The sequence below is a fragment of the Natrix helvetica genome, assembly GCF_964273705.1.
Source record: "Natrix helvetica genome assembly, chromosome: 7".
Taxonomy (NCBI): domain Eukaryota; kingdom Metazoa; phylum Chordata; class Lepidosauria; order Squamata; family Natricidae; genus Natrix; species Natrix helvetica.
Window position 1 is genome coordinate 75,748,161 of NC_138558.1, and position 66,961 is coordinate 75,815,121.

At 43.2% G+C, this 66,961-nt stretch overlaps 1 protein-coding gene across 1 annotated transcript; it reads right to left on the minus strand.

The window, feature by feature from the left end:
- Positions 1–10,821: 10,821 nt before the first annotated feature.
- SLC34A2 (solute carrier family 34 member 2) lies at positions 10,822–45,811 on the minus strand. The gene is made up of 13 exons (XM_081958981.1): positions 45,370–45,811; positions 37,995–38,106; positions 37,722–37,859; positions 34,653–34,781; positions 30,338–30,481; positions 28,444–28,555; positions 25,418–25,613; positions 23,378–23,473; positions 21,206–21,326; positions 19,806–19,973; positions 18,255–18,371; positions 17,198–17,322; positions 10,822–15,239 (listed from the first exon to the last, which is right to left on the minus strand). Exons 2-13 carry the CDS (start codon positions 38,101–38,103, stop codon positions 14,673–14,675), a joined length of 2,022 nt encoding a protein of 673 aa, XP_081815107.1. The 5' UTR covers positions 38,104–38,106; positions 45,370–45,811; the 3' UTR covers positions 10,822–14,672.
- Positions 45,812–66,961: the final 21,150 nt, after the last annotated feature.

The window sequence follows — 66,961 nt, forward strand, 5'->3', positions numbered from 1 at the left end:
CTTCTTCTTCTTCTTCTTCTTCTTCTTGTCTTTCTCCTCCTCCTCTTCCTCCTCCTCCTCCTTTCCTTCTTCTCAAGAAGCTTCTTGATGAGAAGTGAAATGTCTTCAAAGAAAAATCAGAAGGTCCACTTGAAAAAGCACCCTTGGGACAAAAAGCCCCATCATTTTTATTTGCAACCATTTATATGGTTACATTTATATGCTCCATATTTATATATCGTATTTGATTATCTATTATCATTTTGTCTTTCATTCTGGATCATTCAATCAGAACCAATCCCCCTTGGTTCAAGGCAATTCAATACCATTATCCTGATTATGGCTTTGCATGGGAATAGAGCAAAGGTGAAGGAACCATTTTCTGGAGTGAGAATAGGAAACCACAAATGAATACTACATCTAATTTTGGTCAACACATTGCAAAAAAGATGTTGCGACTTTGGGAAAAGTGCAGAGAAGTGCAATTAAGAGGATCAAAGGCCTGGAGACTAAAACATAGGAAGAACGGTTGCAGGATTCGGGTTGGCTAGTCTAGAGAAAAGAAGGACTAGGAGGGACGTGATAGCAGTCTTCCAATACTTGAGGGGTAGCCACAAAGAGGAGGGGGTCAAATTATTCTCCAAAGCACCAGAGGCAGGACAAAAAACCATGGATGGAAACTAGTCAAGGAGAGAAGCACCCTGCAATTAAGGAGAAACTTTCTAACAGCCAGACCAATTAACCAGGGCCGTGTAGGTGTTCCATCACTGGAGGTTATTAAGATGAGACTGGAGAGCCACCTGCTTGAAATGGTATAGGGTCTCCTGCCTGAGCAAGGGGTTGGACTAGAAGACCTCCAAGGTCCCTTCCAGCTTTATGCTGAATTATATAGCCATGTCTGGATCAGTCCTGCTATTAATAAGTGCCTTCCCTATAACTTGAACAGCTCATCCCCTATTAATTAATTGCAGGGGTTGAAAACTGGCCAGTAACATTTAACAATAAAAAGAGTTGGAAGGGACCTTGGAGGTCTTCTAGTCCAACCCTTTGCTCAAGCAGGAAACCCTATGCCATTTCAGACAAATTTGTTGGAAACAATCCGAGAGGAGAAAATAAATGATTAAGAGTTGTGATCATGCCACTCATATTTTATTTGATTTGTGGAATTATTTATATTCACTTCAGAATAATTGTTTGGACTTTAAAAGTCTTAACCAGATTGAAATCTGGATATTTACAGGGCCATTTTCCATAGATTCCTCCTTTCTTGCATTCTCAATATTGTCCGGATATCAGACCTACAGAGTTAAGAAGTTGAGGGAAGTAATAATAATAATTAAAAATACCATGATTTTATTTTTTTCTAGAATTTGATTAAAACACGGATGCTCAGAAAGAGGTTTGGCTGGGAATTATTTAAATGCAGTTCCTGTGGCTGCTTTATGATAACTGTGAAGTTTCCAAGATTTGCCCTAATTATTGATCTTATATTGTTATACAACAGTATTCTGCTTCCATCATCAAAAGAAAATGCGTATATAAGACAAACCAAGAGATATTAGCTTAATGAGGGAATTCATTAGCGTAAACTAGAAAGGGCTTAACAATCTTAAACCTAACTATTCTTATCTTTCAGATGTTATGATGTCAAACAGTACTTATTATTTAACAATTATGATTGCAAATAGAGTAGATTTATAACCGTAATCTCCTGCCATAAACTATACTATTTACTAAATATTAGAATATCAGGATTTAATTACAGTCATGAAGGTTGAAACATATAATGTTGGGGTAGCGTTCAGATTAGTGTTTGGCATGGGTTTCTTTCTTTCTCTCTTTATCTTTCCCCCCCTCTAGTAAGTAAGTGTTTGTTAAACATCAACTCCTTGTTGTCATAAGGCAAAAGAGATAGCAAAGCTGGATTCAGTTTCAGTCTGTAGAGATTATGGTCAGCTTCAGAAATTGTGCTCAGATCTGGAATGGAATAGAATAGAATAGAATTCTGATTCTGAATTCAGAATAGAATAGAATGGGAATGGGAGTAGAATAGAGAATTCAGAATAGAATAGGAAAAAGTAGAATAGAATAGAATAGAGAATGGAATGGAATAGAAACTAGACTAGACTAGAATAGAATAGAGTAGAGTAGAATAGAATTCAGAAATAGGGTAGAGTAGAGTAGTGTAGAATAGAATAGGAATAGGATAGAATAGGATAGGATAGGATAGGAAAGAATAGAATAGGAATAGAATAGAATAGAAATAGGAATAGAATAGAGAATTCAGAATAGAATAGGAAAGATTAGAAAAGAATAGAATAGAGTTCATAAATAGGGTAGAATAGAGTAGTGTAGAATAGAATAGGAATAGGAATAGGAATAGGAATAGGAATAGGAATAGGAATAGGAATAGGAATAGGAAGGATAGGATAGAATAGGAATAGAGAATTTGGAATACAATAGGAATAGGAATAGAATACAATACAATACAGTTCAGAATACACTTCAGAAATAGAGTAGAGTGGAGTAGAACAGAACAGAACAGAATAAAGAATAGAGTAGAGTAGAGAACAGAGAATGGGATGGAGTGGAATGAAATAGAATGCAATATAATATAGAGTAGAGTAGATTGGAGTGGAATAGAATAGCCCAGAACAGAACAGAATAGAAAATATAGAATATAGAATAGGATTAAGGACTAGACTAGAATAGAGAGAAAAACAGAACAAAATAGAACAGAATAGAATATAATTCTTTATTGGGTAAGTGTGATTGGATACACAAGGAATTGGTCTCTGTGGCAGAAACTCTCAGTATGCATACAAACATCAAAGTGATAGATCATAAATCATAGTTACAAACATTAAACCTAAGATACAAAGAGCAAGTGATAACTGATAACTTCCTACAGTTTTGACCCAGCTTCCCAAACATGACAAATCCTCTGTATTTAAATCAACGGCTCCTTTATTAGGAGCGCCAGCAGCCCCGGCAAAAAGTTTCTCTATCACCGCAGGCTAACAAGTCCATCCGGCAGGGGAGATGAATAGTTGTCTGCCGAATCTATTCATCTCCGCCCTCTGCCTTTTCTCCCCAAAGTTTGGGTGGGACTTCGCTAGCAGCGGTGTTTCTTCCATCCCAAAGACCGGCCCATAGATTTCCACTGCTCTCCTCTCCTCTGCCTTCTGTGCATCCGCACGTCAGGCACTGGACCCAGCTGTTCCTCGTCTTCCTCATCAGCCCCCTTCAGACCTGGGGGCTGTTGACTCTCCACCTGAGGGTTGATGGGCGGCCTAGGCTCTGCCTCTGTCTCCATCTCTGCCAGCTCCATTCCCTCTTCCCCCTCAGAGCTCCCAGGTTGCCTTGATGCTGGCCCTGACTCCCACACCTTCTCCCGATTGAGCTGCTGGAGGAGCCAACAAGCCACAACACCTATGTTGGTAAAGATTCCCCTGGCACATATATGCTAGTCATTCCTGACTCAAGAAGCCGGTGCTCATCTCCGTTTCAAAGCCGAAGAGCCAGCGCTGTCCGAAGATGTCTCTGTGGTCATGTGGCCGGCATGACTCAACGGCGAAGGCACACAGAACACTGTTCCCTTCCCACCAAAGGTGGCTCCTATTTTTCTACTTGCATTTTTTTAATGTGCTTTCGAACTGCTAGGTTGGCAGAAGCTGGGACAAGGAACGGGAGCTAACTCCGTTAGGCAGCGCTCGGGATTCGAACTGTTGAACTCCCAACCTTTCTGATTGAGAAGCTTAGCGTCTTAGCCCCTGAGCCACCGCATCCCTATTGAAGATGGTTGGCGATAGTCGTAATTAATGACAATAAAGTTTATACTTATTTTAAAAAAGGAGTAAGGCAGGCATGGTTACATTTGTTTAGATCAAAGAAGAACCTCAGCGATCACATCACAACAGCCCAGCAAACCTGGGCTATTTTTCAAACAATATTACTCTTTCCAAATGACACCTGCCATGTTATGATCCAGTATTATTCCCCAGGAACATACTCAAAACACGGTTATGTAACTGCTGACCCTGGAGGGCGTATTTACCCTCATGTGAAACGGTGTGATTTGATTTTATTTGCAGAAATCACTGTAGTAACCAGGTCTGGAAGTCCACTGAGACAGCTGTAATGACGTCAAATTGTAGATACTAGACATGGGAAACACGGCGTCAACAGTTTCTTGATTGGAAAGGAGTAATAAAACGTAGCTAGGAAGATAAATACACAAGACCTATGTAGTTTAAATACTTTTTTTTACTGAGACTACTAGTCAGTGAGAGGCCTACAACCAGCTGATGAAAGGGATTCTTATAATAAGCTTGGATGTGCAATAGTGGTAAATATCTGTAGCTGGGGTGTAGGATGAGGGCAAAGGTTCATTCTTCAAGATGGTGGGTTGGTTTCTGAATGTTTTGTTAGCAGGCTGGGTAACATCTTCGGCGGAGTTGAGGGGATGTCATTGTGGGTGTCCTTCTGCTAATAAGGGCTTTGTGTGGTCAGTAGGTCTTATGATGGGGAGGTCACATCAGGTGAGGGCAGTGGTGGATTGCAGGTGGTACGTCCCGGTATGCCTGTACCGGAGCCAGCCCAGAGCACTGGATACTGTTACGGTACGGTGCTCCCGAGGGCCCACCCGCCCACCCAAGCTCCTTACTGGAGTTTAAAGGCTTTTGCACTTCTGCGCAGGCGCATGGCGCATACAGTGCCTGCGTGCTGCGCCACAGAGCAGCTGGAGCATCACAGAGGTGCTTGAATGCATGCACATGTGCGCGCACACTGCACGCATCCATGAGGATGCCGCCGGCTCCGTTCCAACTGTACTGGTTGGAATGGGATTTGAAACCCACCACTGGGTGCTGGTTATGTCAGATGAGGGTCTTGTGATGGGTCAGGTGTGGGTTGTATCAAGTGAGAGTCTTGTGATGGCTCTTGTGATGGGTTGTAATGGGTCAAGTGTGAGTCATGTCAGATGAGAGTCTTATGATGGTTTAGATGTGAGTCATGTCAACTCAGGGTCATGATGGGTCTTGTGGATGGATTACATCAGATGAGGGTCATGATGGGTCTTGTGATGGGTCATAATGGGTCAAGTGTGGGTCACATCAGATGAAGGATTTGCGTTGGGTCACAAAACTTAGAACTGAGGAGAAATTTCCTGACAGTGAGAACAATGAATCAGTGGAACAACTTGCTTCCAGAAGTTTTGAATGCTCCAAAACTAGACATTTTTAAGAAGATGTTAGATATCCATTTGTCTGAGGTGGGGTAGGGTTTCCTGCCTAGGCAGGGGTTGGACTAGAAGACCTCCAAGGTCCCTTCCAACTCTGTTATTCTATTCTGTGCCTTCTTTCAATGTCAGTCTCTCCATTTCTGCACAGTCTACTGCAGTGGTTCCCAAAGTGGGCAGTACTGCCCTTTGGGGGGTGGTGAGATGGTTTAGGGGGGCGGTAAGAGGCAAGGGGGGCGGCAAAGGAGTGCTGGAGGTGGCCTCCTCTAGCGAGCTATTCAGAACAAGTTTGCTCACTCACCCCCGCCCATCTGCATATGCTAGCCCTGCCCACTCACTGATTGGCTGGCTCACCAATTGCCCCGCCCACCTCTAAGAGCCCTATCTAAACCCAGTTATCTTTTTTTCTGTTTGGCTTTCTATAGATAGGGCTCTTAGAGGTGGGCAGGATGATTGGTGAGCCAGCCAATCAGTGAGCACAGGGCTAGCATAGTGCGGACAGGCGGGGGGAGTGAGTGATCAAAGGGAGGCCACTTCGCCTCCCTTCGCTCCCACTTTGTCTTGATAAGGTCGCTGCAGCTGCGGGCGCGGACGGATGGAGGTAGCCAGAGCGGCTGGGAAGCCCAGGGGGGGGGGCCAGGAAGCGAGAGAGCTGCCTGATCCTCCATCGCTCACCCGCTCACCCACCCGGGCCGCTCTGGCTACCTCCATCCGTCCGCGCCCGGAAGCTGCAGCGACCTCATCAAGACAAAGTGGAAGGCAAAGGGGCCTCGGTGCCCTGCCTGATCCTCCTTCGCTCGCTCGCTATTTTGCCTGCATGGGGTACCTCAGCGGAAGCCCTCTGCTGGCAGCCAGACCTCCCTTCCTGGGGCGATGGGCCATCCATGCTCACTGTCCCAGTAGTGCTGCGGCCGCCCGGCCTGCGAAGAGAGGGAGGGAGTAAGAGTGAAGGGTGGGGGAGAGCAGCAGAAGGGGTGTGTGCTCCACATTCCCCTCCCCACCGGAGCCTTCCCAGAGGAGGTGGGTCTGGAGAATGTGGGGCGGAGGGGCGCTGTCTGGGGTGGGACTAGATGACCTCTGGGGATCCCAACCGGCCCTTCTGACTCTGGAGACCAGAAGCAAGCAAGCAAACACACACACACACACACACACAGCAAAAGTGTCTGGTTTTGAATATAATCCCCCCTAGTGCTTGGGGAAAAAATAAGAGGAACATTTGGATATACATTTTGAATTAACTTGGGGAGAAAATTGCTAAAATCATTTAGCTGTGTTCTGCATTAAGGATTCATGCAGTAGCATTTCTTGTTGAATTAGCAGAGTAATATTTACAACAGCCAGCTAAGATAGTTTTATCTGTCTTATAATGTGCGTGGGTAGAGGACTTAGGCATAAGTGCAATGTTTGCCTGTGATTATATAATAAATTCACACCTTATACATTTGAATTAGATGTTTTTCAATTCATATTTAACCTATACTTATTTTTTTATTATTTATTTATTTTATTTTATTAAATTTATAGACCGCCCCCTCTCCCCGAAGGGACTCGGGGCGGTGTACAGACACCACATTAAAACCTAATATAAAATAGATACACTATGTATTCAATACATAAGGTGTTAATTATGTCAATGGAAGAGATAGGAAACTGCATTAGTGATATATATGTCAATGCGTTGATTTGTACTAAAAATGTTTAGTTTAAAGAAGTTATAAGGAATCACAAATATGAATGTGGAAAATGTAATGTAGTTGTGGATGACCCTTTGCATGAGTTGTATTGGGAAAAATAAAAAATCATCACCATAATAATAATAATAATAATAATAAAAAAATAATGATTCCCCAAAGAGGTAAAAGGCTACATTTTGCTAGAGTTATTCTTTGCTTCCAAACTGTTAAGGAAGGGGATTGGACTCCATTGTCTATATTTCCCTTTCCATCCCCATGGTTCTTTAGTGAAAATTATAACCCAAGAACATATAGATATGTTAAAATGTTCCCATTCTCACTTTCCATGTTGGGAATCCCTAGGTACCATGCAATAATCTCATCAAATAATTCAAGCAAATGTTGGTGACATTGAGCTGAAGCCAAAGTTCAAGAAATCGTACCAAGAGTTTTGGTTACAGAAAGAAATTTCTGATCGCTATCCTGCACTATGGACAGTGGTTAAGAAGCTCCTTGTTGCATTTCCAACATCATATTTGGTGGAACATGGCTTCAGTGTGGTCTCCAAGCAAAGAAAATGACTCCAGATTACTGAATGTGGTGATTTAAGATTCCTGCTAAGTGACTTAAAACCAGACATTGGGAAACTGAATGCATGCATCAAGCCCATCCATCACATTAAGAATTTACTGAACAGTGAAGTAGTTACTAAATTTTGCTAAGTTCACTAAGTTACTAGTTACTAAGGTCCTTGATGAATGACTATCAGACTTTGAAAACCTGGTATCACTGGATCATGTTCAACAATTTCGTTGAATTAACTAACTACAAAGGTTTTTAAATTGGATTTTGAATAAATGTGCAATTAATTGTTACAGTTTTGAATTTTACTGTTACTATCTTTATTCCTTCATGCAAACCGCCCAGTCACATGACTCCCCCAGCCACGCCCATCAAGCCACGCCCACAGAATCGATCGTAAAAAAATTTGAATTCCACCACTGGGTGGGGGGCACTGAGGATCAGTTTGTAGCACCAAGGGGGCGGTGGACTGAAAAAGTTTGGGAACCACTGGTCTATTGTGTTTCCCTGAAAATAAGACCCTGTCTTATATATATATCTTTGCCACCAAAAAAAGGCACTAGGTCTTATTTTGGGGGGGAAGTTGTCCATTGACTCATCTCACTTACGTGTGTCACCCCGGCTGCAGAAGGTGGTGTGATATCCAAGGCCTGGCTTCAACTGTCCAAAGGTAAGTAGTAGGGCAGCTCCATTCCCCCCCCCCCCCATCCCCACCCTAGCTTAATTTTTACCTGTGCACCCTGGAGTGGGTGGGGTCTTAATTAGGGCTTATTTTGGCGGTAGGGCTTATATGGGGTGCACATGTAAAAAAATCAAGCTAGGGTAGGTTTTATTTTTGCGGCAACACGGTAGTATCTTCTTAATTATCTCTTCATCTTGCGGTGTTTCTTCATCTTTCCAATATTGTGTGAATATAATCCTCGGTGCTGTTAAGACATGTAATTCTGCTAGCATTTTAAAGTGAGCTGTGCAGGTGACCATTCAGGAAATGGAGAAAGAATTGGCTACTGGGACATACTGGGAGATCCAGTTGGGCGCAGTGGGGCAAGCAACAGGCTAGAAACCACTTGAGTGTGAACAATAGTCCCATCTTAGGTCAAAAAGAAACCTGGGTGACCCTGGGCCAGATACAGGTAGTCCTCGACTTACAATGATTCATTTAGTGACCACTCAAAATTATAACAGCACTGAAAAAAAGGGGCATGTGTCCGTTTTTCACACTTACGACCACTGCAGTATTCCCACGGCCACATGATCAAAATTCACACGCTTGGGAACTGACTCATATTTATGATGGTTGCAGAATCACCGGGGTTATGCGATCCCCTTTTGCGACCATTTGATGAGCAAAGTCCATGGGGAAGCCAGATTCACTTAACGACCATGTCACTAACTTACTGCAATGATTGACTAACGACTGTGGCAAGGAAGGTCATTAAAAAGGGCGAAACTCACTTGACAATTGTTTCATTTAGCAAAATTTTGGGGTCAATTGATGGTCGTAATTCAAAGACCCCCCGTTTCCTCCCCACCTTTGTCTTCTCTGGAAGTCATCCGTGGGTTGAAACCCCCTGTCAGATAGATAGATAGATTGATAGATTGATAGATTGATAGCTTGATAGCTTGATAGATTGATAGATTGATAGATTGAATGCATGAACAATGAATGGGTAACATTCTAAATAGTAGAAAATAAATGTAGATTCTCAAACTGATCGCTGGAATGTTGGATGTATGAGTATAAGCAGGGAACATTCTATCATGTGTGGTGGACCTGCCCCGAGGTTGGAAAATATTGGCACAAGATAAGGAAGTGGCTGGACAAGATAATTGAACGAAGGATGGAGCTGAAGCCGGAAATGTTTCCCCTGGGAATCTTTGATGGGGAAATGGAGACAAAATTACAATACTACACATATTAACTGCAAGCAGAATCGTTTTAGCACAGAATTGGAAACAAACAGATATTCCCCCAGACCCAATAATAAGGAAAATCTATGAATGTGCAGAAATGGATAGACTATCTATGGGAATGAAGGAGAGGGAAGAAGCTGTATTATCAAATTTGGAATAGATAGTATTCCTGGCTTGAGAGTAAACATAAAACTTAAGGTATAGAGGGTAAAAGTATAATATGTATAGATTATTTAAATAAGGATATAACTTAGGATAGGGATATAGAGATACAATTTTTTGTAAATAGGATTGTTACGAAAAATATGTATACCGATATGGAAAAGCTGTTACAAGTGTAAATTTGTTTTATTGTGTTTTGTTTTTTAACGTTGTTAAAAATGTAATAAATACTATTTAAAAATAAATAAATAAATGTATGTGTAGGTATGTATGGTTATAAATGAAATGCACACATCATGATATGAAATAATACTTCATTATTATACCTGAGGCTTTTTATAAAAATAGAGTTTCGTTCTTTATAGTCTTTTAAAAAATTGTTTAATTTTCCATGTTCGGTATTGCATTCAATATCCTGTCATTCTTTTCCAATGAGACAAAAACCATGCCAGATTACAATATCATTCCGTTTTACATTGTTGGTCATTTGTAGTTATATCCACAGTTTAAGGAAGAACCCTCGTTGCAAAACAAACAAAAGCCAAAGGGACTAAGGTGTAAAAATATACATATACATATATATCAATATTTTAACGCATCACAGAAATGAAAGCATGGCAGAGGTTCTTTTTTGTGTGCTGCTTCAACAAATCTTATCAAAGCAATAAGCAATATTCCCGCTCATTCTTTTCTAAAATAGGACAACCCAAAGCTATTTTACAGAAGTCTTCCCCACCACACACACACAGTTCCTTATAAGCACCACAACGTTGTAAAATACACAATACATCATTCAAATTTCGCAAGCAGGGTTCCTTAGAGAACATATACAAAACTGTACACTGGAAAACAAAAACACATTATAAATAATAATGGGAAACGCTAAAAAAGAGATGAGGTGAGGCATAATCTGGTGTTTTTGGAGGTTACTCTGGAGGCCGCCTAGATTTCCAAACTCCCTGAGTCTGGAAGCCTGCCTATCGTCTTCTACTGCAATTACATTTGTATCCCAGCAAGCAAACTTCAAGTTAACAAGGGAGCACTAGGCTGGAGAAAGAAAATGCAAGGAGCATTCATGATTAGGCAAGAGAAGTGGGGAAATTACGTGTGAAACTGATGTCGACGTACAGTTGAACTTGTGGGTCCTTTCATCATTTTCTCCTCTTTTGTACTGTTAATATGTACAAAGTGAGTACGTTGAAGCAGTGGTGGTATTCAGCCAGTTTGTTCCGGTTTGGGCAAATCGGTTCTATGCCGTCCTAGCTGTCCTATTTAGTCACATTTTCTAAGCCATGTGCAGGCCCGCGAACTGTGTGGGCAAGCAAAGTGGATGCGTGGAAGTTCTCACATTTTCGGTGTGCGTCGAACCGTTGGTAAAAATATCTAAACCCCACCTCTGAGATGGAGAGATGGAGATTACATGTCTGATAAATTGATTCGCCTCTCCAATAAAATACCACTGAAGAGCTAAAATATGGGTTCATAACGCCAAGAGATATAATATTTGACTATGTATCAACCTAAGTGTATTGAATCTTCTCTCTTTTCTAATCCTAATCTTGTCCCATTTACTCCCCTTCTTATGCTTCTGCCCGGTTCCACATAAAATAATATTAAGTCACCCCGAAAACATTTTCCACTCCTCAACTTTTGGGAATGTGGCTGCTAGTTCTTTAAGCGTCAGTTGACGACAGCTGGTCTCATCCTTCAACCACCCGCCATGTTGGAAATCCAACTCCCTTTTGCTTGGAAAGCATTCCCACTTTCTAAACAACAATTCCACTGAAGGGAACAAGAGGTAGATTGAGTTACATCCTCAGAGTCGGACAACGAGAAAGCAGAGATCCGTGCGAAGGATTTTTTCTGTTTTTCTGAGTTTTTCAGAAGACCGAAAGTCTACGGAATTGAGTGTCAGTGTTCTGTTCTGTACCGCCCCCCGACTGGTAATATTAGTGATTTGAGTGTGAAGGCATTTTTTTTACTCCCCAAACAAGCAACATTATCATAAGAAAAATAAAATTCCCATCAAAAAACGGGTGGAACTTGATTGCAAAGTTGTAGCCGCCATTTTGATTCTTCTCACTCTTCCTTCCTCCCCCTTTACATCCCTGGTTTAATTAGTGCTTAATTTTGGTTGTGTCATTCTGTTTCTGCCTGGTACCGATTATTATTAATACCATAGAAACTTCACGTCTACAATATCACATCGGGATTAATCCATTTCTGCTTAACATTGATTAAATGGTGAGAATTTGTTCTCCGGACTTCCAAACATTTTGTTGAAGCGTCTTGCTGCAGTTCTTCTCCGCTCTTATTGATCTCACCTGGTGACCTTCACACGGCATGACCAGATGGTCACATGACCCACTGACCACATGAGATCAATAAATGCGAAGAAGAACCGAGACTTCAACCAAAGCCCTCTTGAGGAGACTATCTAGCCACAAGAACAAACCAAATATATGTTCTATTCTTTCTAAGTTGGTTACATCTTGAGCTTTCTTAAATGCGCTTTGAGGCTGGCAGGTCCAGGCATTTGTACAAAGTGGTCTCTTTCCAGTAAAAATACGCACCAAAACTGCTTTTATAGTTAAAAAGCTATTTCGGGTGGATCCCAAGGAATTTACTTCTGAGTAAAATTGCATGAGATTGGGCTGGAGGATCACTTCCTTTACTTCCCAAGAAACACACATTTAAGTTCTTTTAAATTTCACTGATCTCAGTAGCAATAAATGGAAGACACAATTTCTCCACTGTAATCTATCAAACTATTATTATTATTTTTAAAACCCTGAATTTTGCCTTGCATTCTTCTTGATATTTTTAAGCCAGCAAATACTAAGGTCATTATATGGACTTCCTGCCTATATTCCTGTGCATTTTGACTGGGTCGCCAAGTAAATATAATTCCATATCTACATCTAGATAAAATTCTGTATAGTGGTACATTCCAAGAAATGTAAGATAGTTTTGCAATAAATGGCATCATGAGGAAAACGAGGGAGACATTATCAGCTGTTGGAAAAATCAGTCCACGAGGCAATAAACAGAACGATAATAACTGGAGGCAAGGGACATTAAACTGCAATAGAGCATAGCACATCACAAGATATGAATTAGTTCTCATTTTGATCTGGGTGACCTAATACTTTACCTTGAAGCAAAATGCTAGGTTTCTTTTCAGCAGTATGGGTTTACAATAATCTCGGTATCCAGGTTTCATCCTGGTTGACTGAAAAGGTTTCTCAGTGGCTGGAAACGCGAGCATTGAGGAGCCACCAAAAGTTAGGACTTGCAACTTCTTCTCTATAAATTTGTTCCGAATATCCAAGGAGCTCCTTAGTGAAAACAGTTTCTCCAAATATGGAGCAAACCTTATCTACAAATTGCTCTCTTTGATCTAAAGCAGAGGTGGATTGTTCCCGGATCGGCCCTGATCAGCCGAACCGGTGGTAGTGGCAGAGGAAGGCTCCGTCCACCAGTCCTGATGCTTCTGCGCGTGCCACCTCTGAGCTGAAGGCTGGTTTGTATAATGCTACAGGTCAACAAACTATTGTTTACTGTTGGATCCAACTCGCCATGGGATTATTCAACCATTCAATTGGATTACTTAAAATAATTTTTCTCATTCACCTTTCATTTCGGCCTTCCTTTGGAGTCTTTTCTGTCATGACTCCATTCCACCATTTCTTTGATATCAGTGTAACTCCTGTCCCATGGCGAGTTGGCCCCCAGTGAGTTGGCCATGGTGAGCCAACATGACAAGTTATCCTAGATCCATTTACAGTGTGGTGAACACAATCAGACACCCGACAACAGAGGTAAAAAGGTTGTGTGTGGGAGCAATTGGCATTCTCCCATCCAGCTTTGGGACATTCCGTGAGTTAATGCTTCTGGAATACGAGGTAAATTTTTTAGGGCAACTCACTTCTTAAAAACACATTATTTACATAATCTAATCTTGTCAGGAGGAGAAAACCTTGGGAACAACCCCCTGCATCATCTTCTTCAGAGATGGGTTCCTCCCGATTCGGACCGATTCAGACAAACCGGTAGTGGTGATTTGGTCTGGCTGGCCACGCCCCTGAACCGGTTCCTTTTCTCTTTTGCTGTTGCTCGCATGTTTCTGCGCATGCTCAGAAGAATTTTCACTCAATTGAGCTTGCGTGAGCAATGTGCAGCATGCGTGCGAGTGAACCAAGCAGCATGTGCGTGCAAAGCACGCATGAAGTGAACCAGTACCAACCGGTAAATGAACCCACCCCTGCTCTTCTTCCTCACTATCTAGTGTCCACCAATCAAAAATGGCGTTCCTGCATATCCTACGGAGATATAGCAGTTCAATTCTTCGACGATTGTTCTCTCAAGTCAGCCTTCAAATAATTTAGGGCGGAAAAAAGACAAGTGCTTTAGAAAGGTCATAAATTGCACAAACCACAGAACCTACAGCATATATATATATATATATATATAGGGAGAGAGATTAATTTCTTTAACACACACCTCAACCGAAACTTATTCAAGGTTTTAGAAAATTGGTTTGGTTGAACAGATCTGTGTAGTACACACTATATTACATTATGTTTCAATGGCGTAGGCCTGAACTCTCCAAAACATTGGATTGCGGGGATATAGTTTCAAAGCTCTTGCTGAAAACCTGATCCAGCTAGTGATATATTATACGATATAGCCCATGGCCAGATGTCCTACTTGTGGGTCTACTGATGCTGAGAACGCGGAGTAGATCAGACTTCTACAGGACTGCAAAGTGAGAGAGCCTTAGCAGTGATGGGCAGAAGCACTGTTGGCCCATAGATCTCTTTAAAAAAAACAAGTGGAGTACTTGTCCACAGGCCTTCCTTAGTGTGGAGACAAGTAGAGGACTTTGCTTTTTCCATGACGTGAGCAGATGTGAGGTAAGGCCTTGACCTTACTGGTGATTTGAATGTGTGTCTTGAGATTCAGACACGACTTAAGGGTTCTTGACAATTGGGGTTACCCATCCCTGGTTGAATCTTCTCACTGAGTGCAAGTCACTGGCCCGCGTTCCCCGTTTTCCCCTCTAGGCAAGGCCCCTCAAACGTTCCGTCCTTGGGCCTCCATTCTCAACGTCCCCCTCTCTGCTACAACGCTGTGGTGCTCAAGTCTGCTTTCTCTGCTTTTGCAGCCTTGGAAAGACAGTTCTCTTCATCGGCCAGTGATACGGGGTTCTCGTGTACTTCCATCGCTTTCGTGTTCTTGGTTTCCTCGCTTGGGGCAGCCTCCTTGTTTCGACAACGTTTGCAGCAGCAGCAACAATATCTGCCACAAGCACCGCCCACGGCGGTTATGGCATCATCCCAGGGCCGCAAGGAATGCATCCACCGGGGAAGGAAATCCCAATTCCGCAGCTTCTCCGGGAGCAGGTGTGGCCTCTTCTTCTGCAGGAGGTGGACGGTGAGCACAAAGATCAAGGCCAAGAAGACGGGGGCAGCCACGCCCACCAGGTAGGGCCAACCGGCCACCGAAAGGCCGAACACGGCCAACGGGATCAGGAAGAAGCAGGAGAGGAGGTAGAAAATGGCGAACCATCGGTACTTGGCGGTGATGTTCCCCAGAGCTTTTGACAAGCGGATGGGGATACGCATGAAAGGAACCGGGTACCAAAGGATGATCCCCGAGATGTTGAAAAAGAAATGGCACAAAGCAATCTGGAAATGAAACAGAGGTCAAAGGAGACGTCAGAGGAACATCAAGGCAGTGTACTGCCGGTACATACCGTACCATCATCTCTTGTTTTCTTCTCTGACACTGAAACCTCTCCTGACTTATTAAGAATCTTCCGGATTATATAAATATATCTCGGTTCTCTGCTACACATCTCCCAATTCAAAGGAAAAGGAGCCATGCCAGTGTTATCACCTCGGCTTCCTAAGAGCATGAAGCAAACTCCTTGTTGTCCCGACAAAAACTCCTTTTATTAATTGACTGTGAATTCTGCTCATTCCCATCCAGCCAAGTCTTTCAAGGGAGGATTTACAGTCACAGACCTTAGCTGGCTTGGAGAGCTGCCAGGTCGAGATCTGCAAAGCTTGGCAAGGAGTCTCGGAGAGTCATGAACCAATTACGGTAACTAATGGTCTCCTGCAAACTCCACTCCCCTTTCGCTTCTTTTTTATTCCATCTGGGAGGGGGCATTCATCGTTCCCCTGTGGCCTTACTCCCAAGTCGACCCCTGTTCTTTAGCTCTTCCCATCGTCTGGCATTGGTGGGATTCAAAAAATTTAACAACTGGTTCTCCCAGGATCACATTGGCTATTGTGGGAGGCGTGGCCCATCCCTGACCTCCATCTCCACCACTCATGAAGGATGAGCCTCCCGTGACGGCTAACCTGACTCTGGGCGAACTAATTGTCTCCCGCAAACTCCACTCCCCTTTCGCTTCTTTTTCATTCCATCTGGGAGGGGGCATTCATCGTTCCCCTGTGGCCTTATTCCCAAGTCGACCCCTGTTCTTTAGCTCTTCCCATCGTCTGGCAACTCTACGCATGCGCACACTGGGAACAGGCTCCAGCTGTTCCTCTGCCTCACTGATGTCTGACTCTGAAGGCAGCTGATAACTGGCAAACAGCCTTGGCCCTCTCTCTGCCTCCGACACAGAGCCCTCATCAGAGCCTTCCCCAGACTCCAGGACTGGCCCAGGTTCCTCCCCAACCCTCCTCACTGTCCGAATCTGCTGCCAGCTCTGTTGGCCACTGGTGGGCCACAACAGCCAGAGAGAATCCATAACAGCCCAGGTGGCAGTTAAAAACCAGTATTGCTGATGGTTGATCAGTTCATATGGTGCTTTTCATCGCAAAATAATAAGCAGTTTATTTGCAAGAATAGGCAAGTCTCAAGAAGCAGCATGTTTTAAAATCCCCTTTCCTTCCCTTAAAATATCCATTTAAAGTGAAAGCTTTTAACGCAGGTGTTGTAACCCATCGGCCACTGGCCCTTCTAGCAGCTGAATTAGAGGAGGAGGAGGCGTGGGAGTGAGGGTCAGCATCAAGGAAACCTGAGAGCTCCGAGGGGGGAGAGGGAATGGAGCTGGCAGAGAGAGACAGAGACAGATAGAGAGACAGAGACAGAGACGGAGCCTAGGCCGTCTGTCAGCCCTCAGATGGAGAGTCAACAGCCCCCAGGTGTGGAGGTGGCTGATGAGGAAGAGGAGGAACAGCTGAGTCCAGTGCTTGATGCGTGGATGCGCAGAAGGCAGAGGAGAGGAGAGCAGTGGAAATCCATGGGCCGGTCCTTGGGACAGAAGAGCCACCGCTGCTAGCGCATGCGCACCTGCCAGTGTTCTTCTGCTTTCCAGCGTGCATATGCACTGGCCAGCTTGGCTTTGCACATGCGGAAACCCAAAGACCAGCTGGCCGGCATGCTTGCATGTGCTGGCTACCTGATCTTCACGCGGGCCAGAGCGCTGGAAACCCGAAAACTAGCTGACCAGCTGCACATGCATTTCCTGCGCTCCCGCGTTTGTTCCAGAATGGGTACTTGGTACCGAAAAGATTCGCCATCATTGCCTTAAAGCAAATCGTCATGGCTGAAGAGAAACTTGAGAGAAAGGAGTAATTTTAGTTGAATTGTATCAACAAGAGTCTTTCGAATATCAAGAAGTGCTCACCTGTAAGGAGTATTTCAGTCGGTTTCCCGGGCTGGCCATTGCAGCTAGAATGGCTGTTGTGGTTGTCCCGATATTTGACCCCAAAGTTAGGGGGTAGGCCCGTTCTATACTTATAACCCCAATTCCTGATGGGAAGAAAACAGGAGAAATTGCATTGTTTGATTGTAAGTCTATACAATGCCGTAGCGTTCAAAATGTTTCATCCACTGAGCGAGTGGCTTTCCCATCGTCCACAATTCCGATGTCTTGCTGTCAAACGTGGGGAAATCGGGTTAATCCAGGCAGTTCAAATGAATATGATGGTTTATTGCAAGCTTATGCGCTCTACAAGAATCTGAGCTACTAACGGTCAAAGCAAATTGGTGGTAGAGAGGAGCTGTGGTGGCGCAGTGGTTAGAATGCAGTGGTTAGAGTGCAGTATTGTAGCCAAACTCTGCCCACTGCTAGGAGTTCAATCCTGACCGGTTCAAGGTTGAATCAGCCTTTCTGTCCTTCTGAGGTGGGTAAAATGAGGACCCAGATTGTTGGGGGTCAAGGGGCCGACTCTGTAAATTGCTTGGAGAGGGCTGCAAAGCACTGTGAAGGGGTATATAAGTCTAAGGGCTATTGCTAAGAGTCAACGGAATTCAAGGAGGGCTGGACTTAGATGTCTTGTGGGTGTGAAAGGATTCTAGGCTCATTACTTGTTTGACGCCTCCTCCCTCAGCCTCAGCCTGATCACCTCCTGCATTTGCAGTTGCAAAGATTCTCCTTCCCTAAGCTGCCACTTGCAAACTCGGTTCTGAAAGCAAAGTTTGCACAGCAATTGCAAACCATGGTCTATGGAGATTTTCAAACAGCCAGATCATGATTGCGTGGTGGAGCGGCTGGCATGCCCGCAGAGAAGGCTCTGCATGCCACCTGTGGCACGTGTGCCATAGGTTCCCCATCATGGGTATAAAATATAGCAGCTATTCTGTTGCAGATCAATCCAGCAAATGAAAGTGAGACAGATTCTACTTTGTTTAAATGCACATGCACAAAAGATAACAACAAAAAAGACGCATCAAGCTCTTACCAACAAGTGGAGTGATAGCCGAGGTGAAGACCGAACTGCTTTGAACAATGAAGGTCATCCCAGCTCCTACCAGCATAGCCAGATAACCAGTTACCCAAGAAAACGGAAACGGGAAATCTGGAAAACAGAGAAATAGAAGATTTATACGGCATGTTCTGTTCCACCTAATCCATTGTCTTAAATATATATAACAGACTAACAGTTGGAAGGGACCTTAAACGGTAAAGGGAAAGGTTCCCCTCGGACGTATGTGCCAGTCGTTCCCGACTCTAGGGGGCGGTGCTCATCTCCATTTCAAAGCCGAAGAGCCAGTGCTGTCCGAAGACGTCTCCGTGGTAATGTAGCTATTCTATTCATATTCTATTCTTTCATTCTTTATTCTATTCTTTTCTATTCCTTCATTCTTAATTCTATTCTATTCTTTCATTCTTTATTCTATTCTTTCATTCTCTATTCTATTCTGTTCTTTCATTCTTTATTCTATTCTATTCTTTCATTCTTTATTCTATTCTATTCTATTCCTTCATTCTTTATTCTATTCTGTTCTTTCATTCTTTATTCTATTCTATTCTTTCATTCTTATTCTATTCTATTCCTTCATTCTTAATTCTATTCTGTTCTTTCATTCTTAATTCTATTCTATTCTATTCCTTCATTCTTTATTCTATTCTGTTCTTTCATTCTTTATTCTATTCTATTCTTTCATTCTTATTCTATTCTATTCCTTCATTCTTAATTCTATTCTGTTCTTTCATTCTTTATTCTATTCTGTCATTCTTATTTCTATTTTATTCTTTCATTCTCTATTCTATTCCATTCTATTCTATGCTATGCTATTCTTTCCATATGCTGTACTATTCTGTTCTATTCATATTCTATTCTTTCATTCTTTATTCTATTCTTTCATTCTCTATTCTATTCTAGGCTATTCCATGTTATTCTTTCCATATTCTATTCTATTCTGTTCTGTTCTATTCATATTCTATTCTTTCATTCTTTATTTTATTCTATTCTTCCATTCTCTATTCTGTTCTTTCATTCTTTATTCTATTCTATTCCTATTCTATTCTTTCATTCTTATTTCTATTCTTTCATTCTCTGTTCTATTCTATGCTATTCTTTCCATATTCTATTCTATCCCATTCCATTCTATTCTTTCATTCCTAATTCTATTATATTCTTTCATCTATTCTGCTCCACTCTACTCTATTCCGAAGAAATACTTTTGACTTAATAACTGCTAGGAAGAACTCCTTTTTAATTTCTTTTTAAAAGCTATTTCTGCCCTTTTTGTTTTTGGTTCACCCTTTGCTTCATTTCTTGCACTTTTTTGCTTCCCCCCTCCCCTGAGCAGCTTTTTTCTTTTCCTCCCTCCCTCCCTCCCTCCCTCCCTCCCTCCCTTCCTTCCTTCCTTCCTTCCTTCCTTCCTTCCTTCCTTCCTTCCTTCCTTTATATTTCCTTGCTTTCTTCTTTGTGTTGAAAACTTTAGTTAAACAATTAAATACCGAAAAGAAAAAGAGGGGGGGGGGGAACCCCAGGAGAAATACGTACCAGTATTGAGCGTTTTCTTGATGACGTTTGCGACTTGCCCTTTAAGCACCGAGTTCAGCAGTTTGACAATCAATACCAAGCAAGTGCAGAGGACGAGCAATGAGAGCGCGAGCAGGATGAGGCCAACGGCCAGATCCTGCAGCTGAGATCCTACAAAAATGTGCTTGCCTACGGAGGGAGAAGAGACACGTCAGCCAATGCTAAGCGACTTATGTCCTGCTGTGGCCAAAAAGTTGACGGTTGGGGAGGAATGTCAAGTTGGCTGCTGTACAGCCACAATACCCCGCTAGTATTTTTATGTGCGATGCTTCAGATGTGGCCACGATCTTGACTTTTGGGATCCAGATCTAGCGAGAAACCTTTGATTTGAACCATTCCTTCCTCCTTTCCTGTCTTCACACGTATTTTTTTTAATAGAATAGAATGGAATTAGAATAGAGAATAGAACAGAACAGAGAAGAGAAGAGAAGAGAAGAGAAGAGAAGAGAAGAGAAGAGAAGAGAGAATAGACAATACAATTAGAATTAGAATAGAAAAAAAGAGAATGGAATGGAGTGGAGTGGAGTAGAATGGAGTAGAATTAGAATTAGAATTAGAATTAGAAGAGAAGAGAAGAGAAGAGAAGAGAAGAGAAGAGAAGAGAAGAGACAATAGAATTAGAATAGAAAAAAGGGAATAGAATGGAATGGAATGGAGTGGAGTGGAATGGCATAGAATTAGAATAGAGTAGAGTAGAGAATAGAGAATAGAACAGAGAAGAGAAGGAACAATAGAATTAGAATAGAAAAAAAGAGAATGGAATGGAATAGAATTAGAGTAGAGTAGAGTAGAGTAGAGTAGAGTAGAGTAGAGAATAGAGAATAGAGAATAGAGGATAGAGGATAGAGGATAGAGGATAGAGGATAGAACAGAGAAGAGAAGAGACAATAGAATTAGAATTAGAATAGAAAAAAGAGAATAGAATAGAGTGGAATGGAATAGAATATAATAGGATAGGATAGAATTCTTTATTGGCCATGTGTGACACAAAGAATTTGTCTGGTGCATATGCTCTCAGTGTAGATTAAAAAGTATTATTAAGTAATTACTAATTAATTAAGTAAGTGAGTTAGCATTAATTCAGACACTTATCAAATTGCACTTTGATAAAGTACCACAGTTCCTTCGGTGGCCGTTCAAAGTGACAACAGCAGAGGAAGAAGGGACTTACGGCCATCCCCCCCCCTTGTGACCGTTACGGCATCCCCATGGTCAACATTGAGAGGCTTGGGCCACTATTGCGATGGGGTGAGCCCTCTCTCCAGCCTGACGTTTTCCGAGCGCAACGCCTGGCCATCTCTTGTTTTGAAAAACGGACCTTCTCTCTTTAGAAAAGGCTTAAGGCAGCCCCTTTCCCTTACATTTCTCAAGATTCTGTGTTTCCGTCACGTTTTTGATGGTCCAAGTCATATTTCCGCTGGTCCAGCAAAGTCCTGAAGACGTGCAGTTTTCGGGTCCTGGGATGGTCGTATTCATTTCAACCTAGGCATTGAGATAAAATTGCTCAATAGAACCCAGCCCATTATGCTGATTTAGGCTCTATTATTATTCAAAAAACAAACAAACATGACAGCCCCAAAGAATTCACCTTAGCAGTGGGAATGATGGAACTATGGACCTTTCCATGCTGGCCCTATTTCACCCATCACAGTGAAATGTTAATTCACGGCATAAGAGAATCACAAAGCCAGAAGGGCCTCCCTCTTCCTCCTCTTCCTCCCCTTCCCCTTCCTTTCTGCAACCCCCTCTCCCTTCTAGCACTGATGATGTTCCCTAGTTGGGTTATGAAACTTCTGCAAGAAAACCACCAACTCACAGAGCACAAAGGACCCCACTATCCTCCTTCTCTTCCTCTTCCTCCCCCTCCTCCTCTTCCCTCCTCTTCCTCCTCCCTCCTCCTTTCTGCAACCCCCTCCCTTCTAGCACTGATGATGTTCCCTAGTTGGGTTATGAAACATCTGCAAGAAAACCACCAGGCTCAGAGAGCAGCAAGGACCTCACAGTTCTCCTCCTCCTCCTCCTCCTCCTCCTCCTCCTCCTCCTCCTCCTCCTCCTCCTCCTCCTCCTCCTCCTCCTCCTCCTCCTCCTCCTCCTCCTCCTCCTGACTTTTCTACTCTTTGAATTTTGATAACATTCAGCATGACTCAAGCTGGATATATTTATGCGTACATTTAGATTCTAGGAGATCAAAGTTCAGTACAGGTAGTCCTCAACATATGACTGCAATTGAACCCAACATTTCTGTTGTTAAGCAAGGCATTTGTTAAGTGAGTTTTTGCTCCATTTTACGCCTGCCTTGCCTCAGTTTTTAAGTGAATCCCTGCAATTAGTCCCCTGGATGTTAAACAAATCTGTCTTCCCTATGGACTTCGCTTGTCAGAAGGTCGCAAAAAGGATCACATGACCCCTGGTCAACGCAACCATCGTAAATCTGAACCATCTGCCAAGCCTCTGAATTTTGATCTTGTGACCATGGGGAATGCTACAAAGGTCATAAGTGTGACAAACCGTCATACATTTTTTCAGTGCCATCGTAACTTTGAATGGTCACCAAATGAAGTCAAGGACTACCTGTATGATATTCTATTTACCATATTTTTCAGAGTATAAGACACTCCAAAGTATAAGCTGCACCTAGATTTTGGGGACGAAAAGAAGAGAAAACAAACCTGCCTCCCAGCAATTTGCCTCCTTGCAGCAAACAGCAAACAGTACAGAAGATATACATTGTTTGTGGTGTTACATTTCACACTGTACTTGCACAGATGCTGTTAAAATTGTTGTGGCTTTCTGGAGGTATAGTTATTCTCTGCTATTTAAAAGAAGATACAATAGCACTGGGCCTCTTCAGGTAAAGCGTTTGTTTTAAAAAGCTTCTTCATTTTGTTAAGCTGTCTAGAACAATAATAAAGCTGTCTTTAAAAAATAAGTCTAATACTTTGAACATTATATAGGCATTTATAGTTATTGACTTACCTCCTTGGAGCAAATAGCAGACAGCCTGTTTCAGTTTAGCCTGATTAGCGCAAGAAAAAAAAATCTGCCTCTGACTCCCAGCAATTTGCCACCTTGCAGAAAACAGCAAGTTTCACTTTCACTTTCAGTTTAAGCAGGGGCCTCCTGATCATCAGCTGTTTCAGGCTGCAGGGATTGCCAAAGCCTATTGCTGCCTTCCCGCAAGCCCCATTTTCCCCGTTTGCTGCAAGGAGGTAAATTGCTGGGAGGAGGCAGAGGCAGAGTGGGGGGTGGGGGTGGGGGCTACATTTGGTGTATAAGAAGCACCCACATTTTCACTCACTTTTAGGGGAGAAAAAGGTGCATCTTGTCCTCTGAAAAATACGGTATATACCCTTTCCAAAACAATAAATGCAATCGCAGTTTGATTTCCTAGAAGAAGGAATACCTAGAACATTATCACATTATCATGATCACTCTCTTCATTTAGTGAGCAGTTATTAAAGATAAAAAGGACTAATCCAACGATAACCCAGGCCTCTTATCTGCGTCAAATCATCCCTTAACGCAACACTCACCGTGTTCTTTTTTGTTTTGCACCAAACTTTCACCAGGCTTTTATTTTTCGCTGCATCATCTCCCGTCGCAATTGCATTTATGACTGATTTATCGAGCTGTTAATCAAAGGAAGCAAAGTGGAAATCCTGTTTATTGGAGTTATCAATTGAAGAACGCACATTTCATCAGATTAATTTTCTTGTGCCTTGCAGCTTCCAAAAGGTCAGCCCAATGTGACTCAAAAGGTGTGAAAAGCTAACACGAGGTCAAAATAAAATATAACTTATAGAGCCAGCCGTGTGCGGTAGCTGGCAAAAAAGCCAACACAGTTCTAGGCTGCATCAACAGAGGGCGAGAATCAAGATCACGTGAAGTGTTAATACCACTTTATAAGGCCTTGGTAAGGCCACACGTGGAATATTTGCATCCAGTTTTGGTCGCCACAATGTAAAAAAGATTTTGAGACTCTGAAAAGAGTGCAGAGAAGAGCAAGAAAGAGGATTAGGGGACTGGAGGCCAAAACATATGAAGAACGGTTGCAGGAACTGGGGATGTCTAGTTTAATGAAAAGAAGGACCAGGGGAGACATAATAGCAGTGTTCCAATATCTCAGGGGTTGCCACAAAGAAGAGGGAGTCAAGCTATTCTCCAAGGCACCTGAGGGTAGAACAAGAAGCAATGGGTGGAAACTATTCAAGGACAGAAGCAACTTAGAACTGAGGAGAAGTTTCCTGACAGTTAGTGGAACAGTGGAACAACTTGCCTCCAGAAGTTGTGAATGCTCCAATACTGGCCATTTTTAAGAAGATGTTGGATAACCGTTTGTCTGAAGTGGTGTATGATTTCCGGCCTAAACAGAGGGTTGGACTAGAAGACCTCCAAGGTGCCTTCCAACTCTGCTATTCTATTCTATTCTTATTGCAAATGGATCTAGGCAACTATCGGACTGAGGAAGCGGCTGGCTGGGGTGTACGTGCATCTCAATTCATGCAAGCAGTGGGCCAGCGAACATGTGCATACACACACAACTCGACTGCAAGTTGAACTGCATGCTGATGCATGTGGGCACTGCCGGCCCACCGCTTGGGTGACTCAGTTGCAAAAAGGCCACGGCCCAGGGGATTGGAGACCCCTGTTCTATTGTGACCAAGGAACTATTTTGCTGTTGTTTAACATTTATTCTGATCTTCCGGACAAGCTTGGAAGATTAGAACAGATTTCAATCCAGTGAGTGAGTGAGTGAGTGAGAGAGAGAGAGAGAGAGAGGGAGGGAGAGAGGGAGAGAGAGAGAGAGAGAGAGAATAGGACTGGCAGCACAGTACAAAGATAATAGCATTAATCAACAGGAGCAAAATTAGAATGGCATAATTCTTCCAATCTTTTGAAGGAGGAAACAAAGAGAAGAAAGAACATGAAAACAAATTCCAGGAAGATTTTTTTTTCAAAAAGAAGATTGAAATAACCGTGAGGCCATATACTAGTTATGTAGATGTTTTAATTTTCTGAAATATCAAACAAGATGTCCGATGAGGCTATAAAGTTTCAACGAATCTAACATTAAGCATCAAGAATCTAAAAAGAGAAATTGTGTGTGTATGTGTGTGGTGGTGGGGGAATTATAAATTGACAATGTTGGCAGCTTATAGAGTAAACCTATATAAAATGTTTTATAGATGGCATCTACCCCCAGTAAGACTAGCAAAAATGTTTCCAAATAGATCACCAGAATGCTGGAGATGCAAACAGATACAGGGAACATGGTACCACATACCACCCACTTGCAGAAGAAGAAGGAGAAGGAGAAGGAGGAGAAGGAGGGAGAAGAAGGAGAAGAAGGAGAAGAACTTGTTTCTTGGGTGAGAAGCAAAACATCTTCAAAGAAAAGCAAGAAAGTCCAGTTGCCTCTTGAAAAAAGAAGCACCTTTGGGACAACCATGACTGAGAAGCTCCATGGATGTTCTGGAGTCCCTTTTTTTTCATTCCTAGCATTGCATTAGTGAAGGACAAAGAGAGGTCTGAGCAACCTGGTCTAGGTCAATAAATAAGGGAAGAATTTATACCTGGATGATGAGTTTTGTGAAGGGATCCGTGATGACTTTTAGCAATTCAGGGGCGTTTTCCCCACTTTCCAGCTGAAATGAGTCCACAATAAGGCTGGTCAGGTGGTAGAGATACTGAGAGGCCACTTCGATGGGCAACAGCACAAACACGGAAAGCCAGTTAAAGAAATCGTGGACGGTAGCACCCGCAAAGGCCCTGGAGACAGACAAACAGAGTGCGATCAGAAGACGTTCAACAGAAAGACAACCAAAGACACAGAAAGAGCTTCAGAGGGTTAGTGTTCAACTAAGCAACCCCATGGACCACGTTCCTCCAGGCCTTCCTGTCCTCTACCATCCTCTGGAGTCCATTTAAGCTCACGCCGGCTGCTTCGGTGACTCCATCCAGCCCCCTCCTTCTCTGCCACCCCCTTCTTCTTCTTTTGCCCTCCATCGTTCCCAGCATGAGGCTCTTCTCCAGGGAGTCCTTCTTCCTTCTCATCAGGTGGCCAAAGTCTTTGAGTTTCCTCTTCAGGATCTGGCCTTCTAAAGAGCAGCCAGGGTTGATCTCCTCTAGGACTGACCGGTTGGATGGCCTTGCAGTCCAAGGGACTCAATGCAGGAGTCTTCTTCTCCAGCACCAGAGTTCAAAGGCTTCCATTCTTTGGCGCTCAGCCTTCCTTATGGTCCAACTTTCACAGCCATCCATGGCAACTGGGAAAACCAGAGCCTTGACTAGGCACACTTTTGTTGGCAGGGGGATGTCTTTGCTTTTTAGGATGCTGCCTAGATTTGCCATCACTTTCCTCCCCAGGAGCAAGCCTCTTTTGATTTCTTGGCTGCAGTCCCCCATCTGCGGTGATCTTGGAGTCCAGAAAAATAAAATCTGTCACTCCCTCCGTTTCTTCCCCATCTATTTGCCAGGAATTGAGAGGGCCAGACGCCATGATCTTAGTCTTCTTAATGTTGAGTCTCAAGCCAACGTTTGCCCTCTCCTCCTTCACCCACATCAAGAGGCCCTTTAGTTCCTCTTCACTTTCTGCCATTAGAGTGGCATCGTCTGCATATCTGAGGGTGTTGATATTTCTCCCAGCAATCTTAATTCTTAACTGTTGATTCAAGTAGCCCCGCCTTAAGGGAAAACTTAAGGAATTATTTACCATAAGGAAGTCAGATGTTTTTGTGTTCTCTTTTTGCCAGTCCCAAAAGAAAACAAGGGACTGATCTTCCTTTCTCCTGCATTGCATTAGAGCAGTGTTTCTCAAACTTGGCGACTTTAAGTCCTGTGGACTTCAACTCCCAGAATCCCCCAGCCAGCATAGCTGGCTGGGGAATTCTGGGAGTTGAAGTCCACAGGACTTAAAGTCGCCAAGTTTGAGAAACACTGCATTAGAGCAATGGCCCTGAGGCTGTCATTAGCTTTTTATGAAGACATTTGATTGCATTTATGTACAGAGTGCTGTTAAGCGAGTTTTGTCCCATTTTACGACCTTTCCTGCCACTGTTGTTAAGGGAATCACTGCCGTTCTTAAATTAGTAACTCAGTTGTTAAGTGAATCCTTCCCTCCCCCGTTGATTTTGCTTGTCAGAAGGTCGCCAAAGGAGATCATGTGCGACCGTCATAAATATGAGTCAGTTGCCAAACGTCTGAATTTTGATCACGTGATAACGGGGAAGCTGCGATGGTTGTTGATTAGCACAATTGAGCGAGCTCAGAAGTATTTTACGAGAAAGGCCTTGCACTCTTCTACACATAATAGAATTCTCTTTGCTACAAGGCTCAAAATTCTTGGATAACTGTGAACTGGGTCGCTTTCAGTCAGATTTAGGTATTGCATACAAAATTGTATGCAGTAATGTTTTTTTCCCTGTAAATGATTTTTTTTTTCTGTTTTAATTGAAAGAATATGCATGCAAACAACCACTTTAAACTCAATGTAAATCATTCTAAAGTTGACTGTAAAAGAAATAGAATTTTTGTAATTAAGAGTTGTCAAAATCTGGAATGCCCTACCTGATTCACTTGTCTCACCTACAAATTTTCACAGTTATCCGTCACAAATTGACTTCCGTGGGCCTTACTTCAGAGGTGGCATTCAGCAGGTTCTCACCAGTTCTGGAGAACTGGTAGCGCAAATTTTGAGTAGTTTGGAGAACCGGCAAATACCACCTTTGACTGGCCCCACCCCCATCTATTCTCTGCCTCCTGAGTCCCAGCTGATCAGGAGGGAATGGGGATTTTGCAGTATCCTTCCCCTGGAGTGGGGAGGGAATGGGGAATTTGCAATATCCTTCCCCTGGAGTGGTGAGGGAATGGAGATTTTACAGTATCCTTCCCCTGGAGTGGGGAGGGAATGGAGATTTTGCAGTATCCTTCCCCTGGAGTGGGGAGGGAATGGAGATTTTGCAGTATCCTTCCCCTGGAGTGGGGAGGGAATGGAGATTTTACAGTATCCTTCCCCTGGAGTGGGGAGGGAATGGGGATTTTGCAGTATCCTTCCCCTGGAGTGGGGAAAGAATGGGGATTTTGCAGTATCCTTCCCCTGGAGTGGGAAGGGAATGGAGATTTTGCAGTATCCTTCCCCTGGAGTGGGAAGGGAATGGGGATTTTACAGTAACCTTCCCCTGCCACACCCACCAAGCCATGCCCACAGAACCAGTAGTAAAAAAAAAATTGAATCCCACCACTGCCTTACTTCATACTTAAGTGGTCAGTAGAGGGGGTATGCATAAGCGCCCTAGTGTGCCTATCATCTCTATCATTGTAATTTTATACTATTCCTGTTTTTGCTTCTGTTTGACAAATTGCAATAAATAAATAAAAATAAATTGCAAAATGTTAGCCGAAAGTCCCTTCTTTTCAGTGTGATTTTTGAAGAGTCGCTAAACAAACTGTTGGAAGTTGAGGGCTGACCAGGATTATTATTATAGATGGCATGGAGGTTTAGATTTGCATTAATTTTGTAGGTTTTCTTTCGCTGCCTTTCCTAGCAGTGACATTATTGCCCTGATTCCTATTAGCCCGTCTTAAGATAAATGAGTGATACCTTCGAAATTCATTCCTATCTCCAGCTTGCATCAGTGCCACAATGGTATTTGTCACCGAAGTCCCAATATTGGCTCCCATTATGATTGGGATCGCATGCTTGACGCTCAACACTGCAAAAATAAATGTATAATATAGTAAGGATTACAGGTGAAAATGTAACAAAGGAGAACTTTTGGCTCATACATGACTGCTTCAGTGCCTGGAAGGTACCGAATTCCACTTCTCCCAATTGCTTTCTACCAAACTTTTGTATGCACAGAGTTTATACAAAACATAAACAGGCTGTATAAACAGAGGCGCAGAATCAAAATCACGTGAAGTATTAGTACCGCTTTGTAAAACCTTAGTTAAGGCCACACCTGGAATGCTGCATCCAGTTTTGGTCACCGCGATATAAAAAAAGATGCGGAGACTCTGGAAAGAGTGCAGAGAAGAGCAAGAAAGAGGATTAGGGGACGGGAGACTAAAACATATGAAGAACGGTTGCAGGAACTGGGTTTGGCCAGTGTACAGAAAAGAAGGACTAGGGGAGACATGATAGCAGTCTTCCAATATCTCAGGGGCTGCCACAAAGAAGAGGGAGTCAAGCTATTTTCCAAGGCACCTAAGGGCAGGACAAGAAGCAATGGGTGGAAACTAACTAGTGGTGGGATTCAAATAATTTAACAACCGGTTCACTGCTCTAATGACCAGCTGGCTGGGCATGGCTCAGTGGTCATGTGATCGTATGGGCAGGGCCAACTCAACGTCATTCACGTCTATGGGCGCTTCATCTTAGCTGTTATAATGTAATAAGGGTTAACCAGAGAGGCAGTTTCTGTAAGCAGGGCAATAAAGATTAGGCTAGAAACAACACCAGAGTGTTCCTTCCTGCCTTCCTTACAGGATTAGCCCTGTGAAGTGGGGAAAAAAACAAAAGGAGATTTCTTCCAACAACCGGTTCTCCAAATTGCTTTGAAAGTTAACAACCAATTCTCCCGAATAAGTGCGAACCGGCTGAATCCCACCACTGATAACTAACCAAGCAGAGAAGCCACTTAAAATGGAGGAGAAATTTCCTGACAGTTAGAACAATTAATCAGTGGAACAACTTGCCTCCAGAAGTTGTGAATGCTCCAACACTGGAGGTTTTTAAGAAGAAACTGGACAATCACCCATCTGAAACAGCCAGAAATGCCCAAAAACCAGGCAGGCGCCCACGGGCCAGCTGGTCTTTGGGTTTCCGGAGCTCCAGAGTGCATGCGGGCACACATCAGTGGTGGTTTGCAGGTGGTACTCCCCGGTACGGGTGTACCGGAGCCTGCCCGGAGGGCCCACCCGCCCGCCCAAGCTCCTTACCCTTCCTTTAAGCCTTTGGCGCTTCCGTGCATGCACATGGCACGTACAGCACCTGCGGGACGCTCCACCGAACAGCTGGAGCGTTGCAGAGGCTTGCAGAGGCGTCACAGGCAGGTATGACACATGCGCGCACCGCACGCATCCATGTGGGTAATACCGGGCCCGTTCCAACCATACCGGTTGGAACAGGATCTGGAAGCCACCATTGGTCTCGATGGGCACTGGAGTGCTGGAAAATGCCCTGAAAATGGCCAGAAAAACAGCCAGAAATGCCCACAAACCAGGCAGCCGCATACCGGCCAGCTGGTCTTCGGGTTTCCAGAGCTCCAGAGAGCGCATGTATGCATTGCATACATGTTCCGGTTTGTGCACTCGGTGCCGAAAAGGTTTACCATCACTGGTACAGTTGACTCACATGAAGAAGACACCATGCTGACCATGATAGAAGAAGGCAATTACTAGTGGATTGCTCTCTTGTTCTTTCCCTATTTTGTGGCTGACAAACTCTCAAAAGAAGTTACGAAATCCAAAAAAACGTTCTATGGTTGACTCACGTGAAGAAGACACCATGCTGACAATGATAGAGGAAGACGTGCTAGAACTTTGCACCATCACTGTCACCAGAACGCCGATGACTAGGCCTGCGACGGGGTTTGATAAGACGGAACCATCCTTGAAAATGTCTCCTGCTGCTTTGCCTGTAGAAATAAAACTTACAGGTAGTCCTCGACTTGCGACAGATCATTTAGTGACCGTTGCAAAGTTGCAACGGCTCTGAAACAAAGCGACTGAGGCCCATTTATCACACTTATGACCATGGCAGCCTCTCCATGGTCAAAATTTGGATGCTTGGTGACTGGTTCATACTTATGACGGTTGCAGTGTCCCAGGGTCATGTGGTCACCTTTTTGCAACCTTCTTATCAGCAAAGTCAATGGGGAAATCAGATTCACTTAACAACTGGGGTGACTCATTTAACAACTGTGGTGGAAAAGGTGGTAAAACGGGGCAAAATTCACTTAAATATTTTGCTTAGCAACATAAATTTTAGGCTCAATTAGGGTCTTAAATGGAATACTACAGCTTTAAATAACCTTCATAACACTAGAACCTCCATAACAAAAAGAACAATATCTGGCGATGATCTGATAGACCTCACAGGATGTGAACCATAGCATAAAGAACAGAGGTTTACATTTATTAGACATTCTGATTATATAAAGGATCACACAGAGCAAAGAGTACAATAACCATGTGCTTTACTGCTCAACTACTCTATTTAACTGCAACAGGAAACTCTACTTAGAGCAAAAGACCATAGAGAAAATACCATAGATCCAAACTTGTAAATACTGCCATCTACTGGCTGAATACTACTGTAGTTGTTGCACAGAAATACATTCCAACAATGAATTCCAACAACGTCATATCACCAGTCTTTCAAAAAAAGACGGTGGAAAAATATCCCTTAAATTGTATTTAATTACAATACTTGTCTTCGTAGCATGAAAGACCTATAGGGAAGGGAACTTGTTTCCTTAACTGGAGATGAAGACTAAAAGGGTTCCCACAACTTTTTGCATATGGGTGTACACACCGATCTACCTTCTTCAAGTGTCTGTGAAAGGTGTTTTATCTATTGAATCTCCTGGATAAGACGTTCTCCGTCACCCTGTGCATTACCAAACATTTAAGACTCTAGATTAAGAGATTAGTTTGGGGTAAGAGATTAAGTCATAGATTGGCAGCTACCTGCACAATGTTACAACAGTGCAAGTTGAAGGAAACAAACAGGTCTCCTCCCACACCACACCCACTACATCCCCATGTGGTTGACATCTCTTATGCCCAGTAGGCCTCAGAGGCTGATTGTGTTCAACTAAGGAAGCCCAGGAAAACTGAGTTTAGCCAGCCTTGCTCCGAGAACCCTTGTGAGATATTAATTCTCTACATACAGCGTCTTTTAAGGGTGTCAAATAGAGGAAATGGTAAGAGTGGTGAGTCAATTGACAGCTAATCTCCTAAATGGGAAGAAACCTGGGAAATAAAACATCTCGGTGTGTTCAAAGAATTGTTGTTGTTAGTTGCGAAGTCATGTCCGACCCATTGGGACCCCATGGAGAACATTCCTCCAGGCCTTCCTATCCTCTGCCATCCTCTGGAGTCTATTTAAGCTCACGCCAGCTGCTTTGGTGACTCCATTCAGCCCCCTCCTTCTCTGCCGTCCCCTTCTTCTTCTTTTGCCCTCCATCGTTCCCAGCATGAGGCTCTTTTCCAGGGGGTCCTTCTTCCTTCTCATTAGGTGGCCAAAGTCTTTGAGTTTCCTCTTCAGGATCTGGCCTTCTAAAGAGCATCCAGGGTTGATCTCCTCTAGGACTGACCGGTTGGATGGCCTTGCAGTCCAAGGGACTCAATGCAGGAGTCTTCTTCTCCAGCACCAGAGTTCAAAGGCCTCCATTCTTTGGCACTCAGCCTTCCTTATAGTCCAACTTTCACAGCCATCCATTGCAACTGGGGAAACCGCAGCCTTGACTATACGCCCTTTTGTTGGCAAGGTGACTACGTCTTATAAATAAGTCTGGGAAAATCCTCTTCACGTTTCCGTGTTTGGTTCAGTCAAATATTAAACATGCCTTTTATTCAAATCATTGCTGCTCTGATTTCCTTGGGAAAACCCATCTGGGTGAATTTTAGCAACAACAGAGAGCAAGGATGCCTGGGCACAAAACATCCCTTACGATGTGTTTTGCTTTATTGGTGGCCTCTTCCTCATCACCCACTGATGAAGGGTAGATCTTTCAGCCTGTTATTTTGTCCCAAAGACTTGAGAAGATGCACCAAAGTCTCTAAATATATATGGAGGTTCTCAATCATTCAGGCCATGGCTGTCATAAAGATGTTTTTATTTTATTTTAAAGACAACTGGACTTTCTGATTTTACTTTTAAGACTTTTCCAAGAAGCTTCTTCAGTTTTGACTAACTGGTGGGGGAATGGGACAGAACTGAAGAAGCTTCTTGGAAAAGTCTTAAAAGTAAAATCAGAAAGTCCAGTTGTATTTAAAATAAAATAAAAAACATCTTTATGACAGCCATGGCCTGAATGATTGAGAACCTCCATAGATATTTAGAGACTTTGGTGCACCTTCCCATGTCTTTGGGACAAAATAACAGGCAGGAAGATCTACCCCTCATTAGTGCGTTGATGTTCTAATGAGGAAGTGATCTCTTTGAGATAAATCCATTCCTTGGATATCAGCCAGTTAAACATCTAGTTAAATCAGGTTTTCTATATGAGCCCAAGATCAAGACCAAGCAATCCATATAAAGCTGTGCTTAGAAAGTTTGTTGAGGACTGCGGAGTCCTGGGTTCAAGACCCCAGTCAGCTATGGAGCTTTCTGTTGTGGTCTGCCAGCGGTCTGCAAAGCTGGCAGCAGAGTCAGACAGTGAGGAGGTTGAGGAGGAACATGGGCCAGCAGTGGAGTCTGGGGAGACTCGGACTCGGACTCTGTGTCGGAGGCAGAGAGGAGGCTGTGGCCATCTGGGAGTTATGTGCTGCCTCCAGAGTCTGACATCAGCGAGGCAGAGGAATAGGGGGAGCCTGTTCCCAGTGCGCACCTGTGCAGAGCTGCCAGAAGGCAAGAACAGTTAAGACAAAAGGAGTAAGGCTTGGAGCTGATTGGCCCCTCCCATAAGACATAAAGGAGGAGCAAAGGCACGTGAGCCTTTGCAGGAAGCAACTTTGTTTGTTCTGGTCAGTTCAAAGTCTGAAACTCTGTTTTGATTCTGTGCTCCATGTCAAGCCTTGCCAAGCTAATTGCCCATTAGGTCTTTGGCAGGGTTTCAAGGGAGATAAAGGTGGGTGCTTATCAGCTTTATCCCGAAAGACTTTGGCAGACTTCAGCCGGACTCTTTACAAACTATTTGTGACTCATTACAGGCTGTGAACAAACATAATTCACAGCCGTTAAAATAAAAAGAGGGTTTTTGGGACTAAGTGTGTGCTTTTTACTGTCTCAGGACAGTAAAGGAAGAGACACTTTCTTGGATGCCTTTGACCCCTGCCTTTTCTCTCAGCCCAGTCTAGCTCACAAAACTGTTGCTAAACTAATGGGGGTGTGACCTTATATAGGCTGCCAGGAGCCTCTTAGAACCGTGTTTACCAACCTCAGCCACTTCAACATGGATGGAGTCCAAGGCTGGCTGGGGATTTCTGAGAACTGAAGTCCACCCATCTTAAAGTTTGTTGACACTGCCTTAGAGGAAAGATTAATTACTTCGGCTACTCCAGAACTAGTGAGAGCAACAATCCTCCGTGTAATGATGTATGGGTGTGAGAGTTGGACACTAAGAAAGGCTGATTGAAGAAGAACTGGCGCCTGTGACCTGTGGCACGGCATAAATTATTGTCTACACCATGGACACTCAGAGCAATCAACAAAGAGGTGTTGAATTGTGCCAGCGACATTAGCGAAAATATTTTCAAACAGATCCACTGGAAAAGGCCCAAGGAACATATTGTCATATGTGGTGGACATGCACAGCAGCAAAAAAACATGGCATTTTGGCCTTAGCAAGTTGGCCACAGCGAATTGTCATAACCCCATCTACGTTTGCTATCCTTAGTACCAATAATCCTGATTATATAATGTCTTAAAAACAGAATTATTTCTGGTTCTTTTGGAGCTGCCATAAATGCTCCTTGTAGCTTTTATTTGCACATTCCTCGGTCTTGAAGAGCAGTTCTTTTGGGGTTGCAATGCTTAAAAATATTTATTCTGCAGAAATGAAGCCGATAAGACTTTCTCTATCCTCAAATAACATACATTGTAATGTACTGAGTTAGAGACACTTGAAATTCTTGCCTTACCTCCAACTAACTGGAAAGCAGAGCTGAGCACGTCCAAGGAGCAAACGAAAAAGTAAAGCAATCCGAGCAGAAGAATAAATTTCCCGGCGCCTCGCAAAACATAAAGGACTTTGTGTTTTCCATCGAGCTCTGCAAAAGACAAAGGGAGCGTTTGTGTGTAATTAGCACAAAATATAAGTCTCAAAAATCTCATCTATAAGTTCATGGAGTCAAGGTTGATAATAGGAGCCCTGTGGATAATAAACCAGAAGGAATGTTCTCATCATTAAAATTTAACTTTAGCTAAAAGGAGTTTTTTTTTAAAACGAAGCTTTAAAAAACATTTTAAAAGGGTCCTTTACTTTGAAAGAGAAAATACCATTTCATGTTTAGATTCTTTTATTGATAGAGCTCATCCTATTTCTTTTAGCATGCACACACACACACACACACACACACACATGTCTTTCCATATATGTGTGTGTGTGTGTGTTTGTTGCATTTTTGCTGATAAATAAATGAAGGGAAACTAGTATAGATCTATTTCAAGCTATTTAGCTCTCATCAGCTAGCCATACCCTTCTGGGATTCGAACTTGGGGCTGTTTTTACATATTAGGCAGTTATATTAACCTCTAAGCCACAAGCTCTCCTCCCTTATCAGCTGAGCCAGGGGAATGATTGAGTGTTTTTTTTTCTTTTGTCAAAGCACCTGAATTTGCAGAATTCTCAGTGCTGTGCATTAACTGAGACTCAATTAAGAGAATATCAAATGTGGAGGAAGAGGTTATCGCTTAATACTGCTTTGTCATCATTCGTGGTGATGCGCCATGCCCCATTTTGTCCTTCCAGCCCGCCATTTGCTTTCAAAGCAAAGAAACAAAACAGAGAAGATTGAAGTTATGAATGAAGAAATCACGCCATCTGAAACAAAACCTGTTAGATTGGGTAATGGATAGGCACACACAGACTTAACGGTAACAACAGCTCTTTATTGAGTACAACAAGTGAGAACAATCCAGCGAAGGTTGAGTCTGACAGCAGTCCTTTTATAGGGAGCTGTCAGACCCTTCGACCAATGGGATTAAACCTCTGTTCCCGCCGGAACAGAGGACCTTGGTGGAAACCACTGAAGTTAGAGCAAGTATCTAACACCCCTCCCCTCTTGGATGGAACAATCCTACTTGTTACGTAGTCACGCAGATAGGCGGGATTTTGGGTAGCTCTGCCTGACCTGCGCAGTTCAGTAGGAGGGGTTTCCTTGGACAGGTCGGAGGGACCTGTTTGCTATGCTTGATGGAAGCTCCTGGAACCTTTCACAGGCCGTGGCTGGAGCTTCTAGAGACGTTTCGTTTGGAGCTCGCTGTGGGCCTGCAACATAACTAGATAAGTTTCCCAGTACCCTCGGGCTTGAGTTGCCTGTGGAAGGAGTGCGTGTTTGCTCCGTTTGGGTAGGGCTTTGGCTAACTTGTGCAGGAGTTACCTCTGGTTGTCTAAGAGTGGAGTTGGAGAGGCGGCCACGGAGTTGGGCAATGTGCCTTCTCCAATTCCTACCGTCCTTGAGCTCTAGGAGGTAAGAGCGAGGGCCGGTGATGCCTATCACTGTGGTAGGAATCCACAGAGTTCCCCGGCGTAGTTGTGGGCGTATACTGAATCCTGTATGCTAAATATCCGAATCTTGCTTGTGGAGTCTGGGGGCGATGAGGCAGAATAATTGGGGTGTAGCCAGTCTAAGTGGGACCTTAGCCGCGACCCATGAGAAGCTCAGAGGGGCTTCTCCCAGTAGTGGCACTGGGCGTGATGTGCTGAATTAGTAAGTAATGGTCAACCCCTGTTTGCCAATCTCCTGGGCCCATCCTAGAGAGGGCCTCTTTTGCAGTTCTCACCATTCTCTCCACCTGACCATTGGAGGCCGGGTGGAATGGCGCGACCAGGGCATGCCTGATTCCCTGAACTGGTAGGAAGGTCTCAAATTGCACGGCTATGAATTGGGGCCTGTTGTCAGAGACCAAGATGTCGGGCAGGCCATGCATGGAGAAAAGTCTCCATAGCACCTTGATGATCGCTTCTGCCGTAGTAGAGGTCATCAGGACTACCTCTAACCATTTCGAGTAGGTGTCCACAACTATGTATGGCTATGAACTGGGCCAGCCAAGTCAATGTGCACCCTAGACCATGGTGCTTGAGGTTGCTCCCACTCCTCTGGGGGAGCCTCTGGGGGAGCTGGTCTGGACTCCTGGCATGGTGTGCAGGTAGCCACTCATTCTTCGATCTCCCTGTCCATGTTAGGCCACCACACGTAACTCCTAGCCAAAGACTTCATCCTGACAATTCCAGGATGCCCTATGTGTAAAGCCTCTAATACTGCAATGCACAGTTTGGGTGGAACAACAACCAGGTCCCCCCACAGTAAACAGCCTTTAACAACAGACAGGTTATTTCTCTTATGATAATACATTTTGAAATCAGACCAAACAGGCCCCTTGGGCCACTCCCTCCACACCCAGTTCAAAACCTGTTTGATCATGGGGTCTCTGGCACAGTGCGGGCAACGTCACTAAGCGAGACGGAACCAGTCTCTAAACAGTCAATGCAAAAAACTGGCATCTCGGGGGTAGAGTCTGGGAGTAGTTCGTTGGTGCTCTTGTTGACACCGGTCACTTCCAGCCCCAGGGCTTCGAACCAGTCAAGCCTCAGGAGGTTCTACAGGTTTCCGCTGACCACCATCACTGGGAGCTGGCCGCTGAAGTTGTTGAAGTTCACCAGGAAGGTGTCTTGGCCCACGATAGGGATTCGGTTCCCCTGGTAATCGCGAAGGCGGATGTCAGGGGTGCAAAGATGCTGCTTCTTTAGGCTAGGGATAGCCTGCTTTAGGGTAGACCACAGCATCCTTGGTCCACCCTAAAGCAGGACCTTGGTGGAAACCACTGAAGTTAGAGCAAGTATCTAACAAAACTCATCCAAATGGTCTTTTCTATTCCCCACCCCTTCCCCAACCTATCACATTCCATGAGGAGAACTTCAAGGGAAGTTCTTAGAACCTGCAGAAATTGAAACAAAGGCCATCCATTCTCTGACAATAGAGCCTCACCTGACCATTTGACTCCGGTATCCTGAAGTTCTGGTAGCTTCCACGGATCCTCTTCCTCCTCTTCGGATGCAGCAGTCAAAGCAATGGTGGAATACGCAGGCAGAAGTTCCACCTGATTTCCCATGGAAATGACCCCATCTGATGGACCAAACAAGCAAAGCAACATTACCATCAGTTGACCAATAGGAGATGTGGAAGTTTCTTTTTCAATGGTTGCATTGGAGATACGGAAGACAGGAGAGGACAGATTAGGAGAAGGCGCTTCCATTTTACCTTTGGTATCTTTTCCCTGTTTGTCAGACATGATCTTCTTGGATTTTGAGGAAGGGTCTTCAATATATTTATTGGTCTCTGTGTCTTCCAGCTCAGGCCACGGAGCCATGTCCTGGAAGACATTGGGGTCGGAGAGAAAGGTCAATATTGAACGCTCTGCTATCATATTTTCAAAGTTATGTCAAACAACCATTCCTTAAAAGCAATGGCTTAGTTAAAAACCATCATCTTGTGTTTAAACAGATATAACAAATAACAGAAAACAGAGTTGGAAGCAGGGGTGAAATTCAGCAGGTTCTGACAGGTTCTGGAGAACCGATAGCAGAAATTTTGAGTAGTTCAGAGAACCGGCAAATACCACTTCTGGCTGACTCCAGAGTGGGGAGGGAATGAAGATTTTGCAGTATCCTTCCCTTGCACACCCACCAAGCCACACCCACAGAGCCAGTAGGGAAATATTTTGAATTTCACCCCTGATTGGAAGGGATCTTATAGGTCATCTAGTCCAACCCCCCGCCCAAGCAGGAGACCTTACACCATTTCTGACAAATGATAGTCCAATCTCTTCTTGAAAGCCTCAAGTCATGAAGCTTCTACAACTTCTGAAGGCAACTTCTGTTCCATGGGTGGATTGTTCTCCCTGTCAGAACATTCCTCCTTATTTCCAGGTTGAATTTCTCCTTGTTCAGTTTCCATCCATTATTCCTTGTCTGGCCTTCAGGTGCCTTGGAGAATAGGTTGACTCCCTCCTCTCTGTGGCAGCCCCTCAACTATTGAAAGACTGCTATCCTGTCTCCCCTGGTCCTTCTCTTCCCTAGACTAGCCAGGCCCAGTTCCTGAAACCGTTCATCGTATGTTTTAGCCTCCATTCCCCTCATCATCTTTGTTGCTCTTCTCTGCACTCTTTCTAGGGTCTCCACATCTGAGCAGGTGGCAATTAGTTGGCTTTGGTTCTTCTAATTGGAAGCTAAGCATGGTTAGGCCTAGTTAGTATTCAGTTGGGAGATTTCTAAAGAATTTCAGGACTGTAGGCTAGCTTGCATCTCTCGAGAAGATAACATTGAGCTTGAAGTCATAAGAGAGGACATAACTCACCTAACAAATGTCTCACTCAGCAGCATAAGTCTTGGGTTCAATTGTGGCCATAAATCAAGGACCACCTATCTTATCTTTCTCCATCCAATGGCAAGAAGAAGAAACAAAGGGCCTTTTGTAATCATTCCATTCTTGTCAAAATTGACTTTTGCAGGGAGAAAAAGATCTCTAAAACCCACTAATGCAGGGGTCACCAATCTTTTGGACTTCAGGGACCAGTAAATTCATAAGTTTAAATCCCATGGACCACTAATATGAATTAGTGGCAGGATGGGGTCCTTCAGGCACTTAGCTTGGCTGCCTGTTAGCGGACAGAAGTGCCCAGAGTCAACCCTAAATTTGCTGCAGTGGTGGGTTCTGGATCCCGTTCCAACCAGTACGGTTGAAACGGGCCTGGCAGCTTCCATATGGACATGCGCAGCGCACACATGCGTTTTAGCGCCTCCGCGACATTCCAGCTGCTCAGTGAAGCATCGCGCAGGTGCTTTACATGCCATGCGCATGCGTGGAAGTGCCAATCATATTACACCATTCTGTATTATTTATTATGGCTGCTCATTTGGGGTGGGGGAGGGGGAACCCATCCATGAAACTGTTGGGAGTCTTCAAAGCTTAAACATTTGAGATGATACTAAGTTATCTAAAGTGATTCAAGCGTTAAGATCAGGATTGGAATCATTGCCTTTCTGGCCCAGTTTGGGGCAAGATGTCCTAACAGGAGTATCTCTGCGTGTCAAAAAGGCAAGATGGTAACTGTTCAAACTTTATATATATAGCGCATTACAGACCAAGCAAATTAATTACCTCCTGCAAACTCCACTCCCCTTTCGCTCCTCTTTGATTTCCTCGGGGAGGGGCCATTCATCTTCCACTGGTGGCCTTACTCCCAAGTTGACCCCTGCTCCTTAGCTGTTCCATTCATCTGGCAGCTCTGTGCATGCTCACACTGGGAACAGGCTCCAGCTGTTCGTCTGCCTCACTGATGTCTGACTCTGAAGGCAGCTGATAACTGTCAGACGGCCCTGGCCCCCTCTCTGCCTCTGACACAGAGCCCTCATCAGAGCCTTCCCCAGACTCCAGGACTGGTCCATCTTCCTCCCCAACCACCTCACTTCCGACTCTGCTGCCAGCTCCACTGGTCATTGGCTGGCCACAACACTATTCAAATGTTGATCACCTGATGATGATGGGGATGTTGCAAAGGTCCTAATGGCTGTAAGTCACATTTTTAACGCTGTTGTAACTTGGAACGGACTCTAAATGAACTATTGTAAGTCGTACTCCAAGTGTGGCCTCACTAGCACAGGACAGAGATGATCTCATGACCTTCGGAATATCTTCCCAACAAAATCCTTTGGGACCATTTTCAAGGCTTCGCCACAGAGTCGAGCGATGGACTTTAACTGGCTTTTCGAAAGTGGTAGATAGGGCTGTGTTTCTCTCTCTCCTTAACTTTCATGAGACATATTATCTCGAGCGCTAATTGACTGCCATAAAGCTCATTCGCTCTCCTAGGGGCAGAGTGCAAACTGTGTTACTCAGCTAACAGTTTTACATTACTCTGTTCTCAGCATTACTATCTCCTGATTATTTTATGCAGTTTGTTTTCATTTATTGTATCGTTCACCACTGGTTCTTCAAAAGGAAAGCAGGATAAAGATTAAAAGAAAGGAATAAGTAATATTCGGCATGAACAACATCTATCTTTCTGCAACTAAAGGTAAAGATTCCCCTCGCACATATGTGCTAGTCGTTCCTGACTCTAGGGGGCAGTGCTCATCTCCGTTTCAAAGCCAAAGAGCCAGCGCTGTCCAAAGACGTCTCCGTGGTCATGTGGCCGGCATGACTAAATGCCAAAGGCGCATGGAATGCTGTTCCCTTCCCACCAAAGGTGGTTCCTATTTTTCTACTTGCGTTTTGTACATGCTTTTGAATTGCTAGGTTGGCAGAAGCTGGGACAAGGAACGGGAGCTCAGTCCATTACACGGTGCTAGGGATTCGAACCGCCGAACTGCCGACCTTCCTGATCGACAAGCTCAGCGTCTTCGCCACTGAGCTACCGTATAGACCAAGGATTAACTTTATAAACTGAAAAGCATGCCTTACTTTTGTCATATGTGTTTTTATGTTGTACGCTGCCCTGAGTCCTTTGGGAGAAGGGCAGCATAGAAGTCCAATAAATCAAATCAAATCAATTACTGCTCAGGTTAACATTCCTATGATAACTATAGTGTGCCAATCTGATCTAGTTACAACTCCAACTCAAGTTTCAAATATAGAGTGGCATCTGTTTCCTGCCTAACACAGTTAGAAGTTTCCTCAATATAAAAAGTTCTTTACTTTGGCATGCGTGAGGATGTGCTGTGATGGTGGCACATGAAACATGTCCTTCTCCATTGCATATTGTACTACAATACTGAAGCTCACTCATCCTCAAGAGTCAACTGGGCTTTGCTTTTCCTTGGAGACATTTCTCTTCTCATCCAAGAAGCTTCTTCAGTTCTGACTGATTGCTGGAGGATGGAAGGATTTATATTCCTTGCAGACAGCTGGTCATTTGCATCCTTTTTAGAGAGTCGTTGAGGCCACCTGGAGGTTTATATGTGTTGTCAAAAAAGCCCTCTGTGTCAAAACTGAACAGCCCTCTCTCAACAGAGGAGGAGGGATACGACATCGTGTATCTCCTGGCTACAACACAGATCCTTTCAGCAGTTCCAAGAAGGCTCTACACCCATTTGCACCACTCAGGTGACCCTGAGGACACGGACAAGCCTCCAAGTGGCCTCGATGACTCTCTAAAAAGGATGCAAATGACCAGCTGTCTGCAAGGAGAATCAATCCTTCCATCTCCCCACCACTCAGTCAGAACTGAAGAAGCATCTTGGATGAGAAACGAAAGGAAAAACAAAGCCCAGTGGCCTTGTGAAAAAGCACCTTTGACTAAGAATCTCTGTAGACATTCAACTCACCTATTCATCCATTACTGATAAGACAGTTTTATCTCCAGGCATTACATTTGGATGGTGGCTTGTCCATTATTTATAATGCAGCTAAATCCTAGGTGTCAACATATGAAATAAAACAGGAATTTATGTGTAGTGCATGTGAACGGGACTAGAAGCAAGCCATGTTCGTATTTGGCTCTTATTATTTAGACTTTATAAAGTAACAGTTATGAGTTCAGATAGATTAGATACCGTTCCAAGGTCAGGATTATGGATAAGGGCCAAATTAATTTTAGTTCAGCTAAGAGATCTTAGGATGATTTCTCAGTTCATTTAAACCTCTCTTCTCAATTTTATGTTTGTCGTTGTTTATATCGTCAAACATACAATAAGATGCAGAATTTAGTCCTCTTTTAGCATTAATTCACAGACGTCGTTGTGGATTATAAGCATTTTGCTATAAACATATTGGAGGCAATTAAAGAGCTTGCATTATCAACACAAAATTATTGCATTTTGAATTGCCTGTTTTATATTTTATGCTAGTGAGAACATCCCCAACAATCCAGTTTTGGTTGTCATGATGTAAAAAAGATGTTGTGACTCTGGAAAGAGTGCAGAGAAGAGCAACAAAGAGGATTAGGGGACTGGAGGCTAAAATATATGAAGAATGGTTGCAAGAACTGGGCATGTCTAGTTTAATGACAAGAAGGACCAGGGGAGACACAATAGCAGTCTTCCAATATCTCAGGGGCTGCCCCAAAGAAGAGGGAGTCAAGCTATTATCAAAAGTACCTGAGGGCAGGACAAGAAGCCGTGGGTAGAAACTAATCAAGGAGAGAAGCAACTTAGAACTGAGAAGAAATTTCCTGACAGTGAGAACAATTAATCAGTGGAACAGCTTGCCTCCAGAAGTTGTGAGTCATCCAACACTGGACGTTTTTAAGATGATGTTGGACACCATTTGTCTGAAGTGGTGTAGAGTTTCCTGCCTAAGCAGGGGGTTGGACTAGAAGACCTTCAAGGTCCCTTCCAACTCTCTTATTCTAAATTCTAATCATCTTCAACAACCATTCTCAACTTCCTTTGGGGAAAAAGATCCTATTCCCTCCATGAAGCATTTTCTATTCAATTAAATGTCACAATTAGCAGGGTAGGATAATTTCAGGCTGGCTGGCAAAGATTCAGTGCAGAGGCACAGAAACCTTCCCGCCCATCTCCTCAATTTAAAAACCAGTCTACCCTTGGCTTCAATTTTGTTTTGAAAAAATACACAATACACAAAAGTTGGCAAATACACAAAAACGAAATGAAACAAAAGCTAGGCACACACCATTCCTAAGAGGCTGCACCGTGGTTAACACAACTACAAATTGTTTGATCCTTCCAAATGTAACCCTGGCTTACGCACAGCCACAGATGCAACCAGGTTAAAAAACTTCACATAGAAGTTCAGTCGAATAGTTCCAGCTTGTCCAATTAGTTCTTCCTCGTTAATTATGTTTTTTTTTTCCTTCCCCCTGCTTCCCACCCGCCACCCCAGGGACTTTCTAATGAAATCATCGGTGACAAGACTGTTTTGCATGATGGAACAAGCGATGATTTTAAAGAAGAGCTTGGAGCAGCCGAAAATTACAAGGGCGAGTTTTTCCTGCTCCTGGGACATCCCTCCCTGTCAGGATCTATGCACCGATCACATGCGCATGTCACCAGAAGCCAAACGAGAGAGAGAGAGAGAGAGAGAGAGAGAGAGAGAGAGAGAGAGAGAGGGAGAGGGAGAGAGGGAGAGAAGGAAGACACTGGGCATGAGTAACCTCTAAGTTTTGTGATTGCATCAAAGAAGCTATTCATTAAATTCAAAGCACTACCCATTCTTCCTAAGACGGATGCTCCAAGCTCTTCTTGCCAACAATTGTTACAATTCTGTCCTGCCTTTCTCAACCTCAAAACTGCTCCAAATAAAATAAAAATAACACAGCGCACTCAAATCTAAATAAATAATTCCAACAAGATCCAATGATGAGACCCAAATTCAGGAAAGCGTTAGATGTAATCGAATCGTTTTGTGCGAGGTTAGGAGTTTGAGTTTCACTGGACTTTTTCCTATTGATAAACTTTTTCAAAGTATAACACTTTAACTCACCACATCAAAAGCAAATTATCGTTCTCCCCTATTTTTAAATAGATATTTTAAAATATCTAATTGTTTAGATATTTTAGAATAGCCTGAAAATTTAAAAATATCTAATTATTGAGATATTTCAGAATAGCCTGAAAAGTGAAAAAATATCCAATTATTGAGATATTTAAGAATAGCCTGAAAAGTGAAAAAAATTCCAATTATTGAAATATTTAAGAATAGACTGAAAAGTGAAAAAATATCTAATTATTGAAATATTTAAGAATAGCCTGAAAAGTGAAAAAATATCTAATAATTTAGATATTTTAGAATAGCCTGAAAAATGAAAAATACGTAATGATTTAGATATTTTAGAATAGCCCGGAAATTTAAAAATATCTAATTATTGAGATATTTAAGAATAGCCTGAAAAGTGAAAAAATATCTAATGATTGAAATATTTCAGAATAGCCTGAAAAGTGAAAAAATATTTTAGAATAGCCTGAAAAATGAAAAATATGTAATGATTTAGATATTTTAGAATAGCCTGAAAAGTGAAAAATATCTAACAATTTAGATATTTTAGAATAGCCTGAAAAGTGAAAAATACGTAATGATTTAGATATTTTAGAATAGCCTGAAAAGTGAAAAATATCTAACAATTTAGATATTTTAGAATAGCCTGAAAAGTGAAAAATACGTAATGATTTAGATATTTTAGAATAGCCTGAAAAGTGAAAAATACGTAATGATTTAGATATTTTAGAATAGCCTGAAAAGTGGAAAAATCTACTAAAAAATCAACAATCCCATTAGCGGAAAGAAAGGATTTCCAGAGAATTAGACCTTACATCCCATCTTTACTTCCCTGCAATGAAAACAACCCCCTATCACCTTCAATTTTATTTTAGTTTTTTGATTCAATGCCTCTTTCATTAATAAGAAAACTTTGCCGCTTCCATCCTGGAGCAATCAAACATTCCAGGCACGATAAATGCCACTTTGAGCTCCGTCCCAAAAGTCTGTCAATCTGGATCTCACAAACAACATTTGTTCTTTCTTTGTCTTTATTCTTTTTTTTTGGTATTTGTTCAATTCGATTCATAAGACGGCAGCAAGATCAGGCAGATGAAAGCAAGAGAACCTGGCAAGGAAATACTGTACTGTCGCCACCAAAGCTGGAAGGGAACAGAAAGCTGCAGCTCCAATTACTCACCTGTTCCTTCCTTGTCCGATGAAGCTTTCCAACAGCTCTCCTGCTGGAGCTACAATAGATATATATATATAGACAACAGGTATTGGGCAAAGTCTGCTTTTCGCCGGGCTCACATTCCTAAATAGCTGTCAAGGCACAGCCTACCTGCAGTTTAATAATCCCTTAGCTTCTCTTTTTTTTTCTTCCTTCCTTCCTTTCTTTTCCACCCCCGTGAAAAGCTAGCTGGCGTGAAGACTAATTTTAAAAAAGTCCACCCTTTTGGTCATTCGGCTGCCAAAGCATGCCTGAGTATTACAGTCATTTAGCGGTGACTTCTTTTAATTGGCCAGCCTGTTTATTATACCTCTCCGGCTCATTCGGGACAAAACAAAGCAGGGTGTTAAAATAGGGCTTGCCCCCGGAGAGAAAAGTAATGTTTCCGGAGAAGGCTTATCTTCCCGGGGATCTGTTGCTAAAGAAAGGAAAAGATTAGCCGAACTGCACATAAATATTAAATCTCATTAGCTTAAGAAGCCTTTTGGAAACAATGGGACAACCCTGTTTAATTATTTGGCAAGGGCAGATACTTTGCTCAGCCACCTTGTTAGGATCCGTTGACTTTTTTGGGAGGGGTATCTGCGCCTTTTTGAGGGGAGGGGGGACAAAACGAAGAGTGGATGGAACCAGTAAGGGAGCAGGTCAGGAAGCATGTTGGAAAAGGCGTGGATGCCTCCTGAGAAGGGCCCAAAGTGTCTTATAATTATGACATAATGATCTGTTGGGAGATCAGGAGGAGCTCAACTTTTAAGAGAGTAACAGAGTTGGAAGGGACCTTGCAGGTCTTCTAGTCCAACCCTCTGCTCGAGCAGGAGAACTGACACCATTTCAGACAAATGATTGTCCAGTATCTTCTTAAAAACCTCCACCTCCACCCACAACTTCTTGTTCCACTGGTTAATTGTCCTCACTGTTGGGAAGTTTCTCCTTAATTCCAGGTTGCTTCTCTTCTTGGTTAGTTTCCACCCATTGTTTCTTGTCCTGCCTTCAGGTGCTTTGGAGAACAGGTTGACTCCTTCTTCTTTGGGGCAGCCCCTCAAATATTGTAAACTGCTAACATGTGTCCCCCACCCCTTGTCCTTCTTTTCATTAAACTAGACAGACCCTAGAACAGGGAAGGTGAACCTATGGCATGCGTGCCACAGGTGGCACGCGGAGCCATTTGTCAGGGCACACAAGGCGCTGCCCTGTCAGCTGGCCAGCTGAGTTCACCCTTTTTAAAAGCCATTTTTCACCCTTCCCAGGCTCCAGAGGCTTTATAGGAGCCTGGGGAGGGCGAAAAGAGCCTTCCCCACTCCCGGAGGCCCTCCGGAGGCTTCATGAGCTTCCCTGAAGCTTCCGGAGCGCAAAAAAAACAGCCCTATGGGCAAATCGGAAGTTCGGGAACGAACTTCCGGTTTGCTCTTAGGTTCATTTTGACTGCTCCGGAGGCTTCAGGGAAGCGTCCTGAAGGTCCCTGAAGCCTCCGGAGGGCTTCCGGGGTGGGCGGGGGAGGCTGTTTCCGCCCTCCCCAGGCTCCTATAAAGCCTCTGGTGCCTGGGGAGGGTGAAAAGAGCATGCAAAAAAAGGGGGGTAGCACCTGTAGTGTGCGCATGCACACTAGGGGGGTCGTGCATTGCATTATGGGTGTGGCACACGACCCCCTTGCGCTCCCTCCACTTATGGCACACGAGCCAAAAAAGTTTCGCCATCGCTGCCCTAGAATAAACAAGTCAGTCCCAGAGGAGATCAACCCTGACTGCTCTTTGGAAAGCCAGATCCTGAAGAGGAAACTCAAAGACTTTGGCCACCTGAGGAGAAGGAAGAAGGACTCCCTGGAGAAGAGCCTCATGCTGGGAACAATGGAGGGCAAAAGAAGAGAAGGGGACGGCAGAGAAGGAGGGGGCTGGATGGAGTCACAGAGGAAGCAGCCGGCGTGAGCTTCAATGGACTCCAGAGGATGGGAGAGGACAGGAAGGCCTGGAGGAACGTGGTCCATGGGGGTCGCGATGGGTCGGACACAACAAGACATACCCAATTCCTGCAACTGTTCTTCATATGTTCTAGACCCCTAACCGTCTTTGTTGCTCTTCTCTGCACCCTTTCCAAAATCTCAACATCTGTTTTATATCATGGCGACCAAATCTGGATTTTCTACAGGTAGTCCTCAACTTTACGACCACAACTGAGCCCAAAATTGATGTGGCTAAGCGAGAAATTTCTTAAGTGAGTTTTGCCCCATTTTACGACTTTTCCCGTCATGGCTGTTAAGTGAATCCGTGCAGTTGTTAAATGAGTATCACGGTTGTTAAGTGGATCCGGCTCGACTTTGACTTTGCTTGTCAGAAGGATGCAAAAGGGGGTCGCGTGACAGGGCAACCGCCATAAAAATGAGTCCGTGGCCAAGGGTCCGTATTTTGATCACATGACGATGGGGAGCTTGCAAGCGTGAAAAACAGTGGCGAGTCACTTTTTCCGGTGGTGTCTTAACTTTCAACGGTCACTAAATGAACCGTTGTAAATCAGGAAAGGTGAAAACGGAAGTCTCTTCTTCTCCAGGGAAAATAAACAAATGTGTGTTTGCGTTTGTGCAGCCAGCCAGGTGCTGGATTAATGGCATTAAATGGGCACTGCCAACATTGTAATTAACTTTATTTATTTCGATTTTTTCCTCTCCACCCAAGCTCACAGGTCACAGGTAAATGGTCACACATGCACACCTTTTGCCTTCTTCTAGCTTCATAACAAGTCGATACGGTGGATTTAAGTTGAGAAAGAAAAATTTAGCTATGCCGGTTGAGCCTCTGAAGCAGCGATCACCAATGGGGGGTCCGCGAGAAAATGTTGGTCGGCAGAAAAATTATTAGTAATTTTTATATTGCACTAAATTGGGGTTTGCTTCAAACTCCTGTGGGGGGCTTTGGGGGAAGGCTGGAGGGAAGAGCTGCTGGTGGCGAAGAGCCGGAGGGCCTCGTTCCAGTGGGACTGCATCATGGCCTGGAACTGGCTGACCATCTCAGCCCGCTGAGCCTCCATGTGCCGGTACCGGCCTTGCATTCCCGCAGATCTTCCCTCTGCTTGGAAAGCCTATGCTCCTAGTCCTCAGTGAGGTGCTTCTGCTGAGCCTCCTTCTCGGTCAGATCCAATTTGAACTGAGCTGTTTTGCTAGCTCTTTCTCCTGGTGGCTGCTTAGCTCCAGCAACGGCTTCCTGTTGGGGCCCTGAGGAGCCCGGCCGGGGAGGCGAGGAGTGGCTGGGGGGGGGGGGTAAATAAAGGCTGGTGAGGTACCCCTTGACGTGAGTGACATCAAGTTGGCCATGCCTACCCAGTCACATGACCACCTAGCTACACCCACCCAGCCAGTCATTAGGCAGATCATATTAGCAGTCCGCGGGATTTAAAATTATGAATGTAGTGGTCCCTGAGGTCCGAAAGGTGGGTGACCCCTGCTCTGAAGGGCAGCTGACTTTCCCAGTTGGTTTCGAAATTGCAGCAGGATTGTTAGAAGGAAAATGCAATATTTTTTTTCTCCCCTAACTAAGGTAGTTTTGATTGGGAGCTCTCCAGAACAGGATATTTGGAATGCCACAATGCTTCTTTGGAGACTTACTAAAATACAATATCATGCAAAAGAAGAACATCTATCTATGCCACATTCCCAGATGTTCCCAGACATCTGACCAATTGATAAAGAAGGCTGAGAAAGCCACAAAAGGGGGGGGGGGCAACAATAGCCACCATACTAAAAAGCAGAGATATCCCCCTGCCAACAAAACTGTGTCTAACCAAGGCTGTGGTTTTCCCACTTGCAATGTTTGGCTGTGAAGGTTGGACCACAAGGAAGGCTGAGCGCCAAAGAATGGAGGCCTTTGAACTCTGGTGGCTGGAGAAGAAGACTCCTGCATTGAGTCCCTTGGACTGCAAGGCCATCCAACCGGTCAGTCCTAGAGGAGATCAACCCTGGCTGCTCTTTGGAAGGCCAGATCCTGAAGAGGAAGCTCAAAGACTTTGGCCACCTGATGAGAAGGAAGGACTCACTGGAGAAGAGCCTCATGTTGGGAACGCTTGAGGGCAAAAGAAGAAGAGGACGGCAGAGAAGGAGGGGGCTGGATGGAGTCACAGAGGAAGCAGTCGGCCTGAGCTTCAATGGACTCCAGAGGATGGCAGAGGACAGGAAGGCCTGGGGGAACGTGGTCCTTGGGGTCACGATGGGTCAGACACAACTTCACAAGTAACAACAAATACTATATAGGACATTCCAGCATTTCAACCAGAAATTACAAATCCTTCGATAGGTTTACTCAGCACTGGATGGCAGCACTCAAAGCAGCAGTGCGTTTTATAAGACATTCAGAAAAAAGCAAGAAAATATAAATGAAAAATTGCAAAATGTTAACCTTGGGAAAGCTGGCACAGCTTCGCAACTAACAACAACAAGCTACCAATTAGCCATCTTGTATTGGGGGCGGCGGGGAGGGGGGGCAGAGAAACTCCATGAGGTTTTTGGGGGGGGCGGGGGGGCTAACTTCTTGAATGCCAATTGTTCCGAGCTGGAGAACAGAACAAGGACATTGTGAAATTTTGAAATTCCCACACCAGTAAGTCCATCTTGACTTGATTCATTATATGTGTAAGATTTGGCACACACTTACCAAGACATTGGCATCTGTCCCAGGTGAAATTCCCTGATTGCAACCTGATCTCCAAGAGGATCAGACCAACTCAATTTGAAGTTGGGAAAAAAAAAACAGGAATCAATATTTCACATTTGACACAGGTAGTCCTCAGTTTTCAACCACAATTGAGTGCCAAAACTTATGTGGCTCAGTGAGAAATTTGTTAAGGGAGTTTTGCTCCATTTTAACAGTTTTCTGGCCACAGTTCTTTTTTTTTTTTTTCAAAAAGTTTTATTGGTTTTTTTAAAACATTTATGCGGAAAAGGGTAAGTGGAATGGTTACAAATTTTGGCAGTTGCAAGTGTGGCAGACGCCCCCTCCCTCCAAACTCCTAGGTTACATCTAAATATCAAACCTTAATACATAATCATAAAAAATCAGCATATTAATTCTAGAAAAAATAATTTTCAATCAGGTTATATAGTTATAATATATAGTCTAGTTATGAATTCATTATTACTTTCGGTCTGTTTATAACATTGTGGTTTTCTTATTTATTTTTGTGATCTGAGCTTTCTTGGTGTTGCCCCTTCACCCCCCGCTGGCAGAGCTCCGGCCCCTCCCGTGTCCTGCGTGACCGTTGTAGTGTCTTCTGTTTTTTCTAGGTTCGCTTTATTTTTTTCCATAAAGGCCTGTGCCTCTATGGGTGTGTTGATTCTGATTCTTGTCTCCTCCCAGAATATCAGCATACCTTCAGGCATCAACCATCTAAACCACACCCCCTTCTGGTATAATTTATTCGCCAATTGCGAATAGCTTTTCCTTTTTTCCCTAATTTTTTTGGGAATCTGCTTCAGAATGGTTATCTCCCTGTCGTGGTATGTCAGTGTTTGCCCCCTTTGTACACCCAGAATTTCATCTCTTGTGGTTTTCCTAAGGAATTTAATATGAACCTCCCTGGGTACATTATGTGTTCTGGCATATGCTGAATTCACTCTATAGGCTAGGTCTATCTCCCATTCCATCTGCTGTTTATCTTTGTGTATGTATTCAGCTAAAATATTAGTCATAATGTCCCTTATATTTTCCCCATCTGCTTCTATTACATTTTGAAATCTAAGATAAAAGGACATTCTCTCAAACTCTGTTTTCATTTGTTGGATGTCAAGTTCTTTGTTCCCCTTCTGTAAAGCCTCTACCCCCCCTTTCGCCTCCGCCACCCCACCCTCCACAAGGTCCAGTCTCTGTGAGTTCTTAAAGATTTGGGCTTGATTCTCTTTAATTTCATCTTTCATTTCCCTTAACTGTTTCTTAATTTCCTCCTGGCCCTGTAAAATTTGTTGAAGCATTTGTTGAAAGTCTATCTCTGTAGTCTTGGGTTGCATCAGTTCTGTTATCTTTGGCTGTGTAGCTGGACTAGATGTTGCAGACGTTGGGGCAGAAGTAGCAAAGCCAGGCTTTCCAGGAGGTGGTCTTTTTGGAGACATGGTTTATGAAGCAAGGAGATCAGTCAGAGTAGAAACTGGGCAGCTGGAGAAGTAGAGCAGGCAGGCGAATTCAGAAGGCAGAGGATCCAAACAGGTGGGAGTTTCTTTAGTCACTCTAGCGATAGATGAAAGTTTTTTCTCCAAAGAGTTCAGAAAATAACAATCCACAAGAGATTCCTCTGGGTGACTGGGAGACAAAGACCGGAAGCCTGAATTTTAAAGGTGGAGTCAGGTTTCACAGTTCATGAAGACAACGGAAGTGTCTGGCCACAGTTCTTAAGTGAATCATTCACTGATAAATATTAGTCAATATATATAATAAGGTAGATCCGTAGATGGGAATGTGAAAGTAGACAATTTAATAATATTAATTTTGAATGTAATCTAATGTTGGGAATTTAAAATGTTAATGATTGGGGAAGGGGAATTTGCGGGATATTTTTTGGGAAGAAAAAATAGGGTAAACAACTGGAAAAACTAAAAAAAAAAGAAGAAATAAAAGGTGTACAGTGATGTTAACTATGTGTAAAAATTGAATAAGAAATGATAAAGAATTATGTAAAGAGAATAATAGTGTTGAAGTGGGAATAGCAAAGATACTGTGATAAGCGATTAATTTGTTAAGATGAATTAACAGTAATTCATTGAAGACAAAAAAAATATGTTTAGCGATGATATGTAAGACTAACTGAATGGATGGGAAAAGACAAAGGATTATATAAAAGAGATGAATATTGATAAAAGTGGGAAGAACATGGGGCTGCCCCTGAGATGCACTCGAAGGCTGCAGCTAGTTCAGAATGCGGCCGCGCGGGTTGTTGCGGGAGTCTCTAGGTACTCCCACGTAACACCTCTCCTGCGCGGGCTACACTGGCTACCTGTGGCTTTTCGGGTGCGTTTCAAGGTATTGGTTATCATCTTTAAAGCGCTCCATGGCACAGGACCAAGGTACCTGCGGGATCGTATCCTGCCCCATACATCCCTTCGACCGATCCGCTCTCACAAGGAGGGGCTTCTCCGGGTGCCATCCATGAGGCAGTGCCAGCGGGCGACGTCCAGGAGTAGGGCCTTCTCTGTGATGGGCCCGACCCTCTGGAATGACCTCCCCCGTGACATCAGAACAACCACTGATCTCCGCTCCTTCCGTAAGCTGCTCAAGACCCACCTGTTTGGTTTAGCGGGCCTGGCCTAACCCCGATCTAGTCCCTCAATTCTGTACTTTTAAATTTTTGGGGTTGTTTTAAGCTAATTTTTAACTTTTATTACCCTGTACAGCCTTATTGTTTAATGGGTTTTTAAGTGTATCTATTTTATTTTAGGTTTTAATGTGGTGTCTGTACACCGCCCCGAGTCCCTTCGGGGAGAGGGGGTGGTCTATAAATTCAATAAAATAAATAAATAAATAAATAAGATTAGAATACAAGGAAACCATGGTTATAAACGTTAAGTGCATACATAAAGCATGTATGTTGGAAAAAAGAAAAAATTTGCAATAAAATTTGTAAAAAAAAATCATTGCAGCTGTTAAGTGAGTAACACTTAACACGACCGTCATAAATATGAGTCAGTTGTCAACCCTCCGAAATGTTAAGCCTGAAAACGGTCCTGTCACTTTTTACAGTGATGTTGTAACTTTGAATGGTCATAAATGAGATGTCGTAAATCAAGGACGGTGTGAAAGTGCCCAGAGTCAGTGAGAGCGAAGTGGGCAGCCATATAAATACAGATAAAGATTAACAGAGTTGGAAGGGATCTTGTAGGTCATCTAGTCCAACCCCCCTCCCAAGCAGGAGACCCTACACCATCTCTGACAGAGGGCAGTCCAGTCTCTTCTTGAAAGCCTCTAATGATGAAGCTCCCACAACTTCCGAAGGCAACTTCGGTTCCATGGGTTGATTGTTCTGTGTCAGGAAATTCCTCCTTATTCCCAGGTTGAATCTCTCCTTGATCAGTTTCCATCCATTATTCCTCGTCTGGCCTTCAGGTGCTTGGGAGAATAGCTTCACCCCTTCCTCTCTTTGGCAGCCCCTCAAATATTGAAAGATGCTCTCCTGTCTCCCCTGGTCCTTCTCTTCCCTAGACTAGCCAGGCCCGGTTCCTGCAACTGTTCTGTATATATGTTTTATCCTCCAGTCTCTTCATCGATCCTGGTTGCTCTTCTCTGCACTCTTTCTAGAGTCTCAACATCTTTTTTATAGTGTGGTGACCAAAACTGGATGCAGGATTCTAGGTGTGACCTTACTAAGGCGTTATAGAGTGTTATTAAGACCTTCCTTGATCTTGATTGTAGCCTTCTGTTAATGCAGCTTAGGATTGCATTGGCTTTTTTGGCCGCCGCTGCACACAACTGGCTCATATTTAGCAAAACAGTTATTAAGCAAAAGCACCATTTCCTCCCCTGTCAAATGCCTTCTTTGCAGCTTAAGCTGGTAAAGAAATCAAGAATTGGGGCGGATTAAGCATCAGTCAAACATCCTTGGACAACACAGGTGCCGAACAAGCAGGTTCTGGACCGGGTAGCATCGGACGTGTCACCAGAAGGCAGAAATCACAAAATTACGTCTCACTTGTTTTTAACCCTGTCACGTGGGGGAGTTCACTAGAGAAAGAAATTGTGTTTGGAAGATGCAGCGGTAAAAGGAAACCAGGGCATCAAAGAACATGGTGGCTGACATCGACCGAAGCATAGAACCATGATAGCGAATCTATGGCATGCATGCCACAGGTGGCACACGGAGCCATTTCTGAAGGCATGTGAGGCGTTGCCCTGTCAGCTCCAGCGCACACACGCATGATGGCCAGCTGAGTTTCGGCCTTTTTTCAGCCTCCGGAGGGCGAAAAACTGCCCAACGCGCAAACCGGAAGTTCGGGAACGGACTTTTGCTTTGCACGTTGGGCTGTTTTTTGCCCTCCGGAGGCTTTACCAAAGGAGGCTTTCAACCCAGGGTTCAAAGAAGCGTATACACTTCTCTCCAGTTTTCTTCTGATTCCTGTAAAGAGATATTATCGCTACGCTTCTACACCCATTCACCTTAGTTTAGCAGTATCCAATGACCACCTGAGAATTAAGAATTGTTAGGCAAGCCGAACGGCCTTTAAAATATATATATATATATTGTTCCATGTTATTGATGGGCTTCTGCATTCTTAGAAATGAGATGCGGTTACAGTAGCTTGACAGATTCCCGATCTAGAATTTTATATGCTTGGCACCTAATAAATAAAACATTGTTCTGAATTTGGCTTTGCTAAAGGAATCAATCCAGCTATTGAAGTATTATTAAGTGGGACGCAGAGAGGAAGGGAGGAGATCTGTTAAATGTAAGCCCTATTAGCAGAAAAGTTCTTGATTTTAGGGTGTCCCAGAAGAGCCTTGTAGTTGCGTTTCCACTTCTAGCAGAAAAGGGAGTCTTTATTTTATTTATGAGATAAATAAATAAGCTATGTACATTACAGAGGGGGGGGGTCAAGCTATTTCCCAAAACACCCGAAGGCCAGACAAGGAATAATCAATGGAAACTGACCAAGGAGAGATTCAACCTGGAAATAAGAAGAAATTTTCTGATTGATTGTTGTTGAGAACAATCAACCCATGGAACAGAAGTTGACTTTGGAAGTTGTGAGAGCTTCATCCCTGGAGGCTTTCAAGAAGAGACTGAACATCTGTCAGAAACAGTGTAGGGTCTCCTGCTTGGGTGGGGGGGTTGGACTAGATGACCCACATGGTCCCTTCCAACTCTGTTATTCTGTTATTATTCTGTTATTCAGAAGTTGTGGGAGCTTCATCATTGGACGCTTTCAAGAAGAGACTGGACTGTCATCTGTCAGAAATGGTGTGAGGTCTTCTGCTTGGGCAGGGGGGTTGGACTAGGTGACCTCCAAGGTCCCTTCCAACTCTGTTAATCTAATCTAATCTCAGGTGCCTTCCAAGGGCATCAGCCGAACAGCCAAGTATCCAATGATTCAGAAAGGTGGAAGGAAGAAACCTAGAATATAAACCCAAGACCATAAATCCATATGTACCAGCTTTAGCTTCCATGGAACACAATGGTAAACTTCTCTTATTTCTTTCCTGTCTGCAATAAAGAGACTAACTCAAGACATCTCATACCTGTGATGCCATGGAAACCCAATAATGATCTGAATAAGGAGTTAAGAATCTGGAGCTACAAGGTTTGTCAGCTAAGGGGGATGAGAAGCTAGACACTTGAGGTAGTCATTCTTTCAACATTTTTATGGCTTAAGAAGGCTCCTTGGGAGCTTAGCAAGGCCCAGTCGAGCGTGGGCTTATATCAAATATCCAAGGATTTTATTTGCGTGTGTCATTGTCCAGAGAAGGTAAGACAGTTCAGAAGATGTTCTCGTGAGCTCTTCCTAAAGAATCACGTGGGATCATTTGGGTTCCATGAAAAATCAATCAATCACCAGCTAGACATTTTAGGCAGGAGAAATATCTCCAACCTGGTTTATAGTAGTCCTCGGCTTACAACTGATCAAGGAGAGAAGTAATCAAGAACTAAGGAGAAACTTCCTGACAGTGAGAAGAATTAAGGAACAACTTGCCTCCAGAAGTTGTGAATGCTGCAACACTGGAGGTTTTTAAGAAGATGTGTTTTCCCCAGACAAAATGGGGAAATCGGAGACAGGAAGGGAACAGACAAGTAACATAAATGAACAAGAAACAAATAAAGTAGAAATGGAAAATGAAACTCAATGGGGTAAGATTGGAGAAAGCTATAGAGACACAAAGGGAGCAGAGAAGAAAAAGGGAAAACGATATCAGAAAAAAGAAATTAGACAAAAATAAAGGGAGAAATAACGGGAGATGGGAAAGAGAAAGTTGAGGGACAGATATCCAAGCAATTTATCGGAAAGTGAGAGGAAAAATGCAGAAGAAAAGATATAAGATGCACAAAAAGAAGAAAAAGAGAAAAGAATAATCTAGGAATAGGAGGGTAGTAGAATGATACGATCTTGTAGAATGAAATGAAATATTGTAATCAAAGTAATAATAGGTTTTCATTAAGATTTGTGGGAATTTTAAAAGGGTTAAATAATTATGTTAAATGCTGAGTGTATAAAATGTGAAGCGGAAGACCTAAGTTGTTAGTGGAAAAGAGATGAAAAAGAAATGTGATTTATTTTTAAAGAGAAGGGGAAATTATGCATGTTAAAAAGTAGACATTGGAAAACGTGAGAAGAAAAGTAATACGGCTAAGATTGGAAAATGAAAATACCTATATATGTAAAATGAATTATATATTTTTTCTGGGAATGTTAAAAGGGGAAGCTGAAAAACACTCTGTTCATGAAAGAATCTTTTATTATGTAACAAAAATAAAATAAAAAATACTATATATATATATATATATATATATATATATATATATATATATATATATATATATATATATATATATATACATACATACATACATACATACATACATACATACATACATACATACATACATATATATATATATATATATATATAAAGATGTTGGATAACCATTTGTCTGAAGTGGTGTAGGGTCTCCTGCCTGAGCAGGGGGTTGGACTAGAAGACCTCCAAGTTCCCTTCCAAGTGGCAATCACATGACCAGGTTGATTGGGGCAGCACTGAAGCACCCCAACTTTCTCCAAATTTTAATCTCACGGGAGTCCTGGATTTTGGATCCATTTTGTAAGTTGGCCAGTTCAAGATACGTTGATTCCAAAGCTGTGGTTCTATTATGTACTGCTATGCCCAACTGAAGGTTACAAAAACACCAAATCGAACCAATATAGCCAAATAAGAGAATTGGAAGGGACCTTGGAGGTCTTCTAGTCCAACCCTCTGCTCAGGCAGGAAACCATTTCAGACAAATGGTTGTCCAAACTCTTCTTTAAAAGCTCCAGTGTTGGATCGCCTCAACTTCTGGAGGCAACCTGTTCCACTGGTTAATTGCTCTAACAAACACCAGTCTTGACAGCATAGAGATCTGAAAATGATAGCTGGTCACCAGTTTTGTAACTCTTTCTCAACCCTCAAATAAATGATGAGAGGAGGTGCTAAGAAACATGGCTAGTCTAGTGAAGAGAAGGACCAGGGGAGACAGGATAGCAGTCTTCCAATATTTGAGGGGCTGCCACAGAGAGGAGGAAGGGGGTCAAGCTATTCTCCAAGGCACCAGACGAGGAATAATGGATGGAAACTGATCAAGGAGAGATTCAACCTAGAAATAAGGAGAAACTTTCCATCAGTGAGAAGAATCAACCCATGGAACAGAAGTTGCCTTCAGAAGCGGTGGGAGCTTCATCACTGGAACTTTTCAAGAAGAGACTGGACTGCCATTTGTCCAGAAAAGGTATAGGGTCTCCTGCTTGGGCTGGGGGTTAGACTAAATAACCTTCAAGGTCCCTTCCAACTCTGTTAATCTATATCGATCTGAAACACGCTTGTTTCCCTAACGCTACTCTATTTTTGCCAATATTATTCATTCTGTAAATACGAGTATTGGCCTTGGACCAGGAGATGGTTTTTCTGACCAATCAGAAAATCTAAAATTTGAAGCTAAAAGTCTTCTAAGAAAATTCTGCAAGGATCCAGCTGACAGGTGCAAAGAAATTGAGACCACACATTAACTTCAAGTTAAGATGATTGTTTTGATCTTGCCAATATATAGAAGAGATACACAGAGGCCTTTTTAAGGTCAATCTGTAGTCCATGGATATAGCCAATCCATAGATAATTCTCGACTTACGACCACAATTGAGCCCAACATTTCTGCCGTTAAGTGACACATGTGCTAAGTGAGTTTTGTCCCATTTTATGAGCTTTCTTTATATATATATTTCTGTCCTTTCTGTCCTTCGGCTCATTACAGAAGACCATCTAGGCAGAAAACCATATTTTTATTTTTAATGTTGTCTTTGCTATGTTTGTGTTGTATTTGTGCTGATAAATAAATAAAGGGAGACTAGTATAGATCTATTTCAAGCTATTTAGCTCTCATCAGCTAGCCATACCCTTACAACACAAATATAACACAAATATAACAAAGGCAACATTAAAAATATGCTTTTCTGCCTGGATGGTCTCCTGCAGTGAGCCGAAAGACAGAAAGGGGGAGCAGTGAGTTCCCTCCCATATTTGGGCATACCAGGGGTTGTAACACAAATACATACATATATGTATATATGTATGTATGTATGTATGTGTGTGTGTGTGTGTGTGTGTGTGTTGTATTTGTGCTGATAAATAAATAAAGGGAGACTAGTATAGATCTATTTCAAGCTATTTAGCTCTCATCAGCTAGCCAAACCCTTACTGGGGTTTGAACATCTGCCTAATATGTAATACAGCCCAGGTTCAAATCCCAGTAAGGGTATGGCTAGCTGATGAGAGCTAAATAGCTTGAAATTGATCCATACTAGTCTCCCTTTATTTAGTTATCAGCACAAATACAACACACACACACGCACACAATATTTATATATAAAGTGTGTTATTTGTTTTCAATTTTAAAAATATAAACATTCCATCTTTCCATAAGCAGTGTGTCATCTGGGTACAAATATTTCTGTGCAACTTTCTTCCCTAAATTGTAATACACTGAATATTTAGAACCTTATAAAACTCTTATATTTCCTTCTTTACATATCTTCTAATAAAAATACAATAATAACCTTAAGCATCATTATTTTCATAACATTGGTATATTTCATAATATTTCATAATATTTCATAATATTGTCATTTAACTCTTATTTTACGAGCTTTCTTGCCACACTTGTTAAGTGAATCACGGCGGTTGATAAGTGAGTATCCCAGTTGTTAAATGAGTCTGGTTTCCCACTTGAGTTTGCTTATCGGGGGGTCGCAAAAGCGGATCACAGGACTGTGGGAACACAGCGGTCGTAAGTATGAACCATTTGCCAAGCGTTTGAATTTGGGTCATGCAACCATAGGGATTCTGCGAAGGTCGTAACTGTGAAAAGCGGTCATGAGCTACATTTTTCAGAGCCGTCGTAACTTTGAATGGTCATTAAACGAACTGTTGTAAGTCAGGGACTACTGGTACTGCCATCGCTTTCTCGCACATGTTTGCAATAGTCCTCCAGGTCTTTTTCACCACAAAGATCTAACACACCCAAAACCTGATCAGTCTGGTATTCTGGTTTATGACCTTCAAATGCGACAAACAGACAAACATTCGTGATTGTTTGTCTGTTTATTGGACTTTCTTCTTCTGTTATTCGTGCTTACTAAAGCAGGGGTCTCCAACCTTTCTGACCTCAGGAACCACTAAATTCATAACTTTAAATCCCGCGGATCACTAATAAGAGTTGCTAATGACCGGCTGGGTGGGCGTGGCTAGGTGGTCATGTGACTGGGTAGGCATGGCCAACTTGATGTCACTCACGTCAAGGGATACCTTGCCAGCCTCTATTCGCCCCTCCCCTCCCAGCCACTCCTCGCCTCTCCGTCCAGGCTCCTTAGGGCCCCAATAGGAAGCTGTGGCTGGAGCTAAGCAGCCACCAGGAGAAAGAGCTGGCAAAACAGCTCAGTTCAAATTAGATCTGACCGAGAAGGAGACTCAGCAGAAGCCCCTCACTGAGGACTAGGAGCATAGGCTTTCCAAGCAGAGGGAAGACCTGCGTGAGTGCAAGGCCAGGTACCGGCGCCTGGAGGCTCATTGGGCTGAGATGCTCAGCCAGTTCCAGGCCGTGATGCAGTCCCACTGGAACGAGGCCCTCCAGATCTTCACCACCAGCAGCGCTTCCCTCCAGCCTTCGCCCAAAGCCCCCCACCAGGAGGCTGAAGCAGACCCCAAGTCAGAATTTCTGGCCCCCTCCAGCCCACACAAAAAGTCCCCGAAGGGGGAGACTCTCTGCAGCAATGCACGAGCGTTCATTGCACATATCCCTCCCATGGGCCGTAGTTTGAGGACCCCTGGTTGAGTGCAAATAATTTTTCTGCAGACCACCAACATGTTCTCGTGGGCCACCAGTGGTCCACGGACCACCGGTTGGTGACCGCTATCCTAAAGAGTATCAGTCAAGTTACTTACTACACCTGACATGCAGTTATCAATTCCTCTTAACTTCAAGCACTAGAATTCCCACAAAGCATTCCAGACGTTTTTCAGCATTGCTGCAGACGTGGAAAACATCATCAGCAAAATAAACATGATTAAGATACTTTCCAAAAAAGCCTGACTTTTGTTCCTACTTTGGATTCATTTGCAGCTGTTGGAATGGTTCTTCTAAGCTTGCTGATAATACATTTGGTGTGATTAGATATTGTAAGCATGCACATTGCAATACGGAGTCCTGGAAAACATGATTATTGCCTCGAACTAAATGATGCGCCTCATGGGAACAGGTCACCGAAGCAGGTATGATATTATGTAAAAGGAAGCGTGTTGGCTCACACTTAGGAATGTAAGCTTCACCTATCTATTAGCAGGATCTGAACAGACAGTCATGAATCAGGAAGGAAAACCTGAAGTGACACCTTAATGAAAATTGCAGCCTCCTGTACGCTGGCAATAAAAATGGCAACACTCCCATTCCTGGATGCGTGAAAAAGTAAAAAATAGTGGAGTCATGGAAGGTTAAAAGTTAGTCCTTAAGCAGAAGGTCTGCTAACAGCCAACCAATGGAACAGAAGTTGCCCTCAGGAATTGTGGGAGCTTCGTCACTTGAGACTTTCAAGAAGAGACCGGACTGCCATTTGTCAGAAATGGTGGAGGGTCTCCTGCTTGAGCGGGGGGTTGGACTAGGTGACCTATAAGGTCCCTTCCAACTCTACTGGACAGCAACAGAAGTTACCTGTTGGCCTTCAGTCCAAGCTCTTGAGCTTATAGACAGTGGTGGGATTTAATTTTTTTTACTACCAGTTCTATTGGCGTGGATTGGTGGGCATGGCTTGGTGGGCATGGCTTGGTGGGAGTGGCAGGGGAAGGTTACTGAAAAAAACCCATTTCCTCCCGATCAGCTGGGGAGGCAGAGAATAGATGAGGGCGGGGCCAGCCAGAGGTGGCATTTACCGGTTCTCTGAACTACTCAAAATTTCCACTACCAGTTCTCCAGAACTGGTCAGAACCTGCTGAAACAGAGGCATAGAATCAAAATCACATGAAGTATCAGAACCGTGATTTTATAAAGCCTTAGCAAGGCCACACCTAGAATCCTGCATCCAATTTTGGTCACCACATTACAAAAAAGATGTTGAGACTTTGGAAAAGGTGCAGAGAAGAGCAACAGAGATTCTCAAAGATCTGAAGACTAAAACGTATGAAGAACACAGGAAGTCAGTATGTCTAGTTTGGAGAAAAGAAGGACCAAGGGATGACATGATAGCAGTTTTGCAGCATTTGAGGGGCTGCCACAAAGGAGAGGGGGTCAACTTATTTTCCAAAGCACCAGAAGAGAAGAGAAGAAGCAATGAATGGAAACCAGAGAGAAGCAACCTGAAATTAAGGTGGAACTTCCTAACAATGAGGACAATTAACCAATGGAACAGAAGTTGCCTTCAGAAGTTGTGAGTGCTTCATCACTGGAAGTTTTTAAGAAGAGACTGGAGAGCCACCTGTTTGAAATGGTCTGAGCAGGGGGGGGTTGGACTAAAAGACCTCCAAGGTCCCCTCCAACTCTGTTACACATTATTCTGTATCATCACCATCAAACATCATTTGTCATTTTTGGGAAACACAACCAGAGGAAGGTAGTTGAGAAGCTGAGAAGGAGTCTCCAACTGTCTTCACGAAGGAGAAGAAAATGTGACGAACACAAGGGTCTCCTGCTTGAGCAAGGGGATGGGCTAGGAGATCTCCGAGGTCCCTTCCAGCTCTATTCTGACTTCTTAATTAAAGTGCATTTCATCAAAAGAGCAACTCAATATCCCTGCCTTGAGGGGGCTCCATAAGGCAAGAGTCTGTCATCTGCAAGCATGACTACAAAGCCACCTCAATTACTGGTAGCCATCAAGATTGAGGGCAGGAAGGCAAGGATGGGCATGGGGAGGGTGAATTCACTCTGGGCAAGACAAGGAATATTGTAATAGGAGTGATGGCAGCTGTACGGTGAGGAAAACCAGAAGTAGTCAAAAACAGATCACGCCAGACAAATCTTACTGCAACCTTCGACAAAGGGACAAAATTAGCGGAGAAGAGAAATGTTGTGGATGTAATTTACTTGGACTTCAGTAAGGCATTTGATAAGGTAGACTATAACCTACTACTAGATAAAGTAGAAGAATGTGGGTTGGACAGCATCACCACCAGATGGATTCGTAACTGGCTGACCAACCGCACTCAACGTGTAGTCCTCAATGGAACTGCATCTACATGGAGGGAAGTATGCAGTGGAGTACCCCAAGGCTCTGTTTTGGGCCCAGTACTCTTCAACATCTTCATCAATGATTTGGATGAGGGGATAGCAGAGGTTGGTTCCGGCAGTCACTTCTGCCAATTTGCTTGTGGTCGCACCATGTGCACTGTGCACTCATGTGCAGTGCAATAAAAATTGCTCTGTGAATATGCAGAAGCAAAAAACAAGATGGTGAAGGTGCCGCCTGGGGAACTTGTTTGGGGGTGTGGCAGGCCTGGGTCACTGCCGGTTCCAGCCACCCAGGCCGCCAAACCACTACCTGTTCAGCCGAACTGGTCCAAACTCGTAAGAACCCACCACTATGTGATAGATGGGGAATTCATCAAATTTGCAGACGACACCAAGCTGGCAGGAATCGCCAACAGAAGACAGGCTCAAGATGCAAAAGGATCTTGATAGACTTCAACATTGGGCGCTATCTAACAAAATGAAATTCAATGGTGAAAAGAGTCAGGTTCTACATTGAGGCAAGAAAAATCAAATGCGCAGGTACAGTATATGTGGTACCTTGCACAATGGTAGTAATTGTGGGAGGAATCTTAGTGTCCTTATAGACAACCACTTGAGTGTGAGCCAGCAGTGTGCAGCAGCTGCCAAAAAAGCCAACACAGTTCTAGGCAACAGAAACAGAGGGAGAGAATCAAGATCACGTGAAGGGTTAATACCACTTTATAAGGCCTTGGTAAGGCCACACTTGGAATACGGCATTCAGTTTTGGTTGCCACAATGTAAAAAAGATGTGGAGACTCTGGAAAGAGTCCAGAGAAGAGCAACAAAGATGATTAGGGGAATGGAGGCTAAAACATATGAAGAACGGTTGCAGGAACTGGGTATGTCTAGTTTAATGAAAAGAAGGACCAGAGGAGACATGATAGCACTGTTCCAATATCTCAGGGGTTGAGACAAAGAAGAGGGAGTCAAACTATTCTCCAAGGCACCTGAGGGTAGAACAAGAAGCAATGGGTGGAAACTAATCAAGGAGAGAAGCAACTTAGAATTAAGGAGAAATTTCCTGACAGTGGAAACAATTAATCAGTGGAAGGGAATAATTCTTCAGAAGTTGTGAATTCTCCAACACTGGAAGTTTTTAAGAAGATGTTGGATAATCATTTGTCTGAAATGGTATAGGGTTTCCTGTCTAGGCAGTGGGTTGGACTAGAAGACCTCCAAGGTCCCTTCCAACTCTGTTATTCTATTCTATTCTAATCGAGGAGAGAAGCAACCTAGAAGAAAGGAGGAATTTCCTGACAGCCAAAACAATTAACCAAGCAATAGGAAGATTAAAAAATTCAGTAGTTTGAACAGCTGGCTGACTGTGTGACGAACCAAAATAATAATAATATTTGCATTAGTTTTTAAATAGGGAGAAAGAGCCCAAGTATTCATTCAGATTAAAATTCCCATTGAGTGATTGTGAAACCACCAAAAACTCACCTATAACTTGCCACGGAGTTTCAATCCTGTCTACTATGATTACACATAATTGCTAAAAGCCTTAGGATAAACCACTTGATGCTTTTAAATGCCCAAGTACAACGTTTTAGAAGCCGGATAACCCACTCAGAGTATGCCTCAGATTTGTTTTTACAATTTTTTCCCCTAGACCATTAAAATCAGGCAGGTTCTGATTTGTAAAAATAATAACTTACTTCTAACCGCGTGCAAAATACAACAGGAATTCCAAACGAACTGAGTAATTACTTAATGGAATAATGAACCACCACCCCCAAAATTGTACAAAATTCAGAATCTGAATGATTATAAGGTAAAGGTAAAGGTTCCCCTCGCACATGTGTGCTAGTCGTTCCCGACTCTAGGGGGCACTGCTCATCTCTGTTTCAAAGCCAAGAGCTGTCCGAAGACGTCTCCGTGGTCATGTGGCTGGCATGACTCAATGCCGAAGATGAACGGAACGCTGTTACCTTCCCACCAAAGGTGGTTCCTATTTTTCTACTTGCATTTTTACATGCTTTCGAACTGCTAGGTTGGCGGAAGCTGGGACAAGTCACGGGAGCTCACGCAATTACATGGTGCTAGGGATTCGAACCGCTAAATTGCCAGCCTTCTGATCGACAAACTCAGTGTCTTAGCCACTGAGCCACTGCGTCTCTCCTGAATAATTATAATATCCTTATAAATTAAGTATATAGATATAGAACAAACAAGAGCAAAGGGCTAATTACAATTAATGTTTAACACAGCTTTAAAAAGCGCAATTAATTTCATTTTATCTCAAGAAAAGGGTTCCATTTCAGAAACTACAAATAAATTTCTCGCTTACGTTGATTATGATTTTATTATAACCTCAAGGCAATTGATGTTACCCATAAATTTTACAGAAAATCATCAAAATGGGTTGTTAATCAAAATAGATTGCGTTGAATTGTTTGGGAGCCACAAGATATAATAAATCCCTGAACCAATTTTAATAAATAAAAAAATCCTCATCTGGATTAAGATTATTACCATTATTTCTTCTGTAATCCTTTTTTATCTATATAGTGGCAAAAATGCTAACTCTCGCCAACTATGTTTAAAGCAAAGAATTTGCTAGGAATTCTTAAGTTATCTCTTAAATTACATTGCTAGAAGAGAAATGTACGCACACTTCCAAAAGAGTCATGGAACGTTTGAAAGGATATGGAGAAAATCCTATGAAGAAGATAAACATATGGAGGAGGAGGAGGAGGAGGAGGAGGAGGAGGAGGAGGAGGAGGAGGAGGAGGAGGAGGAGGAAGAAGAAGAAGAAGAAGAAGAAGAAGAAGAAGAAGAAGAAGAAGAAGAAGAAGAAGAAGAAGAAGAAGAAATTGGAGGAGGAGGAGGAGGAGAAGGAGAAGAAAAAGAAATTGGAGGAGAAGGAGGAGGAGGAGGAGGAGAAGGAATTGGAGGAGAAGGAGGAAGAGAAGGAGAAGAAAAAGAAATTGGAGGACAAGGAGGAGGAGAAATTGGAGGAGGAGGAAAGAGGAGGTGGTTTAAAAATGAAGAACCATCTTAATAAGATATGCATAAATAAATTCTCAGAAGAACAAATGTTATTTTAATACATTGAGGGTGGAGTCAAAATGTGTATTGAGAAGGCCAAAGCAGGAGAAGGCCTTGGAATAGATAATCATTTTGTCCTACATAACTGCCATTGGTAAACAAACCCAATTTACATGGCAAGAATCCCACATGTTTTACATAAATCTAATAAAAACTTAGATCTTAGATAGTGTCATAAATGGTAAACAAACCCAATATTTATGGTAAGAATCTCACGTCCCACATAAACATAATATAAAGTTAGATCTTGTGGTTTTATAGACCAATAGCAATAATTTAACCAAGAAGTCAAAAATTTTACAAGAATATCAACAAGCAGGAAGGCTTAATTCTCTTCCAAAATGTGTTCATACTTCATAAAGATTTCAGATATTCCATGTTTTGTTTTCTTCCAATGCCCAAGTCCAATGCAGGCACACAACAAAATAACAGTTCAAACAGTAATAGATTAGAATTAATCTTAATATCATCATATGACATAAGGAAACTTTTTTTAAAAGAATCATCAGGTATAATAATAACTTTTATACATTTAAAATAACGGCATTTATTTTATTTATTACAGTAATCTTCATAACACAGCCATGAAAAAGAAGTACTTTTAGTGCATTTTTAAACTTTAAGCAATCTCATTTCAACCACAGGCAAAAAGGAATCTTATTCCACAGAATTGGACTTATATACCACTTCATAGTGCTTTACATCCCTCTCTAAGCAGTTTATAAAGTCAGCCTCTTGCTCCCAACAATCTGGGTCCTCATTTTACCCACCTCGGAAGGATGGGAGGCTGAGTCAACCTTGAGCCTGGTGAGATTTGAACTGCTAGCTAGGCAGAGTTAGCCTGCAATATTGCATTATAACAGGTAGGTAGGGAGGCAGGCAGGCAGGCAGGCAGGCAGGCAGGCAGGCAGGCAGGAAGGAAGGAAGGAAGGAAGGAAGGAAGGAAGGAAGGAAGGAAAGAAGGAAGGGACAATAGCAATAGCATTTAGACTTATACACTGCTTCACAGTGCTTTCCAGACCTCTCTAAGTGGTATACAGAGTCAGCCTTTTGC

Coding starts and splice junctions, on each gene's coding strand:
- SLC34A2 (XM_081958981.1), bottom strand. CDS start 38,103: ATGGCTCCGTGGCCTGAGCTGGAAGACACAGAGACCAATAAATATATT. Junction 30,482..34,652: donor TGCTTTCCAGTTAGTTGGAG/GTAAGGCAAGAA, acceptor TTATTTCTACAG/GCAAAGCAGCAGGAGACATT. Junction 18,372..19,805: donor CAAGAAAACGCTCAATACTG/GTACGTATTTCT, acceptor TCTGTTTTCCAG/ATTTCCCGTTTCCGTTTTCT.